Below are 72,089 nucleotides of genomic sequence, written 5' to 3'. Positions count from 1 at the left end.
AAATAAGGCTACCCATGTGTTTCTTTCTTTCTCCTTTATGGGTTGTGGTACATTTAACATCCCCACATCTGCTCAGTTATTACTGTTTTGTTTTTCTTCTGCTCCAGCAATAACCCATCTCTCACAGACCAAGGATTCAAGTTTTGTTGTACATATCCCATCTTAAAATCCAGGTCACTACAAAGCTTTATCACACTACATCCTACATCCTACAGTATCCCAGTTACTGTCCTAAACACACACACATTTTGCTCCGAATGAATATTGGTCTCCATTGGTATACAGTAATCACATCATCTGACTCCTCCAGGACCTCTCTCTCTGAAAGAACTGAGACAACAGCAATGACTCTTTTACAAGCCAGGCCCAGACTGAGACAGAAACATGGAGTTCACCAGAGAGAAATCCCCTTGAAAAAAAATGTACAAATTACTTCCAGACCACATTCAGACTGGCAACACCTTCTATCCTTTTTTCTGTGGAACAAAACAAAAAATATATAGAAAAGCTATCTCTATATATTTTTCTGGGCTTAGCATGAGAGGGGAGAGAGAACTGGAATGTTTTGGGATGGGAAACCTGACAGTGGGTGTTGTGGAGGGGTCAGGATTGTCCTGGTCTTGCTTTTAGGCCAACAACAATGTACCACAGGGTTTGGAGACACACCACCCACTAAAAGGCCTAATGCAATCCATACAGCCACACAGTCCATCCCAACAGCTGCCCTTGGCTGGACCTATGGCACAAGAGCAACTTCAGCCTCAGTCAACCCTGCCATCCGTCACACTGCCCCACCCAGTACCAGATGCCAGCTCCAATAAGGTCAAATATCAACACCATTATGCAGCTGTTTGGGGGGTGAATGAGTGTTGAGGTGTCGGCTCATAGGAAACAGGATTGATTTGTTTTAAACGTCAGAAAATTCTTCACAGCTGTCGAAGAACTGACTCTGGCAAACAGGGGTTTATCATAGAAACAAGGCACAACAATTAAAGCTTGCCTTATTGTGGAAAGCCTTACTTCACTTAACAGCTGATTCAGGTTCAAGCAGAGTGCTTACAGAATCAAGACTGTCCAACTTTAAACCACAAACTAAGACGGTTAACACAGATCACATCAGTTCATAAAGGAGATGATTTAAGGAGTGAAATGTCATCTTCACAGCTAAAGCTCAAATCCACATTGGAGGGAACTTTCTGGGGACCTGGTGTAATGCTCCCTAAAAGTGTGAGTGTTTCTCCGTTTGTCTGCACCTAATCTTACTACTGGACAATCAGCCTTATAGTTTCTGTGCACATTATTGACTGTGTATGCAAGGACCTCTCATGGTTGTTGTGAATTTTAATTGCTGAAAAACCTTTTTTTATTGATGATAATGGGCTGGACTCATGCTGGAAATTTCTGTCACGTCCCCATCACCCTGGCCAAGACCCCATGCACCGCTCTAGTGGATACAGGCTCGACAGCAACGCTGGTGAGGCAGTACAGCTACAGACAGTGACTGGTGAGCTGGCCCCCATGCTGGATAAAGGACAGGCGACCATAATGGTGGGAAGTCTGTCTGTGAGCTTCCCTGTGTGGGTGGCAGAGGTGCAAGACCCCTGTATATTGGGGCTGGACCTCCTGAGATTTGCACACTGTCTGCTGAACCTAGGGAAGAACACACTCAGCTTTCCTGGGGGCCCCACTCTAAAGCTGCGTTCACACCAAACGCGAATTCGCAAATTCGCTACCCGGAGCTATATGATACTACGTCTACTCTGCAGAGACTGCAACAAAAAGGAGCAGGCTTTGGTGAAAGTTGCCGAGGAGACTGGTCTACTTGGTAAGTTCTGTAAATATGTGTGTTTAATTAGTTTGCAGAATGGTTGTACTGTGAACGTTAGCACTAGCTTAGCTCCGGTGAGCACAGCCGGCTTCCCCGCTACTCGTGCGAATGACGCAATGACGCGAATGAACAAAATGGTTAGGCGTCCAAACTCGGGCGTTACGGGCGGCGCGTTACTCGCGTGCAATTCACTTCACTCGCGTCCGGTGTGAACGCACACTAAGGATGATAACCCCCTCACCAGCCCCAGAGCCACACACCCCAGTAGTAAAGGCCACAGAGACCCACTACCACACTTTGGAGCCCCAAGACCAGAGCGACACCCCACCCCCAGTCCTGGGCCTCAACCAAGCTCCTCACCCATCCCACCGGCACCGGTTAGCCTGCCCTCTGTGCACCACACCCCTGTTGACCAGCAGCCTCCGAACCAGAGGGATCCCCTTCCCCAAGTCCCACCACTCAACCAAGCTCCTTCCCCACCCCTTCAGCACTTGTTAGCCCACCATTTGCCCCCCAAACCCTCAGTGACAAAAAGCCCCCCTCCCTGAGAGCATCCCCCTCTACGTGCTTGGGCCCCCTCCCCTTGGCCCAGCCAGCCAATATGGAAGAGGTGGATAGATTGTCGACGGTGAGTGAAATATCGAAAAGCAACTGTGAGGGGCTGGAGCCATGGCAGCAGGAGGAGCTATGGCAGGTGTTGTTTGAGTTTAAGGACATTTTTGCTTTGACGGACAATGAATTGGGTTTGACACATCTGGTGTAGCATGAGATAGACACTGGGGATGCACAGCCTATCAAGACGCATTCCTGCCCCCTTCTGCTAGTGCACCAGGAGGCTGCTGACAATGCAGTTGAGGAGATGCAACGAGCAGGCATCATCGAGTCCTCTGACAGCCCATGGGCCTTAGGGGTGGTGATGGTCTCCAAGAAACAAAGCCCCAAGATGACGTTCTGTGTGGACTACAGGCCACTGAAGAGTGTGACAAAGAAAGACTCATATCCATTACCCCGTGTTGACGAGTCGCTTGACCTGGTGTCTGGCTCACTCTGGTTCTCCTCACTAGACCTGCATAGCGGCCATTGGCAGGTATTCCTCAATCCCTCGGAACCACAAAACCAGAGGAGTAGTAGGAAGACATCTCGGTGCACCTCCGTGATTAACATCTCCTCGTACATGTTGTCAACAGGGTGAAATTACGTCTGAAAACCTGTTGACTTCAGGCCTGCCTCCACCCATTATGACGTTTTCAAGGTGCAGTGCAGGGAAATATGATCCGCCGTGAACACTGTGTATTTTATTTTGAAAATTAACCGGATGTTTTATTTTGTTTCCTGCCCCGCACGATCTGCTCTGTGCTAAATTGCAAGTCCTGCGTATCTGTTGCGGAGGGCTCTGGAGCGCCGCAGCCGTGACAGAGCTGGAACACAGCACAGCCACAGCTGGTGGAAGCATACATATTGACCGTTCTGGAGCGCAGATGCAACCAACACGCATCTGGTGGAATTTGGGGGTAATGGACACAAGGTGCTGGCTGGCATTCCTCGCCAGGAATGCCTCGTGTATTTGGACGAAATCCTGGCCCACGGCCCTTCCAGGCAGCACTAGGGGCTCTGCGGCGGGTTCTGCAGAGAGTGGCAGCGGCAGGCCTGAAACTCCATCCTGACAAATACCGTTTCCTGAGAAAGGTGGAGTTTTTGGGGCACAGACTTGGGGGCGAAGGCATCCGCACGCTGGAGGAAAAAATGCAGGCAATAACAGACTGGGCCACACCCACTGACCAGCAGCAGCTGAAAAGTTTTCCCGGCCTAGCCTTATACTACCGGAGATTCGTGCAAGGCTTCTCCTCCACAGCCACCCCCCTGTACTGCCTCCTCCAGAAGGACAGCAACTTCACCTGGATGCCAGAGTGTCAACAAGCCTTCAGCTCCTTCCAGAGAGTGCTGACAGAGACCCCCTTCTGACACCCCGTGACCCCGCCCTGCCATTCGTTTTGGACACAGACGCCAGCAAGGTTGGTATGGGAGCAGTACTGGCCCAAGCAGGGCCAGAAGGAGAGAGAGTGATGGCGTACTTCAGCAAGATTTTCAACAAGGCTGAGCGCCATTACTGCGTCACATGCCGGGAGCTTCTTGCCATGGTGACTGCAATAAGACACTTCAAGTACTACCTCTGTGGCCAACCCTTCACTGGTCAGACCAATCATGCAGCTCTCCAGTGGCTCATGTCATTTAAGGAACCAGAGGGGCAGGTTGCACGCTGGCTTGAAATACTCCAGTCATATGACTTTACAGTAGTGCACAGGGCTGGGGCTGGCCACGCCAATGCAGATGCCCTGTTCCGACGCCCTTGTGCCATGGAGGGGTGTCGCTACTGTGAACGGAGAGAAGCATGGGAAAGAGAGATATGGGAGGAGGAGGAGACATGCCACAGGCACGAGGGGAGTGAGCCAGTCTGCTGCAAACTGCAGGTGGTTGGCGTAGCAGAGTGGAGGACACATCAGCAGCAGGATGTGGATCTCCAACTGGTGCTGCAGTGGGTGGAGTCCGGGCGGAGACCACCTTGGGACGAAGTAGCAGGGAGCTCAACTGCGACTAAAGGACTGTGGGCAAGGTTTGAGGCTCTGTGTGTCAAAAACGGGGTTCTGCAGAGAGCTTGGAAGGAGCCAGCTACAGGAGAGCAAAAGTGGCAGGTGGTGGTCCCCAGAGGACCAGGGGAGGGGAGGTGTTAAAGGCCTCTCATGGCTCCACAGGGGCCGGACACTTTGGAGTCTCCAAGACCCTCCGCCGCCTGCGCCAGGGTTTCTAGCTCAGGAGAGATGTAGAGGACTTTTGTTGCCGCTGTGACCCCTGCACAGCCCAGGGCCCCCCAGATCAGTCCCACGCACAGCTCCAGCAGCCAGCGGTGGGGGCCCCTATGGAAAGAGTTGCAGTGGATGTCATGGGCCTGTTTCCACACACAGACAGGGGCAACCGCTATGTTCTGGTTGCCATGGACTATTTTACAAAATGGCCAGAGGCATATGCATCCTCCTGGCAGAGACAGTGGTGGAGGCTTTAGTGTAAGGCATGTTCAGTAGGTTTGGTGTGGCAGAAACCATCCACAGTGATCAGGGACGGAACTTCGAGTCATGTGTCTTTGCGTGAAGACACGAACTACAGCACTGCACCCACAAAGTGATGTTCTCGTGGAACGATTCAATAGAACCCTAGCACAACAACTGGCCATCCTCACTGCAGAGCACCAGCACGACTGAGACACACACCTTCCTCTTGTTCTCCTGGCCTACAGATCTGCCATTCAGGACTCCACCCCCTGCACACCAGCCCTGCGCAAGTTGGGGCGGGAGCTCCGGATGCCAGCTGAGGTGGCATTTGGGAAGCCCTCTGACACCCCAGCTGTTAGTACGCAAGGAGACTTCAAGGCTGGCTGGAGTCAGCCCACAGCTTTGCACGAGACCAGCTGGAAAATGTAAGCATGAGACAAAAGAGGAACTATGATGTGAGAGCCAGGGGTTGGCACTTCCTGGCTGGAGAACTGGTCTGGGTGTACAGCCCATGGAGAAAGAAGGGCCGGTGCCCTAGACTGGACAGGGGGGATTCCCTCCCCCTCCAGAACCCCGAGCCCCTACCAATGACACAAAGAGGTAATGGCTCAGACAACACAGCCAGCCACACACGGGGCCCAAGGAGAACTGGCCCCAGACAGTGAATGGACAGCAGCCCCGTTCCCCCTACACAGAGCCCCCCAGACACCCTGACTGTTTCCCCCACCCACATGCCCCATTCTCCCTTTTCACCACACCCGCCTGGCCCCAATCAGCAGGCGGAGCCACCTGGATCACTGCCTGGCCCATGGCCACAGAGACAGAGGCGGCCTGTGAGCTTTATGATGTTACCTCCCCAAATTATAAGCTTCGGACCAAGAAAGACCTGGCGTGGAGGAAAGTGAGTGAGGAGGTCGGTCTGCCTGGTAAGTTTTGAAAATTAATTCCAACTATCAGCTGTACGTTTCTATCAACAAAGTTAGCTTTCCGTCCGGCATACTTGTTTGATTTACTAGCGGTGTGAACACACTGTTACTCGCGAATGACTCGCGTGAATGTCAGGAGTAAAAACAAATATTCCACTCGCGCAAGTAGAGCAAGGCGAACATTTTACTCGCGTCCGGTGTGAACACACTGTAAGGGGGGAGCAGTGTAGCGATCTGTTAAATGATGAGAGCTAAATGAGTGTGTGTGGGTGTGTGTGTGGGTGTGTGTGTGTGTGGGGGGGGGGGGGGGACCTGCTTGCAACAGACTCAGTTGCAAGCAGGTCAGTCCTCCTGTTAATTTAATGACGCTACAGTATTTAAAGAGTTGGGAGTAAGACCAGGTTGCACAGACATAGGGCCAAAACAGGGAGGACACTGCCATGCTTTCTGATAGACACACACCTGCTGTTCTCCTTTTTCCTGTATTTGTTTTTTGTTTGAACCATATTTAATATAATATACTGCACCATACTGTAATTTATCTGACCCACTTGTACTATATTGTTTGTACTTTATATCTTGCTCCTACTTTATTTTTTGTTTCTTCTTTATCTATTTTGTATACATCACATTTTTTGTATTGTATATTTTATTGTTATTTATCTCAAACACAAGACAACAAAGCATTTTACTGTATGTGACAAAAAGTGTCTACGCTGTACATTACTACCACTTGACCAATGTTACTGCTAATTTCCTCTTTGCTCCAATTGCCAACACCTTTCTGCTTTAAGCACATCACCGCCAATCACCACACACACACACACACACACACTGAGCTATTCTTTAAAGGAGTCTTATATCATATGCATCAAACAGAAAACAAACAGTACCACCAAAATAACAATATTTTCCAACTTCCCCCTGGAGAGCTCATGTCTGTGTCATCATGAGCATTTCCAACTGTGGTTGTAACTGCAGAAAGTGAATGTCTTTTGGCAAAGGCTTTGATCAAGGCTTTTGTTGATGGTTCCACACAATCCCAGACATACTTGACATTCAGCACAAAGCCAGTTTCTCCCCTGGCCTTGAGGAATGCTGGCTGGGTGAGAGCAGCTTGAATCTAGGCTAAAAAAGAATGTGACCATTGTTGTAACAGTCAGATCTTCTGTCACTACTGCACGCACTGCAGACAGCTGTTGTTTGGAGGCTGAAGGCTCTGACACAAATCACTCCTGCATTCACACACTCACACAGGCTTTATTCATCTGGTCAGAATTTGAAGCATTAAGATTGGGAGATAAAAGAATCTTCCCCTCAAAGTGTTTAGTGTGCGTAGAGGGTGTTCTGTTTACATCAATGGCCTTTGACAAAATATCCCTCAACTGAAAATTCCTGAAGTCACACACTGCAACAGCCAGGTGTCCTTTCAACGTGTCCTTTGGCCTGTTCCTGTTGTTTTCAAGTATGAGTCCGGACTAGTGATCCAGTTCCCCATTTTAAGAGGAGAGGGAAGCTTTTATCATGTCTGCCATCAGAGAGAGAGCCTCATGACAAGAGTCACATGTCTGCGTCTCTTCTGAGAAAATCTCAGAAAAACCAAACACAAAGTCCCTTTAAAATCAAAGCTTGCCACAGGTTTACCAACCAAGAAATCATTAGAAATACAGAATAAACTATAGAAACTGATAACAAGTGTCAGTTTGCCTCTTTTTGTTTGACAGGATTTCAAGACATATTCAGGAATTCGTAGCGTTCATAGACAAGTCAATGCTCCTACTGATGGACCCTTTGCTGCACTAATCAGTATTTTCATATTATCGTAGCTCAAAGGACTACATGTCATGTGAAAGGGGTGATGCATAGTGACCGACATACAGAGATTTATTACCAACTTTTACCAAGCAGTTTCCCTCTCATCAACAGCAGCAGCAGTGGGCAGATAGTTCCAGTGAAAATGTTCTGATAAATCTGCTGAACACGACCTGCCCAGCACCAAACAGCAGACAGACAAAGTTAGCAATCAGCTGGTGAACATAGTGGAGCATTTATCAGCTAGAGACAGATGTTTTGCTCAGTGGTTGATGAAACTAACCATGACAGCGACAGTCGCCAACGCTAAGTTTGTTTTCTAACTCACGTAGCAAATGTTCCTTATGTTAGCATGTAAGCTATATTAAACTAGCTAACATTAGCTTACATGCTAACATAAGGAACATACACTATGTGAGTTAGAGAACAAACTTACCGAGTGCTGTGGTGGCTCTATGGTGGATACTGTCACTGTCGCCAACAACGCACTGCTGAAATTCTGAATTGCAGCCAAAACGGCCCTTCCAATGTTTTCAGCTAAATCGCTGGAGATGTTGGCATGTTGGCAAGCAAGGATGGGACACTAAAAACTCAAAGTACATGTCAAATAGAATTTCTTCAAATATGGTTTCTGTCATATTAGATAGGCTAGTTCTTATCACGCTGATGTATGCTCAAGTGTTCATTTTCTCCGATTAGGTTGGTTTTAATTCGTTATTTGATGCTATAAACACAGTCTGAACACCCAGGCTTTTATTTTGGTACTTCCAGCAACCGGCAGTGTGTATTTGCATATTAGCTAAACATTTAACATTTAGATTTAGATTTAACATTTAACATTTAGATTTAACTGTGACATTATATTTAACATTCAAATATTGCTGTAAATGTGGTAAGTGACTTTAAAAAATTCACACCACTTTTTTAAATGTTGTTTGAAGCTAAATGTGGCAGAATGTTGCTGTTAATTTCAGTGTGAGACACTTTACAAATGTCACCCCATTGAGAAGTGCCAGTTGTGATGCAAATGGAAAGCTAGCTTGCTAGGTAATGATAGCTAGCTTACTGATAGATACGATGAAATATGATGCAATTGGTAGGCTACATTTTCCATTTTCTTACATTCCATGCTCCTCTCATGACTCACTGCCAGCCAGGCAGCATGTCTCATGTGAGGCAGTGAGTATTTTTCATGGCTAATATTATGTAGGCTAATATTAGTTAATTAAACATGTCACTGTCTTCTCCACATATACTTCTTTGCTATTGGTTGAGGCTGCCACTCAAAGTTCACCGATGTTAAACTCTACATGATGCAAATTTGCTTTGCCACCAAAGGAAAATGTTTCATCTGCCCCTCTGCTTGCGTTAAATGTAGGCCTACTGGAGGGCAGGGAAGCTCCTAACATGGGTAAATTGTAAGAGGGACTTTTTAAGTGGTTACACAGGGTTAATCCTTTTGTGCTTCCAGCCTGTTGACCACACTACAGTCAAACCATCGAGTTCATTAACAAATAGTGTTCTTGGCTGACTGAGTAAATTTCTTTGTCATACTTGTTTCTTGATTGTCTATGTGAGTCACCAAATCCAACCATATATCATCTTAATAACTATCTTGTTGCCTAAAGCATAGCACCATTTTGAACTATGTAACCAACTCCCAGCAAGTGTTAGCTAGGCTTGCTAAAATTTCAACACAGTGGGGTTAGGTGTAATGCAGTGTTACAACTAAGCCACCTATAGCACATTTTCTTCTTTTTATTTTTGCACTTCAAACTTATGTTCAGCTTGAGCTAATGTCCTTAATTAAATGAGAAATATTTTGAATTTTTAATTTGTCAGGTATCTTATTGACACACAGTTTCACAGTCTTGTCAATATTCATACATTCAATATTCATATTCTGACATGTGGATCTAGCTTACCCAATCTATGTACATCTATCAATCCAGCCACTGAATATGGACAATAGACTAACAGTTGGATGGATGCCTGTATGGATACACATCCTTCCCCTGATGTAGATGGACAGGTATCTACATACATCTATCCATCAATCTATCACAGATGAAAAGAGAATATATAATATCCATACATACTATGTATCCGTCTACGTGTTGATTTTTCCATTCATGAAGCATTGGTGGTTAGATGAGGGCTGTACAGATGTTGGATATCTATCATAGATAGTACAATAAACAGTATCAACCTATAGTATATAAATCCAAGCACAAAAAGTATGGACATTTGTGTTTGGTAGATTATTTCTTTGTTGAAACAGTGCTTCTTGGCAAAAAATCTTATACTGTTGGAAAACCTGTTTATTTCCCTTTTAAATGGTGCCATATTTGTAAGGAACATGCATTTCTGGGATGAGCAGCAGAGCTGAGTATGTGGGTTGCACCCATGAAAAATTTGCCTAATCTTTTCTGCCAATGCCAAACAGCTTTCTTTTGCTGTTGACTCATGTTTGGTGTTGTTTGGAGGATTGGATGATTAAAGTCTGAAGAAACCAGACATATTGGCAATTTAACAATTTATTCATTTAACAAACAGGAGCCTCAGTAGCATGTGGAAGAACCATACACAGCCACAAGAGCCTAGCGCCTCGCAACTAGCACCTCCTCCTCATGCTGGTCACCAGCCTGGTCACACACTGCTGTGGGATGGCACCCCATTCTTCAACCAGCATTTGTCGCAAGTCAGCCAACATAGTTGTGTTGGTCACTCTGGCATGAACAGCTCACCCAAGCTGATCCCACAAGTGTTCAGTGGGGTTGAGGTTTGGACTGCTGGCAGGCCATTCCATCTTCTACACTCTCAAATTCTGGAGGCAGTCTCTGTGGGGGCAAGCGTTTGTCATCTTTAAGGATAGAGTTCGGTCCCGGACTGTGGAGATATGGGCTTGCCACTGATTGCAGAATTTCCTCTCGATATCTCTCTGCATTGAGATTGCCTCCAATGATGACAAGCCTTATTTTTCCAGTGAGGGAAATGGCACCCCACACCATCACACTGCCTCCACCAAAAAATGTCACTCTATTGGTGCAGCAATCAGCAGAGCATTCTCCGCGTCCTCTCCACACTTCGACTCCACGATCCAACTGCCGTAGGCAGAATCTGGACTCATCACTGGACATAACTCTCCTCCACATGTTCAGGTTCCAGTGCACGTGTTGCTTACACCAGCGCAAACGGGCCTGACGGTGAAGGGCAGTCATGGCAGGCCTCCTGGCAGCCCTATGAGACCGGAGAATGGCTGCGTGCAGTGTGTTCCAGATTGTCTGGGCAGAGAGCCGTTGGCCATATCATAAGTTTAAGTTTAAGTTTATTTACTTTATTAATCCCCCTGAGGGGAATTTCAATGTTTTCACTCTTGCTTGTCAATTACACACAGGTCCGAAAAACACACACATGCACAAACAGGACCTATACATGCACAAAGTGGAGAGATCTCAGAGTGAGGGGGCTGCCCTTGGTGAGGCGCCCCAAGCGGTTGGGGGGTTCGGTGCCTTGCTCAAGGGCACCTCGGCAGTGCCCAGGAGGTGAACTGGCACCTCTCCAGCCACCAGTCCACGCTCCATATTTTGGTCCGGACGGGGACTCGTACAGATGACCCTCCGGTTCCCAACCCAAGTCCCTATGGACTGAGCTACTGCCGCTATCATCTGCATCCTGCAAACCTTGACTGCAAATCTGTAGAAGACTGCCTATGGTTCCTAAGTGCTGACAGGATGAGGAAACAGTCTTCTTGGGGTGCCATGTTCTTTGGACGCCCATTTCGCGGCCTGTCTCTGACATCCTTATATGGAACTTGGCCTTCAGTTTGCAGATGGTACTAGGACTCGCTCCAAATAATGCCGCAACTTGGTTTTGCGGAACACCAGCTTGAAGTCGCTCTATTGCCCGGGCCCTATCCAGATCATTCAAACGTGGCATGCCGATTCTTGGAGCACACACCAACTGACCACTGTCGCAGGGTCCATGCTCAAAGGTGCTGACAATCACGCGCCTGATTGTCAGCACCTGGGGGTACCAGAATTTCAAAACAAGAGTCAATAGCAACAGCAAACCAAAAAGCTGTTTGGCATTGGCAGAGCAGAATTGGTGTATTGTTCATGGGCACGACCCACATACTCAGCTCTGCTGCTCATCCCAGAAATGCATGTTCCTTACAAATGTGGTACCATTTTAAAACAGGCTTTCCAATGGTATAAGACATATTGCCAAGAAGCATTGTTACAACAAAGAAATAATCTACCAAACACAAATTTGCTTACTTTTTGTCCTTAGTTTAGATAGAATTGTATTGAGTTAATTGTGTTTAACAGAGTTTTACTGCAGATGTTGCAACTCACCCTCTGCCTGTTACAGTTAACCCCACCCATGGAGTACATTGTGACATTTCATTTCCACCACTTCTCAGTGCAATTGTAGAAGAAAGGGGAGTTCTAGAATAAAGTGTTCAATTGTAGCAGAGATGTGCATGTTGTTAGAATAAAACAAAAAAATATAATAATCTCAAACAGTTTCAATAACATTTAGCCAAAAACTAAAATGTCATAGGTTATGCCCCACTGTCCCCTATGTGAACAGGAGGCAAATATTCACTGGTGTTCATTTTGGTCATGTGTGTCCTTACTCTTAGAGTTCCATCTTAACTTAAGCATTATATCATACATCATTTATAGTGGAGAAATCATGTTTTTGAAAAAAAAAAAAAAAAAAGTTTCAGTACATCACTGGGTGGTGTTGAACTCTGCATTAAAGTGTTGAAAATCCATTCTCTGGCAGGCTTTTTCAAGGTTACAGGTGTTGGTCCATGCACAGATTGAGAGTTTGCCAACTTATTACTGAGCTGACACATATGGACAACCAAACAGATGCACAACTATAGGCAGTTTTTAGTTTTTTATTAACCTAACCTTGCCTGTCTTTGCACAATGATGAAAACATGTGGAAAACATGCAAAGATAGAACCCTTCCAGCCAGCTAATGCTAACCCCCTAGTGACCATGTCACCCTTACATTGTTAAAAATGACCCACATTTGAAGAGTGGTACTATTCTGTAAGAGCATGGTCACATTCTTGACAGCAAACATGATGTATTGAGGCCAACTGCTGCTTAAATCAATTTCACCCTGAAGGGGAAATGTCAGAAGGGGAAAACCCTGTGTAATACCCTCTGGCTCCTTCACACTGACACCCATCCAGCGGTGCAGATCAGTTTCACCACTGCATGAGCTTTGGCATTTTTAATGCACTTAATACCTCTAGATCCATAGGGACATGTCAAATATTCAACACATAGTGCTGCCTCTCACAGATGTCAGATTACCAGCACTCTGACCGGAGCTAACAAAAAGTAGCCCAGGGAACTGACCATGTTGTGAAACATGAGGTGAGGTACATTACAGCCTTATAATGACTCACGCTCTGTTCAGTGAATGCTGATGTACAGTACAGGCCAAAAGTTTGGACACACCTTCTCATTCAATGCGTTTTCTTTATTTTCATGACTATTTACATTGTAGATTCTCACTGAAGGCATCAAAACTATGAATGAACACATGTGGAGTTATGTACTTAACAAAAAAAGGTGAAATAACTGAAAACATGTTTTATATTCTAGTTTCTTCAAAATAGCCACCCTTTGCTCTGATTACTGCTTTGCACACTCTTGGCATTCTCTCCATGAGCTTCAAGAGGTAGTCACCTGAAATGGTTTTCCAACAGTCTTGAAGGAGTTCCCAGAGGTGTTTAGCACTTGTTGGCCCCTTTGCCTTCACTCTGCGGTCCAGCTCACCCCAAACCATCTCGATTGGGTTCAGGTCCGGTGACTGTGGAGGCCAGGTCATCTGCCGCAGCACTCCATCACTCTCCTTCTTGGTCAAATAGCCCTTACACAGCCTGGAGGTGTGTTTGGGGTCATTTTCCTGTTGAAAAATAAATGATCGTCCAACTAAACGCAAACCGGATGGGATGGCATGTCGCTGCAGGATGCTGTGGTAGCCATGCTGGTTCAGTGTGCCTTCAATTTTGAATAAATCCCCAACAGTGTCACCAGCAAAACACCCCCACACCATCACACCTCCTCCTCCATGCTTCACAGTGGGAACCAGGAATGTGGAATCCATCCGTTCACCTTTTCTGCGTCTCACAAAGACACGGCGGTTGGAACCAAAGATCTCAAATTTGGACTCATCAGACCAAAGCACAGATTTCCACTGGTCTAATGTCCATTCCTTGTGTTTCTTGGCCCAAACAAATCTCTTCTGCTTGTTGCCTCTCCTTAGCAGTGGTTTCCTAGCAGCTATTTGACCATGAAGGCCTGATTGGCGCAGTCTCCTCTTAACAGTTGTTCTAGAGATGGGTCTGCTGCTAGAACTCTGTGTGGCATTCATCTGGTCTCTGATCTGAGCTGCTGTTAACTTGCGATTTCTGAGGCTGGTGACTCGGTTGAACTTATCCTCAGAAGCAGAGGTGACTCTTGGTCTTCCTTTCCTGGGTCGGCCCTCATGTGTGCCAGTTTCGTTGTAGCACTTGATGGTTTTTGCGACTCCACTTGGGGACACATTTAAAGTTTTTGCAATTTTCCGGACTGACTGACCTTCATTTCTTCTTCAAGTAATGATGGCCACTCGTTTTTCTTTAGTTAGCTGATTGGTTCTTGCCATAATATGAATTTTAACAGTTGTCCAATAGGGCTGTCGGCTGTGTATTAACCTGACTTCTGCACAACACAACTTATGGTCCCAACCCCATTGATAAAGCAAGAAATTCCACTAATTAACCCTGATAAGGCACACCTGTGAAGTGGAAACCATTTCAGGTGACTACCTCTTGAAGCTCATGGAGAGAATGCCAAGAGTGTGCAAAGCAGTAATCAGAGCAAAGGGTGGCTATTTTGAAGAAACTAGAATATAAAACATGTTTTCAGTTATTTCACCTTTTTTTGTTAAGTACATAACTCCACATGTGTTCATTCATAGTTTTGATGCCTTCAGTGAGAATCTACAATGTAAATAGTCATGAAAATAAAGAAAACGCATTGAATGAGAAGGTGTGTCCAAACTTTTGGCCTGTACTGTATCTCATAGCCACTCTTGCATCATATTGCAAAACCAAACACTGTTTACATTTACCATCATCTGTGCTCAAGATGTGCCTAATTTAATTAGTAGGGAATGTAAGTGACACCCGGCCTGTGAACACATATGGAGTGTATGAAAAAACAAAACAGATTCATATCTCTGCCCTTTTACAGGTGGCCTTGAGCACTGATCTAAGGAAGCAAGCATTCGGAACAAAAGGAAGCAGCCTGTGGTCATCTACAAGTAGAGGCCCTAAAGTGTTCTTACAGTTTACACACCATAGCAAATATTCCAACTGTCAGCTCATAGCCGAACTCCAGTTCTTTGGATAAAAGTTAGCAGTAATTCTACCTCTAGAGACAAGGGACTGGAACAGACGCCCAGACTTCCGGCACGGAAGTGATTTCACCCCTTAGGTCGGCCATGCCAAGCATATCATGAAATGAATCCAGTTTCTGTATGCTGCTGTCCTCAGAGACAGGGATCATGTGGAGGATCGCAGCACGCTGAATGATAAAGAGTCAAATATGAAAGTAGATTTACTGCCAGATGTTGGCAGAGCATGCTTCATTTCACTTGTAAAACAGAGAGGGAAGCAGAGGGAGCATGAAAGCATGACTAAGTCCAGAACATTCTTTCTGGGGAATTGTTTGAGTCGCCTTGTGGCGAAAATGGCAGCAAGAGGGGTTAGAGAGGTGACTGCAGAGGACACAACTCTGAAAACCTAAAACTGCATACACAAACACTTAGTAAAAGAAACAACCTGTGATTTTTTTATATCACCTATTAGGCATAACACACCATACAGAAGAGCACAGGTTTTCAACCTTATGTCAGCTTTTCTTTTCTTTCTTTTTTTAAATTAATTTTTACTTCTTTTTTTAGATTTTGCATGTCCTGCATAAAACTTTTCAGCTGTCTCAGTCAAGTTATGTTTTACTGTACATATTTGCTTAATATTGATGCTTCTGTGCCAGCGATAGCCATGGCCAGAGGGATTTTAGTTCTCCATCAGTCCCATTTTCATGAACACGAGAGCTCAAGAATGCTTTGAATGCTTCTTCAAATTTGGCACAAAATTTGGACTCAAGGATAAACTGATTAGATTTTGGTGGTCAGAGGTCAAAGGTCACTGTGATCTGATCTGTCTAGTTCTTGTGAATGCAATATTTCAAGAAGGCCTTGAGGGAATTAAAATTTGGCACAAATGTCCACTCAAGGGTCACCTTGACTGTGGGTTTATCTTCTTCTCTTGAACATGATGTGAGAGTATTTTTTATTAAACTTGGCAACAACATACACTTGGACTCCAGGGACTAATGAGAATTTGGTGAACAAAGGTCAAAGGTTAAATCAGGTATACTAATTTACTCTCACCAATACCTCTTGAATGTATAATTTATTTAACATATAATGCACATAACTGCACATAACTATTCAAATTCTTGTTTTTATTCTATTGATGTATATATTGTAGTGAACATTATAGCATTCACATATTTTATATTTCTGAGTGTCGGCACAGTAAACATATGTTTATTCTTAATATCTTAATTACTACTGTTAAAGGCGCTGTATATAAGAATGTGGCCAAAACGGTTACTGCACTCAAATTCAAAATACTGCCGCGAGTCATGTCCACCCCCCCTCCCCTACAGATTCGAGGTTGCTGGACAGCGGCAGGCTGGAGACTGATTTGTTTGCCCACGGGCAGCTGCCGTGGCAGTGCCACGTCGCTGCGTCCTTGATCTTTGGTTTTCCAGCGGACCGTTCAAGCAAGTCCGGCTTCTCTGCTGCTAACGCTGCTGCGTTACAGGATACAGGGAGGAGGAGCCGGCTGCTAATGCTATGTACCGGGACACTGCTAACGCTGCTGCCGGGATACAGCTGAGGAGCCAGCTGCTAATGCTATGTACCGGGACACTGCTAATGCTGTTGCCGGGATACAGCTGAGGAGGTGCCGGCTGCTAATGCTATGTACCGGGACACTGCTAACGCTGCTGCCGGGATACAGCTGAGGAGGAGCCGACTGCTAATGCTATGTACCGGGACACTGCTAACGCTGCTGCCGGGATACAGCTGAGGAGAAGCCGTCTGCTATGCTATGTACCGGGACACTGCTAATGCTGCTGCCGAGATACAGCTGAGGAGGTGCCGGCTGTTAATGCTATGTACCGGGACACTGCTAATGCTGCTGCCGGGATACAGCTGAGGAGGAGCCGGCTGCTAATGCTATGTACTGGGACACTGCTAATGCTGCTTGCCGTGCTGCTGTAGCTCAGTCGTAACTGTAACTGATGCTGAGCCTCTGCTGACTATGTGACCGGTAGACGGCAGTGGTTGGCGCAACAGGCCAAAACACAAATTCAAAACATAAACATGATTTGCAGACTGCAAAAATGTTTTTTAGATGCAAATATTCTGGCTGTAGCTACTGTTGTTGTCAGTGAGATCAGTATGTTATATGAACATTATTCCTTAGTCTCTGTGACATATTAGGATGATTTTATGACTATTTGCTTTAGATTTCTTACATATAGCTCGTTTAAACAATATAGCATAATGCATATCTTTATTTCTATTTTATTTCATTACTTTACATACTTCTATTTTATACTCTTATTCTTACTTCTCATAGTTCTCTGTTCTTTACATCAGAGCAGCTCTAACGAATATCAATTTCCCTTCGGGGATCAATAGAGTATTTCTGATTCTGATTCTTAAGGTCAGTGTAACCTCACAAAACATGTTTTTGACCATAACTCAAGAATTCATGTGCTAATTATGACAAAATTTCACACAATCACACACATATCTAATAGAATTTAATGATGAAGTAATGACATTTTATATCCTAAAGGTCAACGGTCAGCTTCACTTTAACATCATAACATTCTGCAAAAACACTTTTCTGGCCATTATTTGACACCAAGATGTGTATGAAGCATCCATGTTTTCACACCCGGATGTAAACTGTAACTGCAACTTGATGGATTAACGGAGGCGTACAATCACAAGGCAGTCATTCTATGTTTTTTTAGTTATTTAAGTAAGTTGCGTATCTAAGATAGATTTTTTTTAAGACAGACCTGAACACACAAAGAACCCACAATACAGGGAAATAAAATAATTCAGTTAATCAGGAACCCACAAAAAGATACTGTTTATGGCACAAACAAAAAACTGTCAGCTTCATTGATCATAATGAAATATTTTCTTTAGAATGAACAAAGGGAAACATTCTTTGTGGTCTGTTAAAGTTTTTGTACGATTCAAACAAGGCTTTTCAGACATGAGTATAAGTTGATCTTTTCATTCATTTTTCTTCTATACCAGAAGTATTGCTGCTGTTTTGCATATCATCTAAATGCATTATCATCAAGATAACATGATCTGATTCAGGAACATTTTTTGATCACCATTTGGATTTTACAGAGCACACCAAGATCTTCTAAGATTGGCCTGTTGGTCAATTGCTAATTATTATAAGCATACCCAGTCATACAACTTACTCAGTATTATGCTTTACATTATTTTAACTTTGCTTTAATTTCAAGGTTCATTTAATGTCATGCTAAGACACAGGGTTGTACAACAAAGAACAAGTTGTAGTCCCTTTATGCTGCAAAAGAAAAAACAAACTCCAAACAACAAACCCAGAGACATCAAGGTCCTTATGAATGAAAACAAGAGGGCCCTATAACACAGGGACAGGGAGGAGGTGAGACAGAGGATTCAACAGCTGAAAGAGGAAACCTGAGCAAAACGCTGCTGTTATTATTAGTCATACTTCTACTGTTATTATACACGTGATTATTGTCACATATGTATACTATCATATATTAATATACTTTCAACATATTGTACCACAGTAGCCGTGATTATTATTATAATATTATTACTTTATTAATGTTGTTGTAAGCTATTAGCATTACCGTCTGTCCTGCATCTCTCTCTGTCTCTGTCTCTCTCTCTGTCTCTGTCTCTCTTTCTGTCTCATTGTGTCATACAGGTTACTGTTAATTTATCATGTTGATCTGTTTTGTACGACATCTATTGCACGTCTGTCCGTCCTGGAAGAGGGATCCCTCCTCACTTGCTCTTCCTGAGGTTTCTACCGTTTTTTCCCCCCGTTAAAGGGTTTTTCTGGGGGGAGTTTTTCCTTATCAACTGCAAGGGTCCTAAGGCAGGGCTGCCAACTCTCACGCATTGGCTGTGAGACACACGCATTTGATTGGCTTCACACGCTCTCACGCCACACCCCAGATTTCTCACGGTGAAGTGTCCGTCTGAGCTGGCTGTCGGCGTCCGCTCAATATGGTACACAAAGGGTTAACAATCGTTGGTGTCTACCATACGTCCCGCCTCTAATCTCGTATTGCCAGAGATATTGGATAGAGATACCCTACCGTACGCTTATCCAAAGTTAAGAAAACGGTTACTCTTCCTGTCTCCTAAGTGGGTCGTGGTTAGCTCTCCCTCCAATCAGAGCCTGTCCCAAAAAGCCTATCCGCAAAAAAGTTTTTACGCTTGGAGGGGGTGGAAAAGTCAGGATATATTAGGAAAATGTGACTTTTGGCAATGGAAACAGATTTAGCGAATAAACAATGACGTAGGCTACCGAATCCTACTTCTACTTCACACACACACCTGTGTGAACTTAGAGAGAGGTAGTTACTTCGGTGTCAGGTGAGTGTAGGCTATTTCACAGCTTACCTGAATAGACTGGATGTGTTGAATACTGCTGCATCATGTGCGCTGCCTGGTGTACCAACACAGACATCACAGCATTATGTAGGCTACGCTAACAACGCTGATATGAGTGTGATGAGAGCTCTCGCAATAGCCAAGAAGTTCCCAAGGAATCTCTCCATCTCGTCATAGTCATGGATGTGCCGGTAATTGTTTACATCAGTTGTGGACATGAGACCAGACGCTCTCAATGACGTCATTTCACGGCACCCTCTTCTTCTACGGGTGTTCTTTTGCATTTTATTTTTCATGAGAAGCACCACCTTCTGCTCGACCTGTTGACTCCAGTACTCGCAAAACAATAATGAATGGAAACGTGCATAAATTCGCATTTTCTTTTGCGCATTTTCACAAAATTCACTTAAAATTTGCGATACATTTGGATGGAAACCCAGCTAGTGATTTTACCGCCTGTTTATCAAGATCACAAGATCTCGCAAGAACTTGTTTTCTGAGACGGACAGGGCTCAAACAAAGTTAATTTTCTCTTGATCTGTGCGGATGAAAAATGCAGCTTTAGTGTCAAAATGTTGGTAAGATGTGTGGCTTGTGGAAAACGAACCCAATATTTATTTTAGTGACTACAGGGCGAAAGAATTGACCATAAATTGTGATCACGTTCATTTTCCTCATTGACGACAATACATTCAAAGCTGCCGCAAGTCTCCTACGGGGGCGTGGCGCTGACGTCACTGAATCAGGAAGTGAGCTGAGTGGGGTATCTCGCTTTATCCAATATCTCTGGTATTGCTCATCGATTGGCTCTACCGTTATTTTGGTAATGTGTGATTGGTCCTCCCCAGCGCCGCTCTCTCCACTGACTTTGTGGGTGCACGTCACCGTACAGCTCATGGCAGTTCGTGAGGGAACGACACATACACACGCATCACCGTTAGCGCTCCACACCGGAGCGCTGATTGTGAACGGTGAGTCGGTTGATTCAGTAAATAAGCTAAACAAACACCTGTTGATGTTAGGCTAACTGAATGGCGTTCCTAGGCAACTCTTTGCTAGGTAATGAGATGCTAACGAGCTAATACTAGCTGAGCTAAGTTTGACAACTATTAGATCAATATTATATGCCAGAGAACATAAAATTCCACTTCACATGTTCCATCAGCAGTCATAGATGTCATGTAGTGATGACACAGTTCACATTAATGTTTGTAGTAACGGCCAATTTCCACCAGATGCGTGTTGGTTGTGTCTACGCTCTGGCACGGCAGCGGAGCCGATAGGATTCCATTCTAGTTAATGTGTGTGTTTCCGGCTGCGGCTGTGCTGCGTTCCGGCTCCGTCTCAGCTCCGGCACTCCGGAGCCCTCCGGAACAGATATGCAGGACTTCTATTTTTGCCGGACGCCGGAGCACAATGCAGCAATTCAGCACAGAGCAGATCGTGCGGGGCAGGAAGTCGTGCACAGAAACACAATAAAACATTTGGTTAATTTTCAAAATAAAATACATGGTGTTCACGGCGGATCGTATTTCCCTGCACTACACCTTAAAAACTACATAATGGGCAGAGGCAGGCCTGAGGTCAACAGGTCAGAGGTTTTCAGACGTCATTTCACCCCGTGAACACCATGGACGAGGAGATATTAATCATGGCAGTGCACCGAGATGTCTTCCGGCGGAGCTGCACCGCACCGCACAGCAAACGCAGCCGGTGGGTATTGATGGACGGCGGAGCACGCAGGGGATAACCAGCGCTGCCGTTCCACAATGGACACGCATCCAGTGGAAATCCGGCATAAGATTACATGATATACACAGTCTGAATAAATAAAGTGTAAACACTATAAATAATAGCTCCTTCAGTGACAGTCTTCAGCATCCATGGTGTGTGAAGGAGAGACTTAGGAGAATACAGATCCACTGCTCCCAGTAAAAACACCCAGTAAGAACACTGAGTCATATTTTTGTAATAGATATTGGGTGTAAGTGCAACATTTTGCACACAGTTGTATTATAATGATTTTGGAGCATTTACATTTTTGTTGATTTACTTTATTTATGTTTAACATGATGAAGCTGACTAACTTGTATTGACATTATGGCTGTTCTTAGCCTATATACATTCAGATGTTGTTTAATGAATTACACAATTGTAAAACATACAGTATGTTTTCCTCAGGCTACAACAATCAAAATCTATGACTGCTGCATCTCAGATTGTCCCACTATTCACATGTCTTGCATCAATATATTTAAGTCAGATGACAAGTAGGAGAGAGACTGGAGGAGAGGCAGGAAGAGAGACAGAAGGAAATGGAAGAGAGACAGGGGGAGATAGAGGAGAGACAGGAGCCTCACAGGTGAGATTGAATCGTGAAGGATATATGTTGATAGTGAGATTCAGCATTGTGACTAGGGGTAAGTAAAAATATTGATTCATGTATAATATATGTTTTTACCCAATATCAATATCAATTCAGATCACTGTTACCAACCCAACTGCAGACCACAGGCTGGTACTGAAGTTAAGCCCCTTCGGAGTATACTGTTATTGTTATTATTATAGTTTACCCTGGGAAGCACATACGGACAGATGTGGTGAAGTTATCAGTGTATATTCATATAACTGATAACATTAGAGAATACATTAACCAAGACATTCTTGTATTTAGTGTAGATATCTAAATATGCATTATAAAGCAGTGATCAGTTTCACATGACGTGAAATTGCATTAAAAAATCATCAACGTACAGGTCGCCGCCATGGAGCACTTTTATGTCCATACCAATGTGAAAATCAAACCTACGCCCTTGGAGCCAAAACAAAAAAAGTCCCTGTTTCAATGCGCAATACACCTCCCAACCGCTACATTGGATGTTGGTGGCACTGTGGCCCAATTGACACCGGGATTGCACTCAGAAGAAGAAGGAGAAGGAGAAGAAGAAGAAGAAGAAGATCGATTTCCCCTGCTCTTTTCAGGTATGTATGTTAAGTGTTTGTGCTCTTAAACTTTAAGTAACTTAAAGTATACTGTAGGTTGATGCCTAATTAATTTTGTCTGTTTTATCTATACAAAACCATTCCTCTATGCTGCTTTATAATTGTATATTAATTACTGTATATATAGTAGTATATACAAATTAGAATAATTTGTTATGTATGTATAAAGCATCATATACAGTAGGTGCGTACATTTTGTTTTAGACAAAATTAATTATCAACCTTTACTCATCTTTCAAAGGAATGTGAGATTTTTTTTCCACTGTGTTCTTGGTTCATTCTTCATAGGTGATAGGGTTAAGTCTGTTCATGAGGCTTGCCACCATTGCAAAGCTGGTCCTGGTGTTACCCCACTCCAATGCAGATGCAGAGAGAGAGACTAAAACCAGGAACAGCCTGGCTCTGGATGGAACCCTGTCATCAGTAATGACAATAAAGATGGCTGGCCTGGAGTCCTGCTTCACGTGGGAGCCCTCCCCAGAAATCATCAAGGCCTCAAAAAAGGCCACAAGCAAGTACAACAAAGCACACAGATCTTAAGGACTTTGACAGCAGCCTCCCTATTTTGGGAATTGTTTGTAGAAATGGTTAAACTTTAATTTATTTATTTTTAATTTAAATTGGTATTAGCTGCATGTAGTTTGGGGATGTTCAAAAATGTCACAATAACATAGCTTTTGGGGGTTTTCATTTTTATTTAAATGTTTCTTGCATGATGTTGCATATCTGTTTACTATTTGATGACTTTACTTTTATACAGAATCCCAAAGTAAACATGCACCTATTTGAGCCATGCTGTGTCTTGTGTCTTACTGTTGGGTCAGTTGGTTCAATTGGTACACTCTGAGTTAGACTAATACATTGAGAACTACTGAAGTATGGAAAATGGTATATTTAACAAAAAAAAAAAAAAAAAAAGTTTTTGCTGTATGGTAATGACGCTGAATGGGCCATACAAAAAATTGCAGTGTATGTGGCAAAATTTCGGTTGCCCCCACCAAATCTCACTCCAAGGTTTTTTGAAAAATTGGCAGCCCTACATAAAAACAGAGGGATGTCGTATGCTGTAAAGCCCTGTGAGGCAAATTGTGATTTGTAATATTGGGCTTTATAAATAAAATTGATTGATGGATTGATTGAACTCCAGCAGAGCAACACAAAGGATTTGTGGAGTGACATTAAGGAGCATCACTGGTTACAAGTACACCGATGCCCCTGTTCACCCCTCCTTAAGTCTTCAACCATCTTCCCCCTCCAGCCTTCCTGTCCTATTCAGTATGTTCACATGACATTAGAGAAAATTGATTTTTTGAGTTAGTCCAGGCTTTTAAAATACATGTAAACATGTTAGTGTGACTGAAATAGTGTTTTTTAAATTTCTCAAAGCCAGACTAACACACTCTTGCGTGTATACAGTCAATCAGACCCAAACTGGACTCGGCGCTCTGGGCATGCTCCACAGTTTCCATCCTGGGCTTTGACCCTTAAAGCAACACTTACCTTTCTGGAAATTTTACACTTTTCTTTGTTTAGGTTAAAATGCTATTAATAAGCTGATGGCACACTGAAATGTAAGTGAATTCCACCAGAGATGAAAACTCATAATTATACCATTCTCATACGGTTCTAAGAAAATTCCGACCAATCATTGCATTCGGACTGAATGCAATGATTGGTTGGAGTTTTCTCCTGTCCTGTCTCCCCCACGTGGAGGCCTCTGACAGACGTAACCGCTCACGTAATATCTCCCCCACACCCTCCACCCCTGAGTCTGTGAGACAACAAATATGCTAGTAACAGGGATGCTTGTGGATATAAACTAGTAACAGGGACGCTTGTGGATATAAACTAGTAACCTGAGATGACCACGGTTTCGCCTGGAGCTGTCCCGAAGGGAAGATGCCGGCAGCACTGTGACAGGATGCAGAAGTGGGGTAAGCGCGGAGGGGTTAGCTCTATGCTAACAGCTAACCCCATCAAACCAGCTGTTCCCAGCAGCCTTCTGGCGAACGTCCACTCGCTTGACACGAAATGGATTACATCCGACGACGGAGATCCACTCACTGAGGAGTGAGGGACTGCTGCGTCCTTGTGTTCACTGAGACATGGATGAATGGTAACATTTAAGACGCCGGTGTTGAGCTAAGGAGGCTAACACTACATAGAGCAGACAGGGAGTCTGCATCATCTGGTAAGCTCCATGGTGTATACACAAACAATTCATGGTGCTGTGATGTGAAGAGGATCTCCCAGTTCTGCTCTCTCTGGAGTTTTTGACTGTGAAATGTCGACCTTTTTCATCTTAATATTGCACTACATGTTCTTTCTTGTATGTTACAGAAATTGTTTTTAAATGTTTTGTTTCTTTTTGCTCGGGTTATGCGAAATGTCAGTTTGTTTTTTTGTGCTGCGCATAAAAATGACAAATAAAGAAGCTCAGTTCAGTTCATAATGTTATATATGACAACACAGCATCCAGTTGCTAGTGGCTAACGTTAGCCTACTGTAGCGTAGCCTCTGAAACATTAACGTTATCTTCCTTGTGCATTTCCAGTTACTAGTAACGTTAATGCTACTATCTAACGTTAGCACTGTAACCTTATTCTAAAACTCATCAGTCATCACTGACTCCGGTTGAGTTTTAAAACTCCGGGGTTGCATCTGTAACGTTACACTCGCCCTCCTCTTCCGTGTACAAGCTGATCTCACAGAAATACGTGAAATGACCACGACCTCTTAACACCGCATTCCATGGTGGCAGCACGTAATGGGTTGAAATTACGTGCTGCCACCACGAAAACAATGCCAATGTAAAGTCAATTAGGGTCCTCTCCCGTGGTGGACACACGGATTCCCTGATTCAATCATGTCACGTCAACCTCGTTTTCCTCAATGATATCTTTAACATTCCTGTACACACACAAAAACGCGGAAGTGTTCTTGATATTAAAACGGCAAATATATTCCTCTGTTATAATTTCCCACCAATAATAATAATAATGATAATAACGTGATAGTTCGGCTGTTCTAGATATTTGTTATAGCCTATTCAAATATTCAATCCCAAAAACGCTGTTTCTAGAGAACTTGCTAAAATATCTGAAATGAACCATCATGCCTACTTTTTCTTAACATATTTCATCTAGGTGCAGTGTCATTACTAGTTCAGCTTTACTAGACATTTGATATATTCAGTAGATGTATCTTTTACGACCCTGTTTTACAAGCCGCAAAAAAACCTACCGTCCCAAAAACGGCGTTTTTAGAGTACTATCTAAAATAACTAAGATTAGCCAACATCCTTGCTTTTTTTCTTAACATAGTTCATCTAGGTGCAGTGTAATAACTACTTCGGCTTTACTAGATATTAGATTTATTCAGTAGATCTAGCTTTTTACAACCCTATTTTACATGCCGCAAACGAACCTACTGTCCCAAAAACGCTGTTTCTAGTGTATTAGCTAAAATATCAAAAATTAGCGGACATCTTTACTTTTTCTTACCATAGTTCATCTAGGTGGAGTGTAATAACTAGTTCGGCTTTACTTGATATTAGATATATTCAGTAGATATATCTTTTTACAACCCTATTTAGAGCCCTACTTTGCAAATCAGAAGAACTACAACTATGTTGCTGATATGTATCAAACTGCATGGCGCGGTCCCAGGGAATTGTAGTTTTTTAAAAATCTAAGTGTTTTTCCCAGATTTGGAAGTTGTAAATACTGAATTGAGAGTACACTGTGGACTTTAAGGGGATGGTAAACACATTTGTGAAATCAGATTTTAAATATCTAATTTCTAAATGGGTGAAAATTAATTTTATCCATATTTTATCCATATCTGACAGCACCCACAGTTGTTGACTACACTCACATGATAGCTGAGGTCAAGAGCTCTCTATAACAGTTGGTCCCATGTCTGTACCCCCTTTCGTTGCTGAGTTATAAGCCCTCAAACATGCACTGAGGTCAAGGTTCAGAGGTCAATGGCTGAAAGCAGGAGCCATGTAGAATCTTCATACTGACATATGTCATTCTCCAGGTTGAGACCTTTCCAATGATGTATTTGGTTTAGCTCTACGACAAAGTTTAGATTTTTTTCATTTTTTTGGACACAAGCCATGCCAGGTGTAGTTTCAGAGAGCACTTTGAAGGCCCCGTGTATAAAATGAGTTTTGTTTGTTTCTTTGCTTGTTTTTTCTTTTTTACTGTAGATAGTTACTAAAATGAGTCATCCTCAGACAATACAATACTACTAAAAAGTAAAACCAATAATAACAATAATGAAATAAGCAAAAATAATATTAAAATCATATTGAAATGTTAAAATCTATTTACAGAGTGGAATGGTAGCCTAATAGATAACTTAGATAATATTTATTATTGTTTAGACACTTTATTATTGCTTAGATACTATTTAGCCTATTATTGTATTTACTTTTAGCATGTTCTACTTTTGAGTAATTTCCGAGAAGTTATGATAAAAAAAAATAAAAAATTACAGACTATAGGAGACAACCTCTTCAATGTCTCACGTCAATTAATTAACACTATTTGTCGGCTTTTTATAATGCCTTTTCTTTTTTTTTTGCTGCTGTCTCCAGTTGAGAGTGGTGATTTGCTAAATACATTCTACAATAATAATTAGATTAACATTTGGTCTATAATATTGTTGGCTATATTACGCATTTTAATTAAAAAAAACGGAAGAATAAAAGAAATAAACACCAAAATAATTACTTTTTTTAATTGATACTCCTCTCTGACACACACACACACACACACACACATTGAACACGCGATTGAATGAATGAATGAATGAACATTGGAAGTGGTTCAGCCACAGTCCCGCCGGCTGGCGTGGTCACATTGAGATTACATTTGTTTTTTATTACTAACAAAATGTTTTATATTGACCGTATGAATGGTTTGTGTGACAGCTGCCACGGTCGGAGGTATAACCAGCGGGGCAGCCGTTCTGTGGCGCTGGCTTGGGGTCCACTCTCCCCTGGTGGAGTGGAGGGTGGCTGGGTTGCCAGGGGCAGACGGCTCCATGTGATAGTGTTTCCTCTCTGGTTCTTCCGTGCTCAGCCTTATTTTTATCTTCTTATTTATTTATTTATTAGTGGCGTCTGGATTCAGTTACGGCAGACGGATGGCAATCTGAAATGGAATGAAGCCCACAGACGGCCGACAGCAGCTACAAAACAGTAGTGGAACGCGCCCCATCCGCCCACAGCACAATGCTCTTAAAGCCCTACGCTATCAAAAGCTGGCAAAATACATTTATTTTATTTTATGGCCTTGACATTAACCTGTCATATTGTTGAGTTATCAAGGACACTTCCACGTTTTTGTGTGTGTACAGGAATGTTAAAGATATCATTGAGGAAAACGAGGTTGACGTGATGTGATTGAATCAGGGAATCCGTGTGTCCACCACGGGAGAGGATCCTAATTGACTTTACATTGGCATTGTTTTCGTGGTGGCAGCACGTAATTTCAACCCATTACGTGCTGCCACCACGGAATGCAGTGTTAAGAGGTCGTGGTCATTTCACGTATTTCTGTGAGATCAGGTTGTCCGTGTATCTAACGTTACCATGCCAATGCCTACGTCTATCATAGACGTAATGAGGACATAATGGAGGAGCGGGGAGTAGGCCTTTGGAGGGAGGTGGAGTTGTAGGAGGAGTAGGATGGGACTTTGGAGGGAGGCGGGAGTTGTGGATGTTCAGATTTTTTCTAAGTGCTGTGTGAAATGCAAGAAAGGTAAGAGTTGCTTTAAGTCAAATAGCATTAAATGTGTGACAGAAGAGGAAGAAGCTAGTAACAACATGGAAAACTCTTCATCCAGAGCTGTGCATATTGGGTTGAACAAAATGTACAGAGCTGTAAAGTTGTCCACCATAGTACCATTTTGCTGTTAGCTAACCATAGCTAACTTGTTTGTCGATTGTTTGGTCTGTGACGTAATAGGCCAACACTAACAAGCTGAAAGGGGACATATGGCCACCTATCGTAGCGGAGGCAGACATACGTCGGTCAGTAAATCGATTCCTCTTCCATGCTTGTATACAGGGACAAGGACAGTAGTCCAATTAAATGGCCCAGTCAAGCTATAACCATAACTCTACTTAACTGTGCATGTAAATGTAATGACTGACTCAACATGGCTGTTGGATGAAACTTTGTGTCTCTAAAATGGCAGCTTGTCTGGAACTCTGAACAATAGCCTTACCACAATACAGTGCATTACAGTATTTTTATCCAAAGGGGTTTCAAAGGGAGTTTTAAATGAACTGATGTTGCATTTGACCAGAAAAACAAAACTCTTCCTACGAAGCAAGATCATAAAAATAAAATAACTGGAGATGCTTTTGACATGGCAACAAGAGCGTCTGCTTGGGGTCAGAGCCAAACTCTGGACATGTGTGACAAAGATGTCTATGATCTCATTACACTAGATATAATTGGACATTTCTCAAAAATGCCAAAGAGCCTGTATTGCATTAAATGACTTGTTAATGTTTGTTTTTTTTAACAAAGGACATCTGGAATCTCCCTCAGGAACACTGGACCTTGTTAAGATGGTTTTAATGAGAGCCCAGACCCCCTTGTTGCTCTTTTTGCACCTCCTGTCTCATCTGTTGTGGACACCAATAAACACCACCAAGTCCACCAAGTTTAAAAGAAAATCTTTTATATTTGGACTGGAAATGCTGTATTATTTACAGTACAGGCCAAAAGTTTGGACACACCTTCTCATTCAATGCGTTTTCTTTATTTTCATGACTATTTACATTGTAGATTCTCACTGAAGGCATCAAAACTATGAATGAACACATGTGGAGTTATGTACTTAACAAAAAAAGGTGAAATAACTGAAAACATGTTTTATATTCTAGTTTCTTCAAAATAGCCACCCTTTGCTCTGATTACTGCTTTGCACACTCTTGGCATTCTCTCCATGAGCTTCAAGAGGTAGTCACCTGAAATGGTTTTCCAACAGTCTTGAAGGAGTTCCCAGAGGTGTTTAGCACTTGTTGGCCCCTTTGCCTTCACTCTGCGGTCCAGCTCACCCCAAACCATCTGGATTGGGTTCAGGTCCGGTGACTGTGGAGGCCAGGTCATCTGCCGCAGCACTCCATCACTCTCCTTCTTGGTCAAATAGCCCTTACACAGCCTGGAGGTGTGTTTGGGGTCATTGTCCTGTTGAAAAATAAATGATCGTCCAACTAAACGCAAACCGGATGGGATGGCATGTCGCTGCAGGATGCTGTGGTAGCCATGCTGGTTCAGTGTGCCTTCAATTTTGAATAAATCCCCAACAGTGTCACCAGCAAAACACCCCCACACCATCACACCTCCTCCTCCATGCTTCACAGTGGGAACCAGGCATGTGGAATCCATCCGTTCACCTTTTCTGCGTCTCACAAAGTCACGGCGGTTGGAACCAAAGATCTCAAATTTGGACTCATCAGACCAAAGCACAGATTTCCACTGGTCTAATGTCCATTCCTTGTGTTTCTTGGCCCAAACAAATCTCTTCTGCTTGTTGCCTCTCCTTAGCAGTGGTTTCCTAGCAGCTATTTGACCATGAAGGCCTGATTCGCGCAGTCTCCTCTTAACAGTTGTTCTAGAGATGGGTCTGCTGCTAGAACTCTGTGTGGCATTCATCTGGTCTCTGATCTGAGCTGCTGTTAACTTGCGATTTCTGAGGCTGGTGACTCGGATGAACTTATCCTCAGAAGCAGAGGTGACTCTTGGTCTTCTTTCCTGGGTCGGTCCTCATGTGTGCCAGTTTCGTTGTAGCGCTTGATGGTTTTTGCGACTCCACTTGGGGACACATTTAAAGTTTTTGCAATTTTCCGGACTGACTGACCTTCATTTCTTAAAGTAATGATGGCCACTCGTTTTTCTTTAGTTAGCTGATTGGTTCTTGCCATAATATGAATTTTAACAGTTGTCCAATAGGGCTGTCGGCTGTGTATTAACCTGACTTCTGCACAACACAACTGATGGTCCCAACCCCATTGATAAAGCAAGAAATTCCACTAATTAACCCTGATAAGGCACACCTGTGAAGTGGAAACCATTTCAGGTGACTACCTCTTGAAGCTCATGGAGAGAATGCCAAGAGTGTGCAAAGCAGTAATCAGAGCAAAGGGTGGCTATTTTGAAGAAACTAGAATATAAAACATGTTTTCAGTTATTTCACCTTTTTTTGTTAAGTACATAACTCCACATGTGTTCATTCATAGTTTTGATGCCTTCAGTGAGAATCTACAATGTAAATAGTCATGAAAATAAAGAAAACGCATTGAATGAGAAGGTGTGTCCAAACTTTTGGCCTGTACTGTAGATACGTAATAACCTCAAGACATAACAATAACACAGGAGACAGGAGAGTGCTCTTTTCTACTGGTTTCCTGAATTACTTCTGTCTGCAGGGAATTAAGGCTGTATTTGTTTGTTATGCAATGTTCTGTGAAACCCTTTCTTCACATGGTGTTGAAATCCGTGCTTGATTGCTCTACCTTGTGCTTCAAGAGTCACAACACAAACACACACACACACACACACACACACACACACACACAGACACTGCTTCTTCCAGAGAACTTCTGACTGGATTAGTTAACGTTCATGAGAGTCTGATGTGTATCAAATAAGTCTAAATGCTGCGTTAATATCCCAGCACATGAGTAAACAATGAAATGGAAACAGGCCAGATGATCTCAGTCAACAGGCCTGTTTCACTGGAAATGCTCTCAACCCAACTAACTGCCAAGTCTTTTGATCAGCTGATTTACACATTAAAGCAACTATGCTTGTGTTTCCTGTGAGTGTGAAAAGGTTAATACAGGTTAGATGTCCTGCTTATTAAAATTCATGTGACACCTAACCTGTTATTCAAATGTTTAATCAGTCCCTGGTTGAGACAGCTGTGTCAGCCACTGGGTCGGCCAAGCTTGTTAGTACCAGTTGTGTTTGTGTATTTTTGTTGGCTACATGACGCCATATGCTCTAATGTCCAGTAGCTTCTGTGAAGTTGCTGGCCACTTTCAGGGTTGGTCATTGCAACAGAGGAGCAACATTTTCTATCTGCCCCATATTGTATAAATACAGAAGAAAAAGGAGAATTGACTGAAGGTGATGACAATGTGATTTAGTGTTTTCTTGATACTGGAATTTCTAACTTTGATACAATACCTTAGAAAATATTGATATTCGATGCCATTTTCAATACCACAGGGAAAAGTGACATTGAGTGCATACAATTTAAATTCTTTATTAAAAGAGAAATACAACAAGGCTTATTAGTTAGTAGCAGAGAACAGCAGAGTGACTGTAGTAAACCTTATTGATGAGAGAAAGTGAGAAAGCGCAGCCAGTATTAGTGTATTTATACTGCAGAAAATGAGTGTTGAAACCGTTTCAAATGTTCAAAACTGATATGTATTGATAAATTGATATTTTTGCCATCATTGATGTCTTCTATTTCAGTTGCATCTCCTTCCTTACCTTATTTCCTGTCAGCTCTCTTCTGTCTACTGTCTAATAAAATCCCAAAATCAAATGCTTAGCCCTGATATAACCCTGATTGCAACAAAGTTGGGACGCTGTGTAAAACGTAATCAAAATCAGAATGCAATAATCTACAAATCTTTTCTGACCTATGTTTAATTGAATACAGAACAAAGACAAAATATTTACTGTTCAAACTGATCAACTTTATTGTTTTTTGCAAATATACACTCATTCTAAATTTGGTGCCTGCAACATGTTCCAAAAAAGTTGGGACAGGGAAAACAAAAGTGTCATGACTGGGTATGAAAGGGGCATCCTCAAAAGGCTCAAGCACAAGCAAGGATGGTCACTGTGTGAAAAACTGTGTGGGCAAACAGTTCAACAGTTTAAGAACAACGTTTCTCAAAGAACAATTGGAAAGACTTTAGGATTTCACCATCTGCAATCCATAATATCTTCAAAAGATTGAGAAAATCTGGAGAAATGTCTACGCATAAGGGGCAAGGCTGAAAACCAGCATAGACTAGCAGTGGCCCTTGACCCTTGGGGTGGCACTGCATTAAAAACCAACATGATTGTGTAAAGGATATTACAACATGAGATCGGTAACACTTCAGAAAACTATTATCAGTAAACACAGTTCATCGCTGCATCTACAAATGCAAGTTAAGACTTTACCATGCAGAATTAAGGCCACATATCAACAACATCAACAGCATCATCCAGCTCACTCCTCTGGGCTTGTGCTCATCTGAGATAGTCTGATAAAGTGGAAAGTGTGCTGTGGTCTGACGAGTTTCATTGGGGATGTGTTAGTGCCCATGGCATGCGTAACATGCACATCTGTGAGGTTCCCACAAATGCTGAAAGGTACATACAGGTTTAGGGGCAACATATGCTGCCATCCAGACAGTGTCTTTTTCATGGATGTCCCCGCATTTTCTGGCAAGACAATGAGACATATTCTGCACCTCTTACAGCAGAATGGCTTCGCAGTCAAAGAGTGCGGATACTACACTAACCTGCCTGCAGTCCAGACCTGATTCCCTTTTAAAATTAGTGGAACATTAAGAAGCACAAAATATTACAATGGAGACCCCAGACTGTTGAACAACTGAAACTGTATACGATGCAAGAATAGGAACGAATTTCACTTTCAAAATTTCAACAATTAGTGTCCTCAGTTCCCAAGGTCCTCAGTATTGTTAAGAGGAAAGGTGATATTAGCGCCATCATCAGGGCAACTGCAGCATATAGACAACAAACAGTAATGGTAAACCAGCACCCCTTCTGAGTTTGAACCCTAAATATGGACAAAGTGTGCATGCATGTGTGTGTAGGTTTTAAGACCAGAGTGGTATTACAGTGGGATGTGAGTAGTTTGTTTTGGATTCCAGTGCAGTTTGAGACTCAAGCGCACATTCCTCTGCTGTGGTGATCACTAGCTCTCACTTGGCTCATTGTCAGAAATCAGGAACCCTGCGCTCCCAGCAGAGCTGACCTCACAATAAGACATGAATCACAACTGAAATTGGATCTGGAATGTAGCACTGCTCTATGCAAAAAGATATTTTCTCATGGCAAGCACATGTTTTGCAAAAAGTGATGCTTCCTCTTCGAAAAGCACCACATGGAAACACGTTTTTTATGTGAAATTCATCTGGGGCCAAAGAATGTTGGGGGTTCATACACTTCATAGTGGTAAGAATGTGTAGAAATGCTCTTCCCAGGAGAGATGTCTTTCTCCACTGATAAAAACTTCAATCTGTCCTCAGTGAGAGCAGGTAACACCAAGAGGCCTGAACAATCTCATATTCCCACGGCTTCCATCAACATGGCCCCTCCCAAGTGCTTCGAGCTCTCTGGCCAAGTAACAAAACCAAAACACATTCTACTGTTCATGTAACATGCTGATTATGAAACCAAACATTTACTTCAAATCCAAGTCGAGGTACTTGTAAAACTTCTCTTGTGTCATGTAATGACACATACTTACACCTTACCAAACATACACATTGTGTAATGAGAAGAGTTGAGGAGCAAAGTTACTAATTTTAGTTAAAATACAGTAGTACTGTATAGTTTGGTGTTCAAATGATTTAGATGATAAAATATATTAGAAAGGAAGGTGACTTTGATTTAACAGGTTGCAACTGGTGGACATATGATGAGGGCTCAGAAATAGACATCGCTCCGCTTTAAGGGGTCACAGGTCAAAAAAGTTGTGACTACTACATCAAAGGAACAGTTAGTAGTGTCGTTTTAGTGTGTTTTGATCTTAAGGCCCTGATACACCTGGTCGATGGTTGGCCATTGGTCAAAGCTGGGCCGTTAGTTAGCGTCTGCTGCCTTTGTCGGTGCGGTGTGTCCCACACTTTTGGCCCTTGTCAGTACTAGTTGGCCTTTTTTCCATTGATTCATCATGTCGACTTGATGTCAGCACAATTGAGCCCTTCGGCAAATGAAATCCCTCTGATTGGCAGTTCAGCTGAGCACATGAGAAGAGAAATAAAAGTGAGGAATAGGAACAAAGAGTTGAAGTCGAGAGACAGTCAGGTCAAAACAAACTTGTTACATGATGAAAGATTATTCTTAGTCAATGAACTGTTGAGCAGAAACATTTCCTGATGGTTTGGTTCACTGGCACACAGTAAATGTGCTCTGTTCTTTCAATACTGGATTGTTTTGTTAATGTTCTAACTGGCTAACTAGTGTCAAGGCGGTTTGCCTGTTTCCCTTTTTGGATGACAAATACAGATGACCACCATCTTCTGGTATGGAGGGGTATGTCCTCTCATGCAGTTGCAGAACATACAAGCTTGTTGGCCATCGGTTTGGTGTGTTTACCAAATGCAGCAGGGGGCTCTCATCACCGCTAGTTCTTGGTGTGTCTGGTGTGGTGTGTCATGGCCTTAACCCTATGGGCCCGAACGATGCATAGTGCGTCCAAATTCACACCTGTTCTTCTCTATGGATTTTCTCCGCGACCATGCATCATAGCGAGAAGCCACGGCGAGAAGCCACAGCGGAATGGTAGCTTTCCGACAAGGCCAAGCACTTGTCGGTAGTCCAATGTTTTCACAGCGAAAAACAATGATAAAGTTACACTAAAATGATATATAGCAGAGCTTTCATACAGCTTTGCACACACATTACTCTTGGATGGATTACTCGCGAATGCAGGGTCCCACGGAAATGCCACACATATCACATGAAAGCGCAGGACTAGAGCTTTCCAGTGATACCACACACATCATTGTGCTGTCATCCCATCATGCTATAAATACAGATCAATTGTCTACAAAATAAAAACCTAACGAATTTCTTTACAACCCATTATATAGATCTTGTTATCAGTCACTTCATATAGTGAGGAATATCGTATCTTACCACGTCTTAGGCTTGTGTGTGTTTCTCCCTGTCTATTGTAGTGTAATGTTTACTGAAGTGTGTATATTGTACCTTTAAGTTGACTTTTAAAGATACGTGTTGAAGCAATGTACTCTGTGCACTGACAAGACACCCACTAGTTTATTATTTCATGTATTCCTATGACACACACACACACTCACTGAGCATTTAAGTATTGTGGTGGAGAAGTACCTAGGCATCATTTCTCAAAATAGCATGAGGATGGGCTCAGAAACACTGGTGGAAAGTTAGGGGAATTACAGCTTGTCCTGACATGACCCTGGTAAGAGGAGGCGGTCTTAGATTGTCCAGGAAAACATTACGAGTACAAGTAAAGAGGTGGGGTTTAGGATGAAAGGAGAAAAAGTGAAGGCTCAGCAGAAAATATGACACCGTTATGGTGGTAGGATGAAAGGAAAAAAGTGGAAACTCAGCAGAAATGTGACATCGTTACGATCAGAGCCAAGTGGGAAGGATTAAGAAAGAGACAACTCAGCAGAAAATCTTCACAATAAAAACGAGTGCGCAACAAAGAAATTTCAGTATTGCTCCAGAGCTTGACTCATTGAGTTGTGATGTGTTTGTTGCCTGCGAGCAGGGCTGCCCCTGACCAAATTGGGGCCCTAAGCGAAATTTTATTTGGAGGCCCCCATCCCAAATGTATCATAGGTACAAAATGACCGTACAACAACTTGCCATTTAACTTGACAACCTTTACTGGCAATAACAAATGTACTGTAGATACAGTAGTTTGGCTGTATGAGTCAAATAAAATAAAAAAATCAACCTGAAATAAATAAATAAATAAATATTAAATAAAAATAACTTAAAACTGAAATAAATAAATAAACAAATCTGAGTCACAAATAGCCATCAATTACTCATCAAAAGAAAGTAACTTCCACCACCTCAATCCCCCACCCTTGATTAAACACTGAAAATAAAATAAAAGAGGGAGACAGGTTTTTCCTATTTAATCTTATTTTGCTATATTTCTCCCTCTCCCCTCTCTGGAGGCGTCTGATCTCCCTCAGCCCTCCGCCTCTCCCACCTTAATTAAACACTGAAAACAGAAATAAAATACAGAGACATTCTTTTCTATTTTCATCTTATTTAGCTATATTTCTCCCTCTCCCCCCTCTGGGAGCATCCGACCTCCCGGCCCGTGCACATACCCCCGAGGCTCGGGTCTCCCCCTCCGTGGAGCCCGCCCGCCCTCCTGTCCCCGCACATACTCCTGTGGCTCTTTTGGACGACAAGTCGACAACTCTTCACCTGCTGCAGCTCTGCAAGTGCCTGCCGGCGCACACACCTCTGATTGTTCAGATGTCGAGTGCTGTCAATCATTGCAGCGACGCATGGGCGGTCAGGTCTCTTCTCTCCTTCTTCGAGTTGATTCTACGCACGCCTCACGGTAGCGCATGTGTGCATCCATTGCGCATATGCGCAAATGCGTCCCTTCGCGCAGAATGTGGCCCCCCATGGAAGATGAGGCTCTACGCACAGCGTGTGCTCTGCGTTTAGGGAGGGGCGGCCCTGTATTAAATCTGATTCTACGTGTCTCCAGTGATTTTTTTGACTTCTGAGCATTTGAGTTTTTGATATTTAATAGAAACAAAGAAAGTTTGTTCGAGAAGATGGGAACGAGGTCGCGAGCATTCTGGCCCAGCTCCAGACCTTTGAATTTATGCTTCCACACTATATATAATATTATTTAATTATGCATGCATGACAGGGACGTAGTCACCATATACATTGAGGGGGACATGTGTCCCCCCCAATGCCCAAAATGCCCCCCCAGTATATAACAGAAACTGAAAAACAAACAAAGTGGCAAATATTATCTTGGAGGACATCATTGCACTTGGTTGACTATTTTTCTATTATCTTAGGTGTAAATATTACATGTTTCTTTCAGATAAAACACATTTTTGACTTGTGAATGAGTCAATGGAATTTCTTGCAATAATGAAAAAATACTGGCAATCATGTCCACCTGGCACAAACCACATGTTTTGGAAATTGTGAAGTGACAGAATGTCCCAGCATCATGGTTCTTATATTGCCAGATTCCAGAGAGTCTCCCCCCTTCATATATGGCAGAATATGTCATTTTCCAACTTGCTATGGTGAGATACATGTAAAAATGTAAGAATTTAGTAACACAGATTTGTTTAATATAAAATACAGGCACATAGGAGGAATAGCATGAAATGATGGATAGCCCCCATTGTCCTGAAAAAAAAACAAGATATAGCATGTGTATGTAGCCTTTATAATGACTGTGATATGAGCTTAAAAGTAAAGGCAGTAAAAATACCCCAAAAACGCCTAGGGCCCATAGGGTTAAAGAGCCTTTGCACCATTCGCAGCAAGTGATAGTAACATCATTATGATCGCTATGCTGCCTATGGTCCATTCATTCTTCAGACATTTTGGATAGTAAGACCTTTCCTATGGTGCCTCAATAAGGGCAAAATTTCCACTTGTATACAATAAACATTAAACTTGAGCAGGATTACCTCAAACTCCAACCTCAGGACAATTTTTATTGTGGGTGGCAATCCACTTTTAGACTTATTTTACACATTTTTTTCTCTTCATTTGTAACATGTACATTTTTCACTTGGGCCTTGATGCAACCTCCTGCCAACTTCTGCTTTTAAAAATACTGTCAGCATTACAGTCCATTTCAATTCATTGATTTGTAGACAGTGTTCCACAACGAAGGACCAAAGATTAATACAACAGCATAGTATATCATGTGTACAGTATGCTGTTGCTTCAGTAACATTGTTTCTGGCTATTGTTTTTACCTTGTAAGTCTGTGTGTCATTATGGCAAAATGTGGTACTGGTGATACATTTTGTAGTGAGAACTACCACAAAAGTGGTTTTGAGTATTTTGGCAGGTATTTATGTCCATCTGTCTGTCTGTCTCCCTGTGGACAGATCTTGTCACCATGATAGTGTCACTACTGTGCAGTACGCAGCCATGAATCTTTAAAGATGTGTAGTTGAGATTACAGTGAAGGCCACGTTTGAATATGGATGTGGTCCGAGCAAGGGTGCTGGAGGTAGGGGGGGTAGGAAGTAGGGAAGGGACCATTGACTTCCCTGCTTTACACCTTTGGCCCCCATTTGTTTTAAGTTGTGTATCGCTGTATCACAGCTGGAGTGATCTCAAGTGGTATCTATAGTTTTAAAGCTGTCTTAAATCATTGGTTGGCCACTAGGAGGCAGGAAGACCCAAGCTGACAGACATACAGCCAACATTGTCTGATGAAATTGCTATGACTAATACGTTAAGTGCCTGCTTACAAATCCAGCAGACATGGAGCAACTTTATCATCCCATTAAAGCAGGGCTCTCAAACTCACGGCCCAGGGGCCAGACACGGCCCTCCAGACCATTCTATACGGCCCGCTATTTGATATCAATTCATAGTGAAATCCGGAATGCAGCCTTGTCACGACTGAGGAAAAATGCCCGATTCTGTTTTTGACCGTTCAGCGCATCATCCTAGGACCCTTGAACGCATCACCACACCTGAAACCAAGTAGAAAAAAAACAAACATTTGGCACGCTGCTAACACTATGGCCAAAAGAAAGGTTGACGCTGAGTACAGAGTGTTTCAGGAGAAGTGGGAGACTGATTATTTCTTCGTCGAGTTTAAGGGGAATGCCACCTGTCTCATCTGCAATGAGAAAATTGCCGTGTTTAAGGAGTACAATCTAAAGCGGCATTATTCAACTAAACACGCAGAGCAGTATGCTAAGTACCAGGGAGATGAACGGACACAATGAGCTGCACAGCTAAAGAAAGGACTGTCAACGCAACAAAACGTCTTCCAGAGAACAAGAAAGGAGTCCGATGCAGCACTTGAAGCAAGTTACGTTGTCAGTGAGATGATCGCCATCAAAATTCAATTTTTTTCAATCATTTTTTGTGGAATACTTGAAGTGGCCCCCTTGGGACAAGATTGGATGCTCAGCGGCCCTCAGGTAATTTGAGTTTGAGACCCCTGAATTTGAGACTGTCTTAACTCAGGACCATCTTGCAGTGGGATCATTCCGGCTGCGATACAGCGATTCACAACTGAAAATGGATGAGGGCCAGAGGTGTAAAGTGTGTGTGCATGTGGGGGTATTCCCTTCTTCCTACCCCCTTATTTCCAGCACTTTTGCTTGGACCACACAAACTCAATCTTCACTGTGACTGCAACCACACACCTGTAACAGTCTTTGAGACAGGGGCATCAAATGGAGGGGCAATGGCTCCATCCCTACTTCCTACCTGCTTCTTCCAACCTCCTTGCTCTGACCACAGCTGTCCTCAAACTCAACCTTCATTTTAATCTCAACTACACACCTGTAAAGTTTTGTGACTGCATCTTCCACAGTTGCAGTTCCCACTATAATAGGTGTCACCAGGACCACATTTTGCCATGATGACATGCACACACACACACACACACACACACACACACACACACAGACTCACAGTATGAAAACAATATGCAACGTTGTTACAGCTGGTAAAAATCTTCAGTTGCGCAGAGTTGGGTGATAATTCTCTGTGGATTCATTCTTTTCACATAACACAGTCATATGATTTACTGTTAACAAAAAACAATATTCAGTAATACGGCTTTAACTTAGCAGCAAAAACAATCTAATGGCTGACAAATGTGTCTTACTTTTATGGCTGGTGATAGAATTTTACAGTTTGGAGATTTCAAGAAGAAAAGTTGTACTGCCTCATTAATTTATGACTTGATAGAGAGAAGTGAATTGCTAGGCCTTCTGGCATTCTATCAAACCCACTCTGGCAATAATAAACTTAATAATGTGTTATGTATGCACATTAAAGTGCTTTATGTGTGACACTTACATAATAATGTTACTCTTTTTTTTGCTTTGTTGCTTGGCCCAAAGTGACAAGTCTGCCATGCCCATAGCAGATCATGAGTCTTTCATGTGCCCTGTGCTCCTTCCAGTTCACACCATGTTTAAACACTTTGTCATCACAAACATTGCTTCAGGCCAGCAGCAGATTTCACGGTGCTGGGATGCTGCTGCTTCATTACCCCAAACCTGCAGCAGCTGTAATGTAACAGTGAATCATTTCTCCCAGCTACAGTCACACAAGATCACAAGAGACGTACTGTAATGAAACACCTCATCAGAGTTGTGGAGATCCAAGAGGGATGGGAGGGAAGCTTCATTACCCCCCACCCACAGAGAACAATGCACCCAACATGCTGAGTCTTAGAAAAGCATGATGATATCATGGTTCAGACCAGGAAAACCCCCAAATTATGTTGAGAGGGACATAGTGCAAAGATCCCTAAGACAAGGGTAGTAGTGTGGCAAAACATTTCCACATTCACAGTCATCGGCTCACACTGGGGCTCTTTCCAGAGAAGGGACCCCTCAGAAAGAGGAGAAATAGGGAGGAAATTGGTCAATAGGGTTTGTGTCAAAAATGAGATGAATGAGGATTCACTAGAATTTTAGTGACCTAATCTGTTCCGTTGGTTGCCACTGGATCATGATGCACTGAATGCAGCACTTATCCAAAATGTGTCCAATCCAATGGGAACCCAATTTAAAACAGCCAAAACCAGGTCAAAGTTGCTTCACTGGAAATGTCTGCAGCATTGCAGCTGACATGGAGTTACAAGGTGGCATTACATCACAGATCTGTTTTGGGGAAAATTTTGTTGCCAAATATCTTTGTGTCAGTAGGAGGTGTGGTGACATTTCCAAAGTCTAGACAAATACTGAGGGAGGTGACATTTTTAATCCTCCACTGATGACCTCTGACTTTCCACCAACAAGCAAAATGATACACACTAAAAACACAGCTGTTTGTTTTGGAGTTGCACTGTGAATCACTTATTACCTACTTTCATTTTCAGGACACCCACTTTTGCCAAAAGAACTGGGATTTTTCATCTCTCTTTTGATGGATATCAAGAGACAAATCATACAGTGCAGCTACATTCCCTCCCCAGAAATCCTGCTATAAATCATAAACCAGCTTTAGTTTGACTACTTTTATTTGTGTGTTGTGTATTTAAGTTGTTAGTTGGGGATGTGGCTACCTAGTTAGTCTACCACTTTGGTCTAGACTGAAAATCTTGACAACTATTTGAGGGATTGCCATGAAATACACAGATTTCATGTCACCCTCAGAATGAATAGAAAAAAACTTTGGTCATCTTATTACTCTTTATTTAGACACAAGATCTAGTCAAAATGGAGTTCTCTATATCTAAGTGAACATGCATGTTTGCATTGTCAATGTTAGCAACATGCATGTTAGCACTTACCTTAATACACCATTGCCTAAGAAAGTATTGAGTGAGAGTGGTGTGTCTGAAGCCATAAACCCTATTTCCACCGAGCACTACGGTATGGCTCAGTTCAGTTTTGGTATATTTTAATCCTCACTTAGAGACAAAAATAGTGTCCCAGAGCATTGTTCCTGTGGACTACGGCAACACTAAACCCCTGTGCTTGCCTGAGAAGGGCTAAATGTGCAAGTCTGCTATTTTTTACTATTCCATCAAAAGAGACTCTTAATGCAGCCTGTTCTATTTTGTACTGAAAATGTCGGCATGCAACCTCATTTTGTGGAAGATAAATAAGGTGCAGAGTTCCCTGTGTGTCACTGGTGAAGAGCCAAGAATTCAATTCAATTCAATTCAATTCAATTTTATTTATAAAGCCCAATATCACAAATCACAATTTGCCTCACAGGGCTTTACAGCATACGACATCCCTCTGTCCTTAAGACCCTCACAGCGGATAAGGAAAAACTCCCCAAAAAAAAACCCTTTAACGGGGAAAAAAACGGTAGAAACCTCAGGAAGAGCAAATGAGGAGGGATCCCTCTTCCAGGACGGACAGACGTGCAATAGATGTCGTACAGAACAGATCAGCATAATAAATTAACAGTAATCCATATGACACAATGAGACAGAGAGAGAGAGAGAGAGAGAGAGAGAGAGAGAGAGAGAGAGAGAGAGAGAGATGCAGGTAATGACAGTAGCTTACAACAACATTAATGAAAGTAATAATATTATAGTTATAGTTCTGGCTACTGTGGTACAATATGTTGAAAGTATGTATTAATATCTGACAGTATACTTGTGTGACAATAGTCATATGTGTATAATAACAGTAGAAGTATGACTAATGACTAATGATGGCAGCAGCAGCAGGAGGCATCTGGCAGGACCACGGCAGCAGCACAACCACACACGTCACACTGTCCAGGCACCGCTGCGATATGAGTTAATCTGAGAGACAGTGGAGCACAAAGGCTCCGGAGAAGAAGCCGAGTTAGTGACATCCAGAATGGCCGAGTTAGCAAGATGCAGTAATAGGATGAGAGTGAGAGAGAGAGAGAGAGAGAGAGAGAGAGAGAGAGAGAGAGAGAGAGAGAGAGAGAGAGAGGGGGAGAGAGAGGGAGCCCGGTGTATTATAGGGGGTCCTCCGGCAGACTAGGCCTAAGTCAGCCTAACTAGGGGCTGGTACAGGGCAAGCCTGAGCCAGCCCTAACTATAAGCTTTATCAAGAATTGCAGTGAGTGCTGGCTTGAGCAGCGAGTGACAACAACCCAGCCCACATTTACGAATACTGTTTGCAGTGAAACACTAAACAGACGTAGGGTCTAGCCACCATGTCTGAAGGGTTACTTTTGGTTCCAAAGGTATTACACTAAAAGTGTTTGGTGGAAATGGGGCTTTAGATGCCGTTCCAGAGAACGAGCTGCAGCAAAACTTGTCCAGACAGTTGTAAAATGGTTAAAAAGCCTCGTCCTCTGAAGATCAGCTTGTTGTAAGGCTGCAGTATCTTCCAGGTTAGATATGCCATCTTAACACTTGCTTCAGAATCTTTTATTTTAACCAGCTGGCTAATAATTAACATTGGCTATATATGCACAATTTAATGGCACTAGAAATTGTTACATTTAAGTATGGACATTTGCTTATACTCCGTTGTAAGCTGGACTCTGACACTCAGTTTTCATGGTTGAATATTCTAATTATGACAATAACTGATGAGGATGAAAGGGTGTTGGTTTCATTGTCATTTCATACATATGGCTGATGCATTAGTAAATTATTGGTAATAAATATATTTTTAAGTGAGTGTAGTGTTAATATGCTATGCATTTACTTAAAATGTATGGGTTTACATTTCTAAAGATAGCCAGGCCTTCAAGATTTGGTCTGAAGCAGTTCCAAATTTGTTTTGCGGTGTTCAGGAGGGAACTGGCCATTAGTCCGACAGCCCATTGGTTCGACATCCCATTGTTCCGACCATATTAAACCCATTGTTCCGAAGTCCGTTCCAAAATCATCATGATGCCCTGTGGTTAAGGTCTGGTTAGGTTTAAGGACAAAAACCACTTGGTTAGGGTCAGGAAAAGATCATGGTGTGGGTTAAAATGAAAAAGAAAGTGACAAACACATAAGCCATGAGCCTACTCCGCCTCAAGCCTTTCCCAGCTGACCCAGAGCCGGTCGCGCTGCACCATACGCCCGCCGCGAGCCGTTCAGCACCGCGGACAGTCGGACTAATGGGACGTCGAACCAATGGGCTGTCGGACCAATGACATGGACCCGTTCAGGATGTTCCTGGATGCAGCGTGCAGGTCAGGTTGAGACTTTATAAAAAGGTAGCGACAAGGTGCCAGACCTCAAGCAGCACACATCCAGCAGGACACTATGAAAATCACAGACACGGCACTGAAAAAACACATATAGCAGGGGGAGGAAATGCCAAGAGGACAAAGCTTGTTCTACAATGAGAATGAGATTGTAGTTGGTTTTCACTGACCTACTGTTTACAAAGATTAACCAACAATCCCTGCATGGTATACCTTTAACTAGCTTCCCCCCTATACAGACCACACAGGGTCACTCGTACAGTAGCTAGGGAGTGTAAAAGAGATACTTAATACAGGACAAGAAAAGCTCAATGGTGTTTTCTAAGTCCACAGTTTCCACATAAATTAAGCTATTAAACGTGTCAATTCTATTAGTACTTAAGTAATATTATGCTCTAATTATAATAGATCTCACACAGTTGCAGTGTGTTAATAATACCTTATAAGCATTACACCACGCAAAGCGTGACAGTAAAAAGAGAAAACACACCATGTTTTAAACTTTAACAGTGGATTCATCCATATGAGCTAAGCAGTGGACTCCCTGTCAGCTTGACAGTGGGTGGATGTATATTATAAAGTCACAGGGTGAGCAGATTTTTACTGCCAGGATTTTTTATTACAGAGTACAGATGGGAATGATGGGGCTTCACTTCTTATTGCTGACAGTGGAAAGACATTTTTCCTTTTTCCCCTCACAGAGTATCCACCCAAATCAAAGTCAGGGTGTAAACACTTGACTTTGCTGTTAAGGACTTTGGAGAGTACGTGTTACCAGGGGTAACATTTTGTCATTAAGCAGACTTCTTTTCGTTTAGAGCATGTTTACTCTGAGTGGTTTTATGTCTTTATAATGTAAAGCCCAACTGTGACCAGCTCCAGGGTAAGGTGGTGTGAAGTGGTTTGACTCGTCTCCTCTTTTCCTAACAGAAAGTATGAGTGGTTGCTGGGTTAACTTTTGGGTATTAAAATCAAAAATGTTTTTAACACTTGACAGTGGCTCAAAAGGAAGAGTGGGTTGTTCACGACTGGTGGTTCGATCCTATCCAGTCTGCATGTCGAAGTATCCTTAAGCAAGAGTCTTTCACACTTTATATATATATGTATATATATATATGGAGATATATATATATATATATATATATATATATATATATATATATACAGTACAGGCCAAAAGTTTGGACACACCTTCTCATTCAATGCGTTTTCTTTATTTTCATGACTATTTACATTGTAGATTCTCACTGAAGGCATCAAAACTATGAATGAACACATGTGGAGTTATGTACTTAACAAAAAAAGGTGAAATAACTGAAAACATGTTTTATATTCTAGTTTCTTCAAAATAGCCACCCTTTGCTCTGATTACTGCTTTGCACACTCTTGGCATTCTCTCCATGAGCTTCAAGAGGTAGTCACCTGAAATGGTTTTCCAACAGTCTTGAAGGAGTTCCCAGAGGTGTTTAGCACTTGTTGGCCCCTTTGCCTTCACTCTGCGGTCCAGCTCACCCCAAACCATCTGGATTGGGTTCAGGTCCAGTGACTGTGGAGGCCAGGTCATCTGCCGCAGCACTCCATCACTCTCCTTCTTGGTCAAATAGCCCTTACACAGCCTGGAGGTGTGTTTGGGGTCATTGTCCTGTTGAAAAATAAATGATCGTCCAACTAAACGCAACCCGGATGGGATGGCATGTCGCTGCAGGATGCTGTGGTAGCCATGCTGGTTCAGTGTGCCTTCAATTTTGAATAAATCCCCAACAGTGTCACCAGCAAAACACCCCCACACCATCACACCTCCTCCTCCATGCTTCACAGTGGGAACCAGGCATGTGGAATCCATCCGTTCACCTTTTCTGCGTCTCACAAAGACACGGCGGTTGGAACCAAAGATCTCAAATTTGGACTCATCAGACCAAAGCACAGATTTCCACTGGTCTAATGTCCATTCCTTGTGTTTCTTGGCCCAAACAAATCTCTTCTGCTTGTTGCCTCTCCTTAGCAGTGGTTTCCTAGCAGCTATTTGACCATGAAGGCCTGATTGGCGCAGTCTCCTCTTAACAGTTGTTCTAGAGATGGGTCTGCTGCTAGAACTCTGTGTGGCATTCATCTGGTCTCTGATCTGAGCTGCTGTTAACTTGCGATTTCTGAGGCTGGTGACTCGGATGAACTTATCCTCAGAAGCAGAGGTGACTCTTGGTCTTCCTTTCCTGGGTCGGCCCTCATGTGTGCCAGTTTCGTTGTAGCACTTGATGGTTTTTGCGACTCCACTTGGGGACACATTTAAAGTTTTTGCAATTTTCCGGACTGACTGACCTTCATTTCTTAAAGTAATGATGGCCACTCGTTTTTCTTTAGTTAGCTGATTGGTTCTTGCCATAATATGAATTTTAACAGTTGTCCAATAGGGCTGTCGGCTGTGTATTAACCTGACTTCTGCACAACACAACTTATGGTCCCAACCCCATTGATAAAGCAAGAAATTCCACTAATTAACCCTGATAAGGCACACCTGTGAAGTGGAAACCATTTCAGGTGACTACCTCTTGAAGCTCATGGAGAGAATGCCAAGAGTGTGCAAAGCAGTAATCAGAGCAAAGGGTGGCTATTTTGAAGAAACTAGAATATAAAACATGTTTTCAGTTATTTCACCTTTTTTTGTTAAGTACATAACTCCACATGTGTTCATTCATAGTTTTGATGCCTTCAGTGAGAATCTACAATGTAAATAGTCATGAAAATAAAGAAAACGCATTGAATGAGAAGGTGTGTCCAAACTTTTGGCCTGTACTGTATGTGTATATATATATATATATATATATACACACATATAATTACATATATATATATATATATATATATATATTATGCTGATCTGTTTCTACTGTTTTTTTCCCCCGTTAAAGGGTTTTTTTGGGGGGGGAGTTTTTCCTTATCCACTGTGAGGGTCCTAAGGTCAGAGGGATGTCGTATGCTGTAAAGCCCTGTGAGGCAAATTGTGATTTGTGATATTGGGCTTTATAAATAAAATTTATTGATTTAAAGACACATGAACACCATATATATATGTACGTGTGTGTATGTATATATGTATATGCTGAAGTTGGACTTTAATGGACTCAGTTAAATCGTTAAAAGAAATATCATTTTTCCATGTGGTGAAATAAACTGCATTGTTCACAAACAGCCCAGGAGTGTCAAGCTTTGTGTGAGGTAGATGTACAAAGCTGCCGCTTAAACAATGGACATATGTAGCCATAACACTGTTCACAAATCTGTGAGCCTTGTCAATCTTTCCCAGATTGGCAGCAGTCTTCCACCTGCATCTCTGGGTGGTGCCAGAGAAGATGTTCTTCATGTCTGAATGCTGCAGGTGGAGGAGGTGCACATCCTCCTTTTCTGCTGTGATGAGGTTGACACTTGAGACATCTCCCAGGTCTTTCTCACCACAGTGGATGAGGAGGACATCCAGAACTGCTCTGGCTCATACAGACTGGGTGAAGTAGGGGAAAAGGCTCTTCCACCTCAGCTGAACCAGTGGATGTAGATATCATCAACACTAAAGCTGTTCCCCATGGTCTCTGTAGCTCTATCAGCCTCACGCTAGACGTAGCTGTCTCCAGTGATCCAGACAGTGGCTGGATGAAAAAAAAACAGTGCCATAGTGAGTATTGTATCATATTGTAGGCTACTGAGAAAAATAACAACAGAAACAACATGTATTAGATGAGCTTCACACAGTTATCTGAAAATACACTATGATAGTTTAGATGTAAAAAAAAAAAAGTTTGCTGTATTGTTTTACACTAAACAGCAATAGAAAAATGACTATTACTCACTTCTGCTGCTTTGTGTGGGTGCACATGAAATGATGCAACACTCAGTGTTGTTACCTTTTGTGAGAGAGAAAGAAAGAATCATTCCAACAGATATTTTTGACAACTGTCATCAACACTGACCTTATCCAAACAACATTAATATTAACATACACACTCATTGAACTGTAACATTACTCCTTTTAGCTGGGAGAATACTACACATTAATCAATAACAGATTTGTGTGGTGTAACGTTAACTGAGATAAATGAGCTTAATTTCATCTGCTGGCTTTTGAACTATCAGCACACCAAGACGCCTAACACGTGTACTTTTGAGACAGGTACAGATTTTAGCTCCATAGAGAAGGGTTTCCAAAGGGTTGTTACCAGACTGAATGGAAGACAGGAGCTTTAGCAGAGATAATATAGACATAAAGGGATATTTTTGGACAAGGAAATTTGGTAAGTAAATGCTAAGAAGTATGGATGTGGGAGATAGAGATAGAATTAGGGAGGCTGGTGGGGGAGGGAGAGAGAAAGGAATGGGGAAAAACCATTTGTTGATACTGTTTATTTGTGCAGCAACCTAATTTTCCCACAGGGACAATTTAAGTTTCCTTTTACAGTTATACATAAAACTGTGGTTACAGAAATAAGCAGAAGATTGATGGTCTGAAAACCAGTTTGTGATGCCATCTCATCCCTCAGTGACTGTTACTGAGCTGTTTTACTCAGAGCATTTCTCGCAGCTGTTGCTCCAATGGAGCTGCTCAACATCTAACTGCCTGAACCAGTTAGGAGCAGGTAAGAAACACCATAGAGCCTTATGCTTGTGGCAGCAGTGGTGAAAGGTCATGTGAAACATTGTCCCCTGAGGCCTGTGGAAAGCACACACACATGCTTTCTATTATGATCTTGTAGATGAGGCTGATTTTCTAATGTGCTAAACATAAACATCCTTATTGAATCAGTTCCAAAGCTGCATGCACTCTGTTTTTAGCAAAATAAGATTAAAGTCTAAAGACACATGAACACCACCGTGAGGCAGCAATGGTTATTACACCTCACCATACAACATACAATGAACATATTGATCATAAAGCATCACCAGTCATGAAGCTAAAAATGTAATGTAGAAGTAATAATTCTATGTAAAAATACAAGTAACAGGAGTTTTACTAATGAATTAAAGTTTCAAAAGTAAAAGTACTCACTAAGTAGAATGACCTCTTTAGTCAGATTAGTGTGATGATGCATTAACAAAATTGTAATCTTGCAGGTGATTATGTTTAACAAATTTACATACTTTTGGAAAGTTTAATTAATAAAAATGCGTCAAATGAAATAAGCTAATTATTTGTGTATATAAAACTCTATCCACAAAGCAACTACCAACTATACCAATCAAATTAAAGTAGTGGAGTAAAGAGCACAATATTTTTCTCTGAAATGTGGTGTACGTACAAAGTAGAATAAACTAAAATATTTTTGAGAGCTCACCGGGGAGAGCCAGCCTGTTATGATACAAATGCACATGGCACCATTAAGTGTCTGTATGAGATGCATCGGGCTTTCACCTAACTCCAATGCAAACTAATCCATGGCAATATTAGATGCTCAGAGCAACTAATGTAAAAAGAGTGAGAAAGGGACCCCCTTGAAAACGAGATGCTGCATCTCAAGGGGCTATCCTAAATAAATTGAAATTGAAATTAAAGTCTGTGTAGGGTGATGGTCGGGGTGTCAAACAACCCTAGGACTTTGATCCAAGAGACTACTGTTTATGTCCTGTGTGAAACCATAAGTCTTTTTTTTTTTTTTTTTCATGTCTCTGTGCCAACGACAACCGTGGCTGGAGCCATTACATTCTCTGGTTGTCCATCTGTCCCATTCTCATGAAAATGATATCTCAAAAACACCTTGAGGGAATTTCTTCAAATATGACACAAATGTCCACTTGGGCTCAGCAATGAACTGATTACATTTGTTTGAACACATCCGTGTTTTTAGAATTTATAGCTTCTTTGCAGAAACATTCATATTTGAAGTTCAGTACAAAAATATTCAATATAACCTTAACCATGACCTTTTTGATAAACCACCACTCATATTTGACAAGTTGGGAGTGAAGCAGGGAGATAAATAATTATTCACACTCACATTCACTCCTACAGACAATTTCTGGTTTGCCTAACTGCAGTGCTTTTTCGGACTTAGAGAGAAAGCTGGAGCACCTAGAGGAAATATCCACAGACACATTTAGAACAACATGCAAACTCCACACTAAGAACCCAGCCAGCCATTGTGTTCCACTGTACATCTTTCTAACCACTGCACCACCATACTATAGACAGCTGTGAGTATGATATAATAACCTGTGTGCAAAGTTAACTTTTAAGTCATGCTAATGTGGTGGTTTATTACTTTGGTCTATGCTGATAGCATAGCTGTAGACTATAGCCTTGTTATCCTGTGTGATAGTGATGGAAGCTCATAGTGAGTCCAAAACAGAAGGGGTTCATCCTCTGAGAAGCATGATTGTGCTCTATAGTAAAGTTAAATCAAGTAAGTTTTATTAACAAAGCCCAGTATCACAAATTTACTTAAAGGGCTTTACAATCTGTACAGCATACAGCACCCTCTGTCCTCACACCCTCGATTCAGAAAAAGAAAAACTCTGCTAAAAACCCTTTTCATGGGGAAAAAATAGGTGTTGTAATTGTAATTAGGATGATAAAATTATTGTAAACATAGAGAATATAAATCTGGGAGGATGTCAAACATCTTCCAGGTGTCACCAAACAGATACATGTAATATCTGATGACTAGAGATTGAGGTTTCTCATGTACAATTAGACATTTGGGGCTGAGGCTAGTGGTGACCAAGAATGTTAAGATTCATGCCCTGGGGGACCAGACCATGTAGTCTGTGCCAGATGTTAAGATGTCTTACTAGAGACTGAAATGTTTGATGGACAAATAGACAGGCAAATGGACAGATACCTTTATTCTGAGAAGCTTGTGCTGGGCAATGAAATCAAGTGAAAACTGATTTGGAGAATGCAGCTCCCACAATAGACACACATTTGCCTAATGTGGTGGACTCCTGTTTAGTCAATTGTGCATGGAATAACAGCTCATGGATGATGGTGGCTGTACTGTCAGCTCAGCTTCTGTGTACTGCACCAGATCTCACCTGGATACCATCAAAAAGTGAGCTCCATGCTGCTGATGGTGTGTAAATGAAAACAGACAGCCCCTGAAAGCCGCAAGCCTCCTCTGCTGGATTCAGTCCCAAGTGAAGGTGAAAGTGAAGACAGACGCAGCACAGACTGTATGAATTCCTTCTGCACCTGTCCTCCTTTAAAGTGGAATCAGTATGACATGGTGATAAAAGTATCACCAAAGAGCCCCAAATCCACTGAGTAATGTTAAGATGACTTCTCACGCATGACCTTTTATTTTAGTCACTCAACTTTTGAACTATTACCCAAGGCTGATAATGCCCTGGATTAATTCCAGCAGACATGTAGCAGCATGTTTAAGAAGCATCCCAGAATAAAAAATCCTGTAGTTTTGACGGAGGCATATCGCATTGCACGGAACAGATTGATTTCTTCTGCTGACAGGCACTGTATGTGATATATAGATACAATGTAATTATGAGAATGAATGTATTTTTAATAACTGAAACACAGCCACAAAATCTTTGATCCATGTCATTCATAACTGGAATTTGAACAGTATTAACTTTGTCAGTAGGCTACAGCACAACAAAGTAGAAAATAACAACAATAAAAACAATCAAAACAGACAGCTTTTATTTACTTCAGTTTCACAGATAAGAAACAATAAATTGTGAGAACAATAAAGCTTTCACAAAAATAGCATTTCATGTCTTCTTCTTCTTTATACTGGCTTCATATGAGTAGAGAAAAAGGCTACTTAGGCTAATTTATAAAATGTAAAATGCCATAGGCTTGTGCTCACAATGTTAGCATGTTATATTTGCTTGGAAAACATGTTTAGTAGAAGACAGTCCTTTTGTCGATGTACCCTGTGAGCTGTAATGCAGCCAAATTTTGTAACATTACCTTTGTTAAATGTTGCTGTTGTCACTAGATTCACTTGAGTAGAGGAGAAGTTTGCTAGCCGCTAGGCAAACTTATACAACGTAAATTGCCATAGGCTTGTGCTAAATACATTGGCATGTTGTATTTGTGGGGGAAATGTGTCCAGCAAAAGCAGATGCTTTGTCTGTGAATGCTGCGAGTTATAGTGAAGCCGATTTGTGTATTTGAAATTGTCGTTATTAAGTTTACAGCGCTTTACAGAAACCCTGCCGCCAACTAATGTTTTGGAGGTGTATGTAACTGTTGTGCAGCTGCATATTTTCAAACAGAGAAAAAAATTCCTGTCTTTGCGTTTTATTTTTTATCACTTTATTTGTCTGTTTTTATAAACTGCTTGTGACATCTCAAATGTGGCTTTGACTTGCAACTGAAAACATGTGATGTCCAATATGTTCCATATTGCCCAGCCCTAGAATTAATCTGCAGATGTAGATGGAACTACATCCATTTTCAAAATTCGTACATGTTATTCCTATGGTCTAAGACAGTATGAAAATATTAGTAAAATGAAAAACCTCTCAATTCAAAAACTACGGTGCTAAAACTCAGATCTGTAATGTCATAGGGTATAAAGTCTGGAGCTGCTCCATAGACAATAAATGGTGAAAGATGTTCTAGATGACACTAAGAGCATCCAGGGGAATGTTCTGGGTATATGGGTTCATTTGCTGACAACACTAAGAGAATAAAGCTCACTTGAGTATAAAAAAAGAAAACAAACTTTCTCTTGGTCCACAAATCAGTCTCCTAATCATTGTCTATGGAGCATCTCCAGACTATACCCTATGACATTACAAGTTTGAGACTTACGTCTCTGGGCCCGTATTCACAAAGAATCCTAAGACTAAAAGTAGCTCTTAGTGATGTTATTCTAATAAGATTTTTCTTAGAATTTTCCCTTGGTAAGATAAAAGTTATTCACAAAGCATCTTAGGCCTTAAGAGAGCTCCTAAGGTGAAAACTGTTTAGAGGAGGGAGGAGGACTTTTAAGAAGCCTAAGAGTGTCTTAAACAGAGAAGATGGCATTAAGACATAGAGGAAGGAGAGATATTCTCAGTATATTTAACGACAGTGATTTAAGAGGACGCTACCGGCTTGATAGTGCAGGGATAATGTTTGTGGTTGACCTCATCAGGGATGAGCTTACTTTTCCCACCCAGCGTAGTAACGCAATAACGCCCGCTTTGGATTGCAGCACGTACCAGCGCTTCTCACGCTCATCGCTTGTGCGTAAAAGGAGAGGGAACGACACATTGATTTGTCGGGCAGTATGCTCCCAAGTCTACCTCTTCCCTTGTGCCGTGATCCTGGGACCGAATTTCCCTCTTAAAACTCCTTTGTTCTCCTCCACGAGCTGTGCCAACAGCAAACACTGCTCTTCTGTCCAGTTCGGCTTTCTCGCTCTTTTTCCTCCATTTCATTCATTGATTTGGTCATTCTGCCAAATCAAACCGCTTTCAGCAATCACAGTAATTGCTGACAGCTGAGTCTGCGTCCACCGTTAATATCAAATAGATTAAGTAGTAAAATTACCAGCATGGCGAGTTAACATAACAATAAGCAAATCAATATAATAATCGGCATGTTAATGAGGTACGTTCAAACATTTTGAAGCTGTGTAACAATTAATTTAATTTTGCTGAGTTTCATCATCATGACCTAAAATTATTTTCATGATTACACATTTCTTAATAGCCTACAGTCTAAGTTCTATGATCGGTTGATTTCACTGTCCATTCATTACTAGGAGCGCATTTTTTTTCTTTTTGTAACAACCAATCACAGCTTTTAGAAGACTGCCTCAAACCTAGCAACGGGGTCAACCACACCTCCTCACTAAGATAAAAGTTTCTGTCCCCTTCTTGCTCAGAGTTGCTCTCAGAAATTTCCTGAATCACTCTTAAGCTAAGATTCCTTGCTAGGAATTTTTAGGCTAAGTTAGGAGCTCTCTGAGAGGACTCTGAGAATCTTTGTGAATAGGGGCCCTGGTTTCTGGCTTTGAATAAGAGTAGCCCATGTTCACAAACATCGATTAAACTTTGCCAGGCAATGGAAATAACATACTGAAATTTTTAATTAAGATGGCATTCACCTTAAGGCTTGTTGTTTTCAGCTGAGACAATTTCTGAAAAACTCACGCAGTCACTGATGGTACGTATAAAACAGTCAGTAAAATAGTGTTTTTTTCAACAACTGTGAATCCCTGCAACCACAAGAGGTTCTTGAGCATTCAGTTATGAATGAACACACAAAATAATAGGCTGACTGGTTCAGTAGTTTGCAAGATTACCTGCGGACAGATACACACATACACACACACACACACACACACACACACACACATCCCTCTAAAATGAAAAAAAAAACATTTCATTTTATATTTACATTTTCGTGTGATTAAAAAAAAGTAAAATGGGATCCAAGGTGAATTACAGCTTGCCTTAAAGGAATACCTGTGGATGTTTTAATCAAAATATCTGGGTCCAGGCCCTGTAATAACTCTTCTTCTCTGGCATTTTAACAGATAGGAACAGATGAAGAAAAAGTCTTTGTTTAGCAATGCCTGGCTTGTCTGAGTTACTGCATCTTTCTCCTTATTACCCATAAGACCTTCCATTTGAGGGTAGTTTACTGCAGTCGGTTTGGATTCCATTCTCACTCTTTAACAACTTGTACCACAGCACTCTTGGCAGAGGACTGACAGGCATTACAATGTGTTTATTTGCTGCTGCCATGTTCCAGCAGCACTGTTCACACCAAATGACCCAAAGAAAGTGAGGATATACACCAGAGGTAAAAATAAATAAATACATTTAAAAAAGCACTCATGGTGAAAGAATGTGAACCTGCACTGACTAACACCATTGGCTGTTTTTAGCCAACTGTTGAGCTGAAACAGTGGATCTTCAACAAAGTGACCAGAGTGCAGGTTACATTCCCTCACAGCCTTGTTAAAATATCAACCTAATGCCATTGTGTCACACAAACCAAAGCTTGTTACTATGGCAGTAAATTATGGCACCTAACCTCCAATAGCCCTACCAACCACAAACAAACCCAGAGAGTGAGCTCACAGTCCTTTAGCAACAGTGGATCTACAGTAACAGCTGTGCTGGTAAAATCAGTCTTGGATGTGGATCCATATTCAGTGAAACATTACAAAATGGGATTTCAATCAAAATCTGTATATGAGATTCTGCTGAGGGCCCTGCTAAAATACATGAATGCCTGAATGAGAGCAGGTAAGAGAACTTATATCTTTGTGGGAGAGTTGCTGAAAGGCACTGTAATGAACTGTAACCCTAGCCCAAACCACACACATGCTTTCTGTTAAAATGCTGTTGATAACACTGCTTGTCCAAGTCACTGAAACTAAATGGCCAAATCCCCTCCAGAAGTGTGTGCCTTCTGTTTTTCTTTAAAATGTGTCTGGCCATTAAAATGGGCCGTAAAAAGTACTAGCTGTGTGAACTGGTGAGCAGTGTTGTCCCAGGACAGAAGGAAACCCCTATCCTCTTTGATTAAACACATTATTTGATTATTCCCCAATCAGTCAATGAATCAATCCAATACTATACTGATAGTGTGACTAACTCTGTTTGATTGTTGCAGGGAGTTTGGTGACAATGCCTGCTGCTGGTCAGAAAAAAATGTTTTTCCTTTTGCCTTTTTGAAAAAGGTGTTTAGTTTTTAGAGTTTAAAAACTAAGATAATTAAATGAGATGAACTTCATTGATCTTACACAGGAAAAGGACTTGACAACCAGCAGGGCATGTAAAAACAGAGATTACTGTCCAGCATTACCAGCAATAAATGCACCTTATTCAAAAATTAACAGCATGCTAACATGCCCACATGCTGTAATGGTAAAAAATTATACCGCTTTACATCGGCGTGCGAGTATTGTCATTGTGAGCATGTTACCATCCTGACGTTAGCATTTAGCTCAAATACCGCAGTCATGGCTGTACAATTTCTGTGTTGTTATGATCTGTGCAGCTCCATTAATTTGTTTCTTGTTGTGTTTTCAGATGTTTATATATTATTATTTATTTATTTCAGAATTCAGCATACACATTTGTAGCTTTCAATTAGTTTAACTTTTTGTCAGTAAGTAAGAATGTACAATGTTACACACTGCAGGTAGCAACTTCTTTTATATAAATTCAGTTCAATTCATTTTATTTATAAAGCCAAATATCACAAATCACAATTTGCCTCAGAGGGCTTTACAGCATATGACATCCCTCTGTCCTTTGGACCCTCACAGCAGATAAGGAAAAACTCCCCCCCACAAAAAACATTTAACAGGGGGAAAAAAATGGTAGAAACCTCAGGAAGAGCAACTGAGGAGGGATCCCTCTTCCAGGACGGACAGAGGTGCAATAAAGCGATAAAGTCTGTATAGGGAGGGTGGTAGGAGTGGTGGATGGGTCAATCAAACTCCACACTTTCACATGAGAGTCTGCCATTCGGTGTGAATTTTAAGCCAAACCATAATGGTCTTTCTAAACCTAAGTTTATTTTGAAAAAGACTTGCATGTAACGCGTAAATTGACACCCCGACCGTAACATTCAAAACTGACGCAGGAGGTAGTTAACGTGTCATATTTAGACGTGTAGGCCCACTGACAAAACTGAAGTATTTGACAAGTTGGGATGAGAACATGTTGTTTGTGCACAAATCAGGCGGCAACCTCCAGGGCTGAAAATGAAGCCAACAGGGTAGTGCCAAAATCTGCAATTCCTTACATGGCCACTTGAGGCTCACTCCAAGAGCAAGTCAATGCCCGTAGACCTCCATATTAAAATGCCCAACTTTACAGCAGAAATATACATGCTTATAGCCTGGTACAAAAACAGCTCTGGTCTTTATAGCTAATTACCACCGGGTCGCTATGAGCAAGGCTGTATGCTGACAGTGTCCTCTGCTTCTCAGTCAGTCAAGTCCACAAACCAGTGGGTGACGCCATGGTATTTATGTCCATTATTTTTACCATCTATGGCTTAAAACCTAACCACACACTAACCACAGCATTGTAACAAAATAAAACTTAAACATAAGAAATGTAAAGTTTCAATATATATGCTACATATGAAACATACAGATTAACATATCCTTGGTTTGCATAAATGTACAATGCCAACATTAATTCTGGCAGGTAGTGGGGTTGTCAGAGGGGTAGCGTCTGCACTATAAGCCTTAACTGAGGCATTTCAGAATTACTGCACCATTGTTTTTAATAAGATCATTCATTACTAATGAGTACTGTATGTTGTGTGAAGTTGTAGAGATGGTTTTACAGAATACAAACATAGTGAATGACTTTTATTACATAATGCCAGTGAGAAATGGTATTTGTTTTGATGAAAATGCAAAAAAAGCTGTTCCTAAACAAAACCAGATATAAATGTGTTGTTCTCATGGTATGCACACAAGACAACACACAGCAAGCTACATATGGCAAATGTCCTCCAGTCTGTACATGCCGTCTACAATCAAGGCCTCATTTACCCCCAGTAACCTCCTCAATCCAGACTGTGTTCACTAACCTCAGAATTATGTGGTGTGTGGAATTTATTTTCTAAGTCCGTTTTTCTTTCTTTTTTAAAACAGCCATCCACTTCTTATAGGAAAACTAAGATAATCAGTTCCTGCAGTTGCACTGTGGTGTGTAAGTCCAAGCTCTTCCCTTAGCCAAATATACTGTAAACTGCATTTGTCATAAAGCTGTGGTAGTCCTGCAAGCTGCCCAGAGTGCAAAAATACAACTAGTATGGTGTTACTGTAACATGACAAAAGCACAAGTGTTTATTTTAGATTTTTATATGAGATGTGAGCATTTATCATTCAATTTCAAAAACACTTTATAAAACATATATATGGTGACTATACTTCAACTTGAAGCTTCAATAGCAGAAAGAAGGCAGGAAGTAAGATGGCAACCAGTTTCCCAAAGGACAGACTGAAGCTGGGGAGAAATTGTGGTTCATCGTCAGCTTACAACCATGAGCATGTTACCTATGGGTGGGAATCAACAGAGGACTCAATATAGGATATTATCACGATGCTTAGGTCACAATTCGATATTATTGCAATATTGCGATATGCTGAGTATTGCGATAAAATCTATGGCAATATAATGAGGTTTATCACCTTTTTTTTTTTTTACCAATTTCCCCCAAAGGAAAACTTTGTAAACATCAGTTCTATTTCATCCCTGCTGACCGCCAGAGCACTGAATATTCCCCTTCGCGCATGCGCAGTATACCAACAATGTCACCTGTGACCCCTGGATGACCCGATAATCTTCCGGTAACATCAGAGGATAATTTCCTTGTCATCTTCTCGCACGCAGGTTGCTTTTGGAAGCATTGAACTGCATTTCAAACCTATATCCCGTCGCTAGTAGTTCCATGGCCATGTCGTCAGAGCAGCAGGACCACACTGCCAACGAAGTGCTGCGAAGCGCAATGCACCGAAATTCTCACGCGAGCCCATTCACATCAGACGCGCATTTCTCCACGCAGGTCGACAAGCACTTCTGCTCCCAGCTGTTGTCTCCGTCACATTTGGGGCTGTTTTTCCATCATGGGTATCTCTCTCTGTTTGCGTGTGTGTGCCCCAACCCCCACCCCCTATAGCCGGTCCACACTCGAAGTGAAGCCAGTTTCCTTTCGGCGCCCATGTTAACCGATTGTGTCATCCACACCAGCCGCGCCGCGCAGCTCCGCTGCCAGCCCTGCAGCGATCATTTCGGCGTCTGGTCTATTTTCTGCACGAGCCGCGAGCGAATGTGTCAAGCCGGGCAGTTACCCATGATGGAAAAACAACAGCTGGGAGCAGAATCGCTTGTCGACCAGCGGGGAGAAATTCGCGTCTGATGTAAACGGAGGTGCTCCGGCTCGCGCGAGAATTTCAGTGGGCTGTGCTTCGCAGGCAGTGTGGCCCTGGCATAATATGTATAGCCTATATTCCTGCCCAGCTTGACACATTTGCTCGCGGCTTGCACAGAAAATAGACCAGACGCCGCAACAGTCGCTGCAGCGCCGGCAGCGGATGACACAATCGGTTAACATGGGCACCGAAAAGAAATTGGCTTCGCTTCTCGGCACTTCGAGGCTATTTGCAGCGCTTCCACGTCAGGTGTGGCCCTGGCACCCTCCAGGAGCTGCGACGGCATTCTTTCCCTCTTGAGAGGAGTTGTTAAACCACGTTTGATGGACGCGGTGCCTCTTTTTGCCAATAAGGCAGTGTTTCACTTCCCTCTCCAGAGAAGGTATGTAACTCCTAAATTGTTTGCAAACTAATGTTATATTACCTACTTTGTTAAAGACTTGTTGGTGAAAGTTGCGTTTCTGCAACATCTTCCTGAAGAAGCTGAAGTTAGCTTCTGATTCACCAGCTTCCGTTTCGGCACTTAAGGAGAAAGTTAAGGGGAAATTGACTTAATGTGCAGTGCGACTGTTTGTCTGTTTTTTTGTGACACTTCTTGATGTGAAAACATTTTAAACATTTTAGGTAAGACATTAACTTTGCCTGACACCCACTATTGTATTTGTGAAACATTTATTTTATTTGTGAAAATGCTAAAGGGGAGATTTCACCGTTTTTGTTTTATACCTACACCTCATTAGACCAGGTCCAGATCAAAAACCACTGTACCTAGACTTCTCAAATCTGGCCTAGATTATCCTACAGAAGCTAAACATTCATTCAGGCACAGTTTCTGATTTGTGAAACCTTTACTCGATTTGTGAAAATGCAATAAAGACACATTTCACCATTTTTTCAGAATATAGACCACTTTGGACCAGGTCCAGATCAAAAACCACTGTACCTAGACTTCTCAAATCTGGCCTAGATTTGATGCTGCCTGCTAAGAATCCAGACTGTCATCGCATTTTTTTTCTCAAGAGACGCAGGTGTCAAAGCCGTGTTGACAGGAAAGAGGCAAAGGAGAAAACAGCAAAATCACCTGGGGCAGTGCGGGCGGGGCATCAAGGCCACTGTGGCCTTAGGGCAGATATTTTTTTCAAGGGCACAGGGCCAAATGAGGAGGCCATGGCCCTCATGGCCCTTGTGAAATTCCTGCCCTGGCTGGTAGTACGTGTTCCCTCCCTCCAGCATACGGTTTCTATACTCCAGCTACCCGCAGCGTTCACGCTTAGGGCTCCCACTCCTCAGCGCAGAGTTCACTGGCCAAGAAGGAAGACAGCTCCATGCGTGATATTGTGCGCATGGTCCTAGATCAGAGCGAACCCTAGGTGGGCCACGTGGGACAGGCCGCATTCCTCCTAGCCATTCCCTCGGCGAAGCATGTCAGTGAGCTGCACGCTCTGTCTGTCAGTGACTCATGTCTGAGGTGGAACTCAGATGGATCAGGGGTCACTCTGTGGCCGAACCCAGCATTCCTCCCTAAGGTGCTCTCACGCTCGCACCTCAACCAGCCTATAAGGCTTGCACAGTTTGACCCTCTGTCAGGAGAGAGGGGTGACAAGTCGGAACTGTTGTGCTCACTGTGGGCCCTAAGAGCATATATTGCAGCTACCACAGGTATTCGACGGTCGGAACAGCTCTTCCTCTGCTATGGTGGCCCTACCAAGGGTTGCGCTCTCTCTAAACAGCATCTGTCACACTGGATTGTGGATGTCATCCGCAATGCATATGGGGCGAGTAACTGTCCCGTGCCATTCGGTGTGAGGTGCCACTCTACCAGGAGTGTCTCCACATCTTGGTCGTCCCTGAGAGGAGTATCCCTGGAGGACATTTGTGCTGCTGCCTCATGGGCAGGACGTGGTCCTGTTACCGGAATCCTTTAATTCTACTCATTGAGGTTTGCACCGCCTCTGGTGGTCAGCAGGGATGAAATAGAATGAAAGTTACGAATGTAACTACGGTCCTATGAATCCCGAATGACCACCAGAACTCTGTCACTCAGAATCCTCGTGTTCTCGCGAGAAGATTCTGTAGGAAATTATCCTCTGATGTCACCAGAAGATATAGTCTCCTTTGGGTCATCCAGGGGTCACAGGTGACATTGTTGGTATGTTGAACTGCGCATGCGCAAAGGGGAATATTCAGTGCTTAAAGTACCGCCTCTGGCAGTCATTCGGGATTCATAGAATCGTAGTTACATTTGTAACTTTTGTTTTACCTCATAAAATAAATTCCTCTTTGCCACCAACTGAGACCTCTGCTGACCTCAACAGGGGAAAAAACCTCAGTACCATTTAGAGGACAGCAAAAGCAACTGATTTTATTATTCTACTACCAAATGTTGTATTAAAATCTGTATTTGCAAAAATGAATCATTCATACAATACAATATTGCCACATCAACACATCTCAGTATTAATATACTACTGATAGGACTGAGGTTTGATGAAAATGATAATGATGTGAATCATATCCGCTACTAACCCATCCCAAACACCTAGTGAAACACCTCTTGGAGATTTTAAGTTAGACAGCAGTCTCTACCACCATCAGCATTAAAACACCAAATCAGGAAATACCTTTTGGAGGAATGCGCTTCTTATGACAAACAGTTGTGGAGGCTCATGGAGACATGTTACTAAGATGCTATTCTGGTTTTCTGTTCCTTTCATCTTTTGTCACCCATCTGCAAGTTCTGCAGATGGATCAGACCATGTGCTTCACATATTACTTGAACATATTGAATCCAATGCAAATCCTGGTTTCACTTAGTGGATTCAAACAACAGAGACAGTTTCTTTAGGAATGTTTTAACTCCATAACAATGAATTCAATGCAGATTCTGAAGAGATACTTTGAAGAGTTTTTTTGTTATGTAATATATTCAGCCCATATTATAAAAAATCTAGCAAAGCAGGGAGCGTCCATTTATAAAATATCTATCTATAATATCTGTAGCTTTGAAATCCACACCAAGGCCTATAAAACTGTGAGCATTCAACAATGCAAACAAAGTCATAAAATTGTATTGTAAGTCATGCAGTTTTGCTTACTGACTACAATGACTGTACACCATCTGTCTTTGCAGTAAAACATGCTGGATGTATGATGAATGGCAGGAGGAAACATCAAGCAGAGTGCGGTGCAGGTGAAAGCATGAATGTCCACAGGGAACAGAAGAGGGACTTTCAGTCTAAAGCCTTTCATGAAAGCACAGTGTTCACTTTGCTTCCACCAAGACCACATTCCTATGGAGACGCATGCCTTTCCTCCAGAGGCTCTGAGCTGCTGGGCCTGCAAGGTGACTACATGCTGCCTGTCACTGTATCCTCAGAACACATGACATAGCATGCAGTTTTGTAATGGCATAATGTTGTGGCATGCCATTTCATGTTGTGTCATTCATTTATAGTCTTGTCATCTGAAGCTGTGCTTTTTAAATGTATGTCGTGTCACAGCCCAGTCCCCAGAAGAAAATGTTGGCATGTATGTTACTGGAAACGACATTTGTACTTTTCAATATTTCTAAAGTGACGCAGTATATGAGCTGACTTTGCCACTGGGAGATGGAGGGGATGGTGGATGGCATAAATAAATAAATACACAAATACACGCTCCCTGTATATAGAATACACAGTCACCATAAAAACTGTTGGCATTGTACATTTCTGTAAACCACAGATACATAACATTTATCGTCAATGCTGTGCTTAATGTATGGTTAGGTTTAAGCACAAAAACCTTAGAAAAGATTATGTTTTGTCTTGAAATACCCATGTTTGGTGGCACAATAGTTGCTGTAAAAGCAGGGACAAAAAATAAATAAAAAAAAAACCTGGGATGGAGTGCTCAAACGATGCTGGGAAACTAAGCTAACTGTGGGGACTGTGTATTTCTTGAGAAACGGGGAGCAATGGGTGTTTGTTTTTAGGTTAACAGGCTATCCCAGACATGGGCTTTGGTCCAGTAGGACATTTTTCAGACTAATAGGGCTTCGGAACTATGGGTCATCTGAACAATGGCATGGCACTGTTCTAGCAGGGATTGTGTGTTGTAAACCTAAACACGATCTTTTCCTAACCTTGTGGTTTTTGTGCCCAAACTTAACCACGTATTCACCACGGCGTTGTTTAAACATGAAGTTTCAATGTATCCCCTACATGAAAATCTAACATATCTGTGGTTTGCAGAAACGTACAATGGCAACAGTTTTTTCGAGTGGCTAGGTAGCATGTCATGTTAGAATTTGTTGTTGTGTACTACTATTTCCTGCCATTTCATTTCATGTTGTGCGACTTTATGACCTGTTGATGAATTTCAAGTTGTGTTACTACATTTTTTTTTGTTTCATGTCATTTATGTTTTGTTGTGTTGTGTTATTTTTAGTCATGTCGATAAAAGGCTTATCTTACACTGTAAAAATGACAACACAGGATGCAGTGCAGTAAACACAAACAAGAGACGTACTATTAAAATGACAAAAAGGTTGCACACTGTAAACAAAGACAAGACAAGACAAAATAACAAAGCATGGACTGTGAAAAAGACAATCCTTATAATCGTTTTCACAGCACATCCTTTTTAACAATTTTTACAGTGTATCTCCTGGATGTCTCCCTGGGCTTCACTTTCTACAGTGCTTTCTATGTTGTAATTTTTTACAGTGCAATCTTTTTTTCTTTTTATTTATTTATTTGCATTTTATCTCCTAAATATCTTCCTGGGCTTCACTTTTTTACAGTGAATCCCTTGTTGTCAGTTTTTTTACAGTGTATCTCATCTCATTTTAAGCTGTATAATTTAATTTTGTGTACTTTAATTTTATGCTGTGTTGCGTTGTGTTAAGTTGTGTTACGTATTTTCAAGTCTTGCCATTAGGTTTAGTATCATGTCAGTAATGCTGTGTCACTTATTTTTGTGTTATATTGTGTCACATTATTTGGTGAAATGTCATGTCATTTTGTGTTATTTCCCACCACATCCTGTGGTAACCTCTTGTCATTTCATCTTCACATGTTCATGCTGTCAGTATTACCCCTGCTGGTTTTAGAGCTAAATATATATCAGTATACAAAACAATCAATATTGTACTCATGGTATCATTATTCCTGTAATAGTGCAGGGACTCTGCTGTCACCTTCAGCAGAAGCCCAGCAGTGGAAGGGTGACACAAAGGGTGACACCACAGAGCAGAGGGGGAGGAGGGGGGAGCCTGACGCTACTAAGCAGACTCAAGGGAAGGCCGCAGAGCAGAGCAAAACCAGCACTGAGGACCAGTACTGGGAGCAGACCTGAGATAAGTCCAGAGGGTGAAGCTCCCACTGTGTGTCATTGCAGAGATCCAGTCAGTCAAACAGCAGGTGAATAAATCACACGTTTACATATCCATATATTCATGTATCCGCTGCTAATCAAGCCAAATAAAACCTGCATTATAGCTGTATAAATAGACATCTGTGGACTTACCCAGTGCTGTATCTTCAGCCTATCATTGCCAGCTTTCAGTGAGGATCAAATCCCGGCCACACATTTTTCTCTTTATTTTGGCTTTCTGTCCCCACTATATCATGCCCCAAAATATTGCTTTTTGAAAATGTCAGCCTGTTTCACTTTAGTGTTATGATTTTCATTATATACACAAAGACATAAAAACAATACATAGCAATAAACACTGGCAACAAAGACACACACCACAGACACATTTCATTTTGTCAAAGTATTTCATGATCATAAAATAGGGATTTAATGTCTCAGTTCAACAGCAAATGAGTCGCTGTTAGTCTTGGTTAACATGTAGTATTTGTGAGTCAAAATAAAATCTCTGTTTTATGCTAATTTAGTTGATCAACAACAGAAATAGATAACTGTGTAAATGAGATCACTTAAATCATGAGTCCAGCTGTATTAAGCACAGTCTAGGTGTTGGTAGGAAGCAGGAGGGAACACATGGTTGATTAATTTGCTGAGACTCAGCAGAGAAACCAGACTGTCAGACTGTTTTTTTCTATTGTTAAGGCATTTCAGTATGGATGGAGATTTTTTATAAGAACAACCTGAAAACACTAGTGCACATAATGTATGTGTTTTTTTTTTTAAGGTTATTCTGTCTCTCTGTCCCTCCACTCCTGCTACATTCCCTGTTCCTCAACACCCTTTATTTTTTCATTTTTGTATTTTCGACCTTATCACCAGAATTTGATTTATTTTTATTTAACCCATTTTTACCCAGGTTAGTCCCACTGAGATCAGTAATCTCTTTTTCAAGGGAGACCAGGCCAAGATGGCAGCATAAAAATTAGAACACAACAATGAACAGCAAGGACATAAAAAACACAAACATAAAACATAAAACAGAATAAATGTTACGTTTCCGCAAACCACTGATACATTACATTTACATGTGATTATATAGAGATAAGCTGAAACTATATGTTTCAACAACACTGTGGGTAATACGTGGTAAAGTTTAGGCACAAAAAACACTTAGTTATAATTAAAAAAACATCATGTCTTGGCTTAAAATACCCACACTGGGGGGCACAATTCCTGCTGAAAGAGCAGCAGTGTCTCTGTAAAAGAACACTTTCCATTGCACTATCCCCGCTGGATAAACATCAGCAGGTCACTAAAAAACGCAGTGATGACTTGCTAAAACAGAACCTGTTTTGTTGATCTCAAATAGTGGTCTGCAGGCATCTCACCTAGGTGGCACACTATCAACCTTCCCCTCCATCTCATGATGACAAGTTAGCTCATATACTACGCCACTTTAGAAATGTTTATAGGATATGAATGAATTGTGCAAATCTAACATATTTGTACAGAAGGGCCCTTCTTTGCGGAGTTTGCATGTTCTCCTCACGTCAGCATGGGTTTTCTCAAGGTGTTCCAGCTCCTTCCCACAGTCCAAAGACATGCAGGCTGATTGGTGACGCTATGTTGCCCATAGGTGTGAATGTGTGCCCGAATGGTTGTCTGTCTCTATGTGTCAGGCCTGTGATAGTCTGGCGATCTGTCCAGTGTGTACCCCTTCTCTTGCCAAGTGTCAACCGGGATAGGCTCCAGCCCCCCCGCAACCCCTAACAGGTTGAGTGATTTCGAAAATGAATTTGAATGTTTCTTTAAAATTTAAATGTTTCTTTAAAATGTTGGCATTGCGCGCGTCTGCAAATGATAAATTCATTTGCAGACGCGCACAATGCCAACATTTTATTCTAGAGACTGGCTGGTCATTTTCCATCCATCACCCTCGGATTTTCCTTCCCTTCTCCATCACCTGACTGCCCCACCAATTTAATCACTTGACAATCCAATGCTTTTTAATCAAAATAATTGTATAATAAGTGCTTGAGGACCCACTGTACTTTTGAGCAACAAGAGTTATCAGAAATCAGTCAGAATCGTTCTAAATCAAAGTCATTAATTGTTGATATTGTGCTGTGATTTTGCAGTGTGTTCACAGGAGTCCACTCCTCAGGGTGTAAGACCATCTAAAACATTATTTAGACATCATATGAAGCTAAAACTCTCAAGTGAAAGCATGGAAACAAAATGAATCCATGATACCAGAGGAATCTGATCTAAATTTCTTATTAGAAAAAGCTTTCATCAAGATCTGATTTTTGATTTGAAAAAAATATATATCATCTTTCTAACTGTATCTGGTATTAATATGGACTCTTACATTTCATAATGGGGACTAAAGCTGCTGTTTACTCACACTGCTAACCACTTGAAAGGTCTTTTGATCAGCACACACACATAAACACAACAGCTTCCATCTGCCTGTAAATCTCTATAATCATATCCAGACAACATGCATATATGACTTCTTCTTCTGGCTTAGGGGCGGGAGCAGCTGTACTTATTTCTGGTGACTCAAACAAATAACCCAATTTCATTGCCAATTGACATGACAGTTTCTGTGTATTGCATTCTTGTTGTATTATTTGTACTGAAGGCAGAGTATGTTTTTGCTGCAGTTTGGGTAATTGCCTTTGGATATCCTCTGAAGCACACACAGTTTTTCAGATGTGTCTAATCCATCAGCCAGCCACAGATCATAGTGTCTGAACCATTGGCAAGCAGTGAATGACATCTGCAGCATGAATGTGACTGAATTTAAAGCTGCGTCTGACTGTGACAGACTCTTTGAAACGTTCTCTCCTCCCAGAAACTCCCACAACCCCCTGCAACAACAACGAGAGGCAGGCTTGTCACGGGCATCCCGGCGCCACAAAGGTTTCAGTGCTCCATCTGTATCTGCCTTCATCACTCTGTGATGATGAGGAGCAGGACGTTGAGGCACAGGAGATGAGGTATGAGTTCTTGGTAGTGGTATTTGGGGTGTGGAGGCCGTGGCGAGTCATAGCAGAGCAGCCATCTGCTTCATTTTCATGAACTGCTCCTTGGTAATATCTTCCACGTCACATCTGTGGTTTTCACCCTCCTTTCGAGAATCTGGAACAGAGCTCTGAAACAGGTCTCATAAGTGATGTCAGTTGGAGGGTGGGGAGACAAAAAATATTTTCCCAAGCAATTAGAACAACTGGAGTGCATGTAAAGGAATGCCCACTGGGTCTAAATGGGATTTGTTATATTCATTTTGCAACAATTGAGCCAAAGAGTATGAAGTTACAGGATGCTCTGTAAAAAATAGTCTTGGAAAATATCAGTGTAGAAATGGATAAAGACCGACCCAGTTGACAGAAAAAAAAAAGTTGGCATTTCTGCAAACCATAAATACATTACATTCACACGTTATTCTGTGACTGATAAGTTTCCACTACACTTAAGCCTAGTTCACATTACACGATTTTCTCCCTGATTTTGCGTCGCAGAGACTATCGTAATCTTTTGAGCGCTCATACCTGGCGACGTGTGTTTCTGTCAGCGTGAGTCTCACCAACTGCGTTACGACCTGTGTGTGCACGCCACAAGATTTCTCCACTGATCCCTCGCCGACAGAGCCCCAGATAATGCGGTGACGTCACCAAACTACATTTCAAACTTAGAGACGACACATCATAAAGGCATGGATATTCTTCCCAGTGTTGAATCAGATCTGCCTCCAGGGCCTGGCTCCAAACACAACGCGCTCCCTGTGACCCTGTGGACGCCGCCATTGTTGTTGTTCGAGTGTTGCCAGATCTTGAGAGAGAAACAAGCAACCAGGGCTATGGAAACAAGCCCAAAAGAAGCAACTATCATGCGTTTTTAAATAACTTATTAGATGGATATATATATAGAGAAAGGGGATGTTTAAAGAGCAAGCCCAAATAAGCAACTCCACTTTAGAAACAAGCCCAAAGTTGCGGCTAATAAGCGGACCTGGCAAGTGGCAACCCTGCGGCTTGTCATGTCAGACATCTCCAGTTTTCTAGCATGCCAGATATCCAGTCCCAGTCACAGACGAGGGGACAACTTGCTCGTAGGATTGTTCACACATGAGGACTCATTGTGGCAGACTATCTGCTGACTCACCTCTGACCCAAGGTGGCTCTCAAGATCCTCTGCGACGTCAAAATCACAGTGAAAATCGTGCCATGTGAACTAGGCTTTAGTTGAATATGTGTTGAGGTTAAGGCACAAAAAACACTTGGTTATGGTTAGGAAAAGATTATGTTTTGGCTTAAAATACTTGGTTTGTGGGGCACAATCACCACTGAAGAGCAGCTTTGTCTCAGTAAAAAAACAACCACTTTTTGTGCCTAAAAAGCCACTGGAAAAACACTGATGCCCACTACAAAACACCCATGTTTGGTGCCTTAAAAGCTGCTGGAGAAATTGCGATGGTCACTACAAAATACCCATGTTTGATGCTTAAAAGCCACTGGAAAAGCAGCAATGTCTCAGTAAAAAAACAACCACCTGTTGTGACTAAAAAGTAGCTGGAAAAACAGCAACACTTGCTGTAAAACACCCACATTTGGTGCCTAAAAAGTTGCTGGAAAAACAGTAATGACCCCCTAAATCACAACCACTTTTGTTTGTTAGTCAAAAAACGGTGTTCTACAGCTTGGCAGGCATCTCACCATGGTATCTCACCATCCACCGTCCCCTCCACCTCCAGACGACAAAGTCAGCTCTTATACTAGATGACTTAGAAATGTTGATATGATTCTTATGAAACGTGGTAGAGGGTCAGCCCAATAAATCTTAAATGGTTTTAACACCTTGTTAAAGCTGCACTAATCAATAGTTTCATATGTGCACAATATTAAAAGACAAAAACAAATGTCTTAAGCCCTGCTAGTTGTCCTTACAGCTACACAGTGCTTTATACATGACATTAAGAAAGTAGTGTAGAATATTAAAGACATGATAATTAAATATTTTCATGTTATGATTTGCCTTAAGGTGGCACCAGAGTAAAGGCCACTGGGTCATGTATGAATGTGCTCCGTCATTTTGACTGCAATCTACATTTTAGATAATGGGAAAACTTGAGTACAAGTGTAAAAATTGGCTCAATGCTAGAGCTATAGGTGGTGCCAGAGGAAGGTCAGAGGCTCATTAGAAACCATTAGGATTATCATGTGGGAGCATGAATAGTCACAGCTGTTTGATAACAATCTGCCTATTTTTCAAGATAACGATAAATAAAAATCACTCCATAGTTTCTGGGACACCTTGCTATAAATGCAAATGCTGGATAGAGGCAGATAAGCAGATAAACAGGCTTACTGACATGACAACCATAAGGCTCTGCCGTGAACAGAATACAAAGGTTGTAGTCATGGCAGTTACTATCACTGAGGATGCCAAGGACATGTCATTTCTTTATATTTCTGCTCTAAGTTTAGAAGTGTAACACTTTTCATGAGCAATTTATGTTCTGTTGTTTAAACTTGTATAGTACACTTAACATTCTAAAGGCTCCAAGGGTCCTTTTGCTATAGTATAGCAGTGATGTTGCAGGGTACATTTCCTGTGTCCCTGAGGCATTGAAATCTGAAAGCAAGCAGTAAACTCACTATAAACATGTCCAAAGGACACATCCTATTTTTTTTCCCCCTCAATGATGCTACATTAAAAAAACAACTCCCAAATGTGCTTGAAATCACAACAGTGGCGTCATCTGGCTTTACTTATTCTTTCTCATGTCACAGAAATCGCAGAGTGAAACTTGTGTTATGGATGTTATTACCATACTGTCCTTGATATGTCTGTGTTTTTTTCTGGTGATCTGCACAGATCTGACACCAGCCTGTCCTCACCCCACCTTCTCTGAAGCTCTGTGCGTCACTGTTGCCCGGCAAAGATGACATGTCATTGGCAAAACACGGAGGTCCCCAGGGATCCGTGCCTTTCCTGTGTCTGCCCCCAAACAGTGAAACAGCATTCCCCCCACAATCCACCCTCTCTATTGACTCTTTTAAGTCCAGGCACAAAAACCTACTTTTATTCATTAGCGCTCAAGTCCCCCTGATGTGGCTTTCTCTGACACAAGCCTATGTGTGTTGTATCTATAAATGTGTGAGCTGTGTACCTGACAGTTATGTTGCCTCTCGTGTATGTGTTTTTCACATTTTATTCCTTTTGTACAGCACTTTGGTTGAATTGAGTTGAGTTGAGTTAAGTTGCCCTGTTTCCTTTTCTGATAATCCTTCATTGTGATACTGTGATTCCGCCACTGATCCATATTACATTGACTAGTGTCAATGATGATCCGATGATGTTTTACTGTCCAGGGGACACACCGTGTTGAAGAAATATTTTCACTGGTGGCTGTCATTTTCCTACCCTCTACACAGGTAATATCTTGTACAGGACAAGATCCTGTTTTTTATAGTCTCAATGTGTGAAAGGAAAACATAAAAACTTTTCTCTCAAAGTGTTTGGCTATTAAATTGATACATAATAATAGCTTATCAAAATTGTGATGGATTATCACATTATATCACAATCATATATCACATTTGATTTATTTGATGCTCAATGATTTTGGTGGTCTCTACATTCAACTCAAGATGTGATATTTGTATAATGTTTTTTACACAGACTGTAAATCAAGAATCATAATTACACAGTGGTCAGATTTAGGATTTTATTTGTTTAATTTTCAGATACATTTTTGTCATACATGACCATAATTAGAACCATATAACCTCAAATGTGAGAGTAACACTACAATATATATTTGAAAAACCCCACAAATTTTATTAGAAATTCACTCAAATGGGCCTGAAGGGCTGAAACCCTATTGTTGTTGTGCTGTTTTCAATCAATCAATATTATTATTATTATTATTATTATTATTATTAGGGGTTCAAGCCTGAAGGGCTGAAACCCTATTGTTTTTTTGTAATAATAATAATAATAATAATAGTAATTATTATTATTATTATTGTTATTAAGAAATGTTTTTGCAAATTCCCATGAGATGGTACATAGTAGAGACATGAAATGTTTACCAATGATTGGAAGTAGTGTGCAAATGCTGCTCAAGAAATATAATGCCAATAGGCCAGATGGGGGCGCTATAATAAAGGTTTGAAGACATTTTTTTGGAAGGCCACCACCCACACACCGTATGTCAGATTGACTTGAAATATGACACACATGTTCAGGCGAATGGGTTCCGCGAAAGCCTTAAGAACCCTCAAGTTTTGCCAACTAGATTGTCCGCCATATTGAATTTTTTTGAAAAACACATTTTTGACATCTCCTCCTAAGGCATGGGTCCAACTTGTACCAGACTTTCTGTGAATCATCATGGGATGAAGCTCCTTAAAGTTATCAACAGCTTTTTGATATGTCATTGTGTTTTAATGATATTGACCAATCAACTTTAGAGGGGGTGTAGCTCAGCACATTAATGGAGTTTACTCCTTAGCCATTGAGCCAATCATCACAAAACTTGTAGGAAATCTTAACACAAGTAACTGAATCATACCCTGAAGGTCTGATTCAAATTGACCAGTTGGGGGCGCTCTACATGCAGAAAGTTGATATCTCATACTCAGCTGGAGATATTTGTACAAAACTTGGTTTGCATCACTAGGGTCATGTCTCAGTCGAAGCACAAAATTTGAAAATGATTGCTTAAAGGGGATGTGGCATATTACAATAAATTGGTTTTTTTTTATTTAGAAATGTTTTCACAAATTCCTGTGAGATGGTACACTGTAGAGAGAAGAAATGTTCAC

At 41.9% G+C, this 72,089-nt stretch overlaps 1 protein-coding gene across 1 annotated transcript; it reads left to right on the top strand.

Annotated features, from left to right (window-relative positions):
- Positions 1–55,092: 55,092 nt before the first annotated feature.
- LOC117253151 (uncharacterized) lies at positions 55,093–71,088 on the top strand. The gene is made up of 5 exons (XM_033620520.2): positions 55,093–55,240; positions 62,027–62,239; positions 64,056–64,298; positions 67,112–67,256; positions 70,135–71,088. Exons 1-5 carry the CDS (start codon positions 55,231–55,233, stop codon positions 70,169–70,171), a joined length of 648 nt encoding a protein of 215 aa, XP_033476411.1. The 5' UTR covers positions 55,093–55,230; the 3' UTR covers positions 70,172–71,088.
- The last annotated feature ends 1,001 nt before the right edge of the window (positions 71,089–72,089 follow it).

Source organism: Epinephelus lanceolatus, chromosome 9 (genome assembly GCF_041903045.1).
Source record: "Epinephelus lanceolatus isolate andai-2023 chromosome 9, ASM4190304v1, whole genome shotgun sequence".
NCBI lineage: Eukaryota > Metazoa > Chordata > Actinopteri > Perciformes > Serranidae > Epinephelus > Epinephelus lanceolatus.
Note: the sequence above shows the minus strand (reverse complement) of the source record. Positions and strands in the feature narration are given on the sequence as shown.

What these genes read in the sequence shown, in the direction of transcription:
- LOC117253151 (XM_033620520.2), top strand. An exon ending in TCCAGTCAGTCAAACAGCAG is followed by an intron (nt 64,299 to 67,111) that starts GTGAATAAATCA and finishes CTCTCCTCCCAG; the next exon opens with AAACTCCCACAACCCCCTGC. An exon ending in GTTGAGGCACAGGAGATGAG is followed by an intron (nt 67,257 to 70,134) that starts GTATGAGTTCTT and finishes TGATCTGCACAG; the next exon opens with ATCTGACACCAGCCTGTCCT.